At 36.2% G+C, this 72,089-nt stretch overlaps 2 protein-coding genes across 2 annotated transcripts; both read left to right on the forward strand.

Annotated features, from left to right (window-relative positions):
- The first annotated feature begins 10,780 nt into the window (after positions 1 to 10,780).
- Positions 10,781 to 19,764, forward strand: LOC141299027 (uncharacterized). Its single transcript, XM_073829304.1, has 5 exons — positions 10,781 to 10,892; positions 11,024 to 11,230; positions 11,322 to 11,467; positions 18,773 to 18,873; positions 19,391 to 19,764. Exons 1-5 carry the CDS (start codon positions 10,781 to 10,783, stop codon positions 19,494 to 19,496), a joined length of 672 nt encoding a protein of 223 aa, XP_073685405.1. The 3' UTR covers positions 19,497 to 19,764.
- A 10,651-nt stretch (positions 19,765 to 30,415) lies between these two features.
- On the forward strand, positions 30,416 to 54,500 carry tbc1d10ab (TBC1 domain family, member 10Ab). Its single transcript, XM_073829794.1, has 9 exons — positions 30,416 to 31,235; positions 40,694 to 40,790; positions 41,563 to 41,670; positions 43,411 to 43,517; positions 43,612 to 43,726; positions 45,034 to 45,099; positions 47,665 to 47,854; positions 48,791 to 48,945; positions 49,896 to 54,500. Exons 1-9 carry the CDS (start codon positions 31,042 to 31,044, stop codon positions 50,301 to 50,303), a joined length of 1,440 nt encoding a protein of 479 aa, XP_073685895.1. The 5' UTR covers positions 30,416 to 31,041; the 3' UTR covers positions 50,304 to 54,500.
- Positions 54,501 to 72,089: the final 17,589 nt, after the last annotated feature.

The raw sequence follows: 72,089 nt of genomic DNA on the forward strand, positions 1-72,089 counted from the left end.
TTAACAGATATATTGTTCGTATTTTGCTATAAAACTGACTGATTTTGAAAGCTGAGACTTTGGAATATCTCTCGGTGCTCCTATTCTGGATTATCTCTCAAAATTTTATACATTTAATCTCGTAACTGCTACAAATTAATTCTCAAAATTTTGACATTATTCTCAGAATATTTTGACTTTATTCGAAACATTTTGACATTATTCTTGAAACACTTTGACTTTATTCCTGTACAGTGAGTGAAAAAATTATTTGATCCCCTGCTGATTTTGTACGATTGCTCACTGACAAAGAAATGATCAGTCTATAATTTTAATGGTAGGTTTATTTGAACAGTGAGAGACAGAATAACAACAAAAGAAAAATCCATAAAAATGCATTTCAAAAAAGTTAAAAATTGATTTGCATTTTAATGAGTGAAATAAGTATTTGATTCTCTATCAGTCAGCAAGATTTCTGGCTGCCAGGTGTCTTTTATACAGGTAACAAGCTGAGATTAGGAGCATTCTCTTAAAGGGAATGCTCCTAATCTCAGTTTGTTACCTGTATAAAAGACCACTGTCCACAGAAGCAATCAATCAATCAGATTCCAAACTCTCCACCATGGCCAACACCAAAGAGCTGTCCAAGGATGTCAGGGACAAATTTGTAGACCTACACAAGGCTGAAGTGGGCTACAAGACCATTGCCAGGCAGCTTGGTGACAACAGTTGGTGCAATTATTCGCAAATGGACCAAACAAAATAACTCCCTCGGGTCTGAGGCTCCACTCAAGATCTCACCTCATGGAGTTTCAATGATCATGAGAATGGTGAGGAATTGGCTCAGAGCTACAGAGGAGGATCTTGTCAATGATCTCAAGGCAGCTGGGACCATAGTCATCTAGAAAACATTTGGTAACACACTACGCCATGAAAAACTGAAATCCTGCAGGGCCCGCAAGGTCCCCCAGCTCAAGAAAGCACATGTACAGACCTGTCTGAAGTTGGCCAATGAACATCTGAATGATTCAGAGGAGAACTGGGTAAAAAAATGTTGTGGTCAGATGAGACCAAAATCGAGCTCTTTGGCATCAACTCAACTCGCTGTGTTTGGAAGGAAGGAATGCTGCCTATATGACCCCAAGAAAACCATCCCCACCGTCAAACATGGAGGTGGAAACATTATGGTTTGGGGGTGTTTTTCTGCTAAGGGGACAGGACAACTGCAGCGCATCAAAGGATACGATGGACGAAGCCATGTATCATCACATCACTTGGGTGAGAACCTCCTTCCCTTTAAACAGGGCATTCAAAATGGGTCTTGAATGGGTATTCCAGCATGACAATGACCCAAAACACACGACCAAGGCAACAATGGAGTGCCTCAAGAAGAAGCACATTAAGGTCCTGGAGTGGCCTAGCCAGTCTCCAGACTTTAATCCCATTGAAAATCTGTAGAGGGAGCTAAAGGTTCGATTTGCTAAATGTCAGCCTTGAAATGACTTGGAGAGAATCTGCAAAGAGGAGTGGGACAAAATCTTTCCTAAGATGTGTGCAAACCTGGTGGCCAACTACAAGAAATGTCTGACCTCTGTGATTGCCAAAAAGTACTAAGTCATGCTTTCATATTTCACTCATTAAAATGCAAATCTTTTTAATAACTTTTTTGAAATACGTTTTTCTGGATTTTTTTTCACTGTTCAAATAAACCTACCATTAAAATTATCGACAGTGGGCAAATGTACAAAATCAGCAAGGGGATTCTCAAAATGATTCTCAAATTACTTTGACTTTATTCTTGTAATTTTGACTTTTTTTTTTGAAAAAAAAAAAAAAGTATGACTTGTAATCTTAGATTTATTTATTTTTTATGTGGTATTAAAATGTAAAAGGCATTTCACAAAGACCCTAAAGAATCATACCAACTTATTGAAAATAGGCATCTGATGTTTCCTTTAAAGGGAAAGTTGACCATAAAAGGAATCAGCCTAATGTCAGCCTAATGTCATTCTGAAGTGGATGAATCACACATATGTGGTTATACTGTCGTCTCATTCAGTTTGTGGTCAGGAAGTGCCAACCACAGGAAACATCACAACGCTGCAGTTAACTGATGGGGAACTACAAGAGTTCGATTGTAGCAACAATTCACTGAAATTGTTTCTATAACTTTAATAGTAAACTGATCAGTAGAAAATCTCTTTTGTGTCTGCCTGGGCTATTGTGTAACATTTCTGATAAGATAAACTGAAATTGAATAATCAAATGTAAAAACCACTGCATAGTCTTCATTGTATTCATTACAAATTGATTGATAGATTTCTTCTTTTATTGTTTGACAATAAAAGGGTTATAGTGGACAGACTGTCCCCAAAACTGCTGTCATCAGCAATTTAGAGAACAGAAGGTTTTAAATATACATTTGTATGATGAAAATGAGAAGTGACAGGGAGCACATATCTGCCGGACTAGGAGAATTAGTTTCTTTAAATTTAAGATTTGTATGTTGTGTAGTTTTATTAGGTTTTCCAGATCTGAAATGCTGGCAACATTTGGACTTAAATCTACTGCAGAAAACCAAAGCTCTTTACATAACATTATAAAACAACTTTAAATACAACTATAATTATGAAGTATATGGGCCATTCCACAGAAATGGTTCAAAGTCAGAGTTGGAAATGTTTTTATTTATGCATTTTGTATTTATGCAAATTGTATAAAATTGTATACACATTTCTTGTAATTGTGCAGTTAATCCTCATATTGTATTTTTTTTTTAGAAAGTTTTGGAATATTTATCCTCTCCCCAAACACAGTAATATAATCAAATTTTTTTTTTCTATTTTATTAAAAGGTTTTTTAGAGGTAAATCAACAACAATTACAAATTTAACAGTATTTCAAGTGTGAATTATGAAATTTGTTTCAGTAGCTAGCACAGTTCTGAACAGCTGTACACTTATAAAAACGAAATGTTAAGGAATAACTCCCAAAAAAGTACCCAAAAAAGTTCTTTAAAGTTACTTAGATTTTTTTATACTTTTGAACACATTTACCTCAAAATGATGAGACCTGTCCACCATGTTATTCTTAGAGAGAAGGACACATGAGTTTTTCCTGATTCTAAATGTAGGGGTGTAGTTAATATCAGTCTCAGCCAATGGACTAAAACATACACTGTTATGGTAGTGACATGAAAATGCAGGACACATTTTTTTTAAAGATTTTTTTAAAAACAACAATGGAATAAAATGCTAAAATTATTTCAATATTATTTTCATAAGTTGAAATTTAGGTGTTAGGGTTCAGGACAGCCAACTAATAGTATAAAATTGCATACACAGTCATATGAAGTTCTGTGGGCAAATGAGGAGTGTTGCAACTTACCAGCTAAAAAGTAAAAGGAACTGGACAACTTGTGTAATAATTTCTCTCTCTCAAAAAAGGGGAAAGACCAAAATAGAATGCCACAAACATTTGTCACATGATCAAGTAGGCTACTTATCATACACTGTAACCGATTTTTGTAATTTGAACAGTATTTTACTGTAATATCTACAGTAAGATACTGTAAAATGTATATACAGTATTTTACTGTAAACTGCAAAGGATTATGGGAAAATATATGATCACTACTGTAATTCTCCACTACTGTAAATCCGTTTACAGTAGTGAACTTGCCCGCGAAAAATTGACCAATGGCAAGGGAGATTTTTTTTTCTCCTGTTGAGAGGAAGTGGCGGTAAAAAGGACAAAAGAGAAATGTTGCATCAATAACTCGACAAAAAGGTTAGTATATTATTTCTGTTTTATGAAAAACTGAACAATTTTAATTTGTTTTCACTTGTTAACAGCAAACTAACAATATTCATCGTGTTTTTCATGTCGGTAGCCTTTTTTTTTCTGACTGACGGCCGGGGCGCCGCCATAACGGTGAAAACATGGACTGGTGAGTAAATTAAGGTGACCTATATTAGTCGAAATAAACTTTATTTAAACTGAGAAACACGTTTGTATATTCGGCTGCCCTTTAATGCAAGTTAGTTCGTCTGACGAGCCCTTACTCAAGCTTAACAGCAAACTGAGGTGAAATACTGAGGTAAAGTGCGTTAAGCAACACCACTGTTTCTGTGGAGATTTTAAACTGTATTTTCATGCCCTTGTTTTGTTTGTTATTTTCAAGTTTCTGGTCTGGATGTCGTCTGTAACGTCGGAGCGCGGAGGTGTATTTTGGATCTTCTTCTGTGAATGACTGCCATAGTATCGACGATAACATGAACTGGTAAGCTAATAATGTCAGTAAGCCGAAGTTGACAAACTTAACGTTAGTCACAGAGCAGCATAATATCTTTTAAACGCTGCCTCTTTATAGCTAGCAAGGTAATTCTCTTCAAATGATGTTTAAGTAAGAAATGTGTGTATGAATGTCGTATGTAACTTTATAGACGGTCCCTTCAGTGACAGACGTGACATAAACAGCGCGCTGAAACATGAAACACTGAGGTAAAACTGAACACCGCGGTTAACTGCATCTTTTGTGTTTTATTTTCAAGTTTGTGGTCTCGTGGTCATGTCGTCTGCATCGGAGGTGTATTAGAGTCTTTTCTAGTGATTGCCGTCGTCGCGGTGCAAACAACAGGTGAGCTTCCCCTTTCATCAATTTAACTAAGTTAATGTTAACGTTACTAAATTAGCCAAATTAGCCACAGGCTGCTGTTCTCCACTGACTTGCAGAACAGGTTAACTTTTTAAAGAGAGTAACGAGCTAGCAATATATTAATATAGCAAGTTTTGCTAATAAATATGATAAATGCTTATTTTATTAAAAATGTAAATTTTATTACTGTACAGTAGTTGTCTTTTCTGATCATAAACTATAGTAACACTAAAAGGGTGTTGTGACACTGTCTGTTACAGGAGATTTCTCCAAGCACTAACTGGATGCTGACCATCAGATGCAGAATCATCATACAGCCAGCTGTCCATTTTACAGACATGCAGAATAAGGTAACCCAAAACACATTTTGTTTTACATTGCATTTACATTCATGCATTTTTCAGATGCTTTTATCCTACGCAAGTTATATTGTATTTAAAGTACACATTTGTAAGGTATTTATTTCCTGGGAATGTTTTTTATTACCATCAAGATTGAGTTTGCATGCGCATTAAAATTATTTCTATTAAACCAGCATTTAAACAGCAAAATGCAGCTGCTTCAGGTATCTTTAACTTACTGTAACCTTTAAATTCATAATAGCAATCTTACTGTCAATTTAGATTATTGTTACTGTAAAGCAACAAATATAGATTTTTAATCATAGTAGGCCTATTATATGCATAGACTTTCTAGGAAACACACACCTGTTTAGAATGTTTATATGAACAGATTGGTTAGCATTTAGCATGGTCTGTGGCAGACTTTACTAAGTGTCAGGGCAACAAAATGCAATAAACAAGAATGTAATATTAAATCAAGAAGAAAATATTGTCTTTTTGCTCCATTTAGTAAAAACGGTTCTTAACAAAGCCATGTTGTGCATCTCTGCACACAGCAGTGTTTCATTACTGAATGAATTTACCTTTTTTAAACACCTAGAATCAGTGACTTACTGACCCATTCATAAAATTCTTTATAAAAAATTTCAAGAAAAAGTTTCTTCAGTTTTTTTTCTTACTACTGCGTTCGTATGTAGTATATAATTTTTTTTTAAATGCATACAGCACCAAGTTTGACAGTTGAGGCAAATTCTTTAAACACTGTTTTTCTTGTGCTTGCAGGTTCGTTCAGACAGTCAACCTTTGTGGCAGCAAATGCATTGACAGTCACAGATCAGATGGACTTCTGGAAAGAGGGTGCAAACAGCAAGCATCAGCCTGAATCCCATTCTGCCGTTTCTCATCAGAGAGCTTGTCAACTTTGACTCAAAACTACTAAAATTTAACACAACACAAACACATTTTTACTGTATGATTTTATTTTATTTACACTACCAGACAAAGCTTTTGAACAGTAAGATTTTAAATGTTTTTAAAGAAGGTCTCTTCTGCTCACTAAGCCTGCATTCATTTGATCCAAAGTACAGCAAAAACAATACACTTTTGAACCATTTTTATTATTTAAAATAACTGTTTTCTTTTTGAATATATTTTAAAATGTAATTTATTGCTGTGATCAAAGCTTAATTTTTAGCATCATTACTGCAGTCACATGATCCTTCAGAAATCATTCTAATAATTTGATTTTCTGCTCAAAAACTATTATTATTATGTTGCTGAAATTATTATAATGCTAAAAACAGTGGAGTACATTTTTTTTCAGGTTTCTTTGAATAGAAAGTTCAGATAAACAGCATTTATCTGAAATAGAAATAGTTTGTAACATGAATGTCTTTATTATCACTTTTGATCAATTTAAATCATCCTTGCTAAATATCTTTCTATTCATCAAAGAATCCTGACAAATCTAAAAATTAAATAAAATGTTTATCAGCATACTAGAATGATTTCTGAAGGATCATGTGATACTGAAGACGAGTAATGATGCTGAAAATTCAGCTTTGATCAAAGGAATAAATTAAATTTGGATCAAATTAATGCAGGCTTGGTAAGCAGAAGAGAATTCTTTAAAAAAATCTTAGTGTCCAAAAACTTATGACTGGTAGTGTACTTACTTATTTTTGCTTTTCAGTGTGTTTATGTTTGCCATGATACAAAGTCTCTGTACTTTTAAAAAGAAAATGTTCAACAATTAAAAAGAATATTATCAGAACTAATGCTTATGAGTTATTGTGATTTTTATGGGGTTGGGGTGGTAAAAATCTTGAATTACAGTGCTGTAGGTTAATTGGATTGTTTTTACAGGTAAAAAATGTTTAAAATAAATGAAAATAAACTCTATAGTACTGATACTGTAATTGAAAATACAGTAAAAATACTGTAATTGAAGATACAGTAAAAACACTGTAAATGAAATTACAGTAAAAAATACTGTAAATGAAATTACAGTAAATACCTTTTAGTACTGTAAATGCACTTACAGTAATAATACTGTAAACATATTTACAGTAACTTACTGGCATCCAGCTGCCAGTAAGTTACTGTAAAATTTACAGCAAACTTTTTACAGTGTATCTTATGCCCTGAAAAGTGTATACTGCTATGTCTCAATCTGTCCTTAAAAGCAGAACTGAAGAGCGGAGCAGTATAGCCTAAACTAGAATAATACTGCGTTATAATGTTTGACTGTGATGGATCAGAGATATCTGCAGTTATTTATGACGATGTAGATACTGTAGGACCTCCTCATATGAGGATGACAGAGAAACAGCAGCCACGCCAACACACGGGTAACGTAATTCATCTTATAACAGTCAGACAAAACTATTTTAGTATCTCTTAAAAATAAAACAGTTCTTAATGTCACAGTAGTGAAGTATACATTTAGAAAAATGTTGATCATACTGATTTCAAAATTAAAGATTCATTAGTTTAAATATACATTGGACCAAACACTATCATAACATCTTAGTTGATAATTCAGTCTAAAAAAAACAAAGATGTCACTACCGAAACTTCACCAAATGTTTTGGTCGTGGCTGTTACGGCAGTGACAATTAAATGGGGTAACACCCAAAAAAACAAAGATGTCCTTACCGAAACTTCAGCAAATGTTTCAGTCGTGGCTGTTACAGTAGTAACAATTTTATGGGATAACACCCAAAAAAACAAAAAAAAAAAACAAAGATGTCCCTAACGAAACTTCAGCAAATGTTTCGGTCGTGGCTGTTACAGTAGTGACAATTTAATGGGATAACACCCCAAAAAACAAAGATGTCCCTACTGAAACTTCACCAAATGTTTTGGTCGTGGCTGTTACGGTAGTGACAATTTTTCGGAATAACATCCAAAAAAACAAAGATGTCACTACCGAAACTTCACCAAATGTTCGGTCGTGGCTGTTACAGTAGTGACAATTTAATGGGATAACACCCCAAAAAACAAAGATGTCCCTACCGAAACTTCACCAAATGTTTCAGTCGTGGCTGTTACGGTAGTGACAATTTAATGGGATAACACCCCAAAAAACAAAGATGTCCCTACCGAAACTTCACCAAATGTTTCGGTCGTGGCTGTTACGGTAGTGACAATTTAATGGGATAACACCCCAAAAAACAAAGATGTCCCTACCGAAACTTCACCAAATGTTTCGGTCGTGGTTGTTACGGTAGTGACAATTTTATGGGATAACACCCCAAAAAAAACCAAAGATGTCACTACCAAAACTTCACCAAATGTTTCAGTCGTGGCTGTTACGGTAGTGGCAATTTAATGGGATAACACCCCAAAAAACAAAGATGTCCCTACCGAAACTTCACCAAATGTTTCGGTCGTGGTTGTTACGGTAGTGACAATTTTATGGGATAACACCCCAAAAAAACCCAAAGATGTCACTACCAAAACTTCACCAAATGTTTCAGTCGTGGCTGTTACGGTAGTGACAATTTAATGCGATAACACCCCAAAAAACAAAGATGTCCCTACCGAAACTTCACCAAATGTTTCAGTCGTGGCTGTTACGGTAATGACAATTTAATGGGATGACATCCCAAAAGACAAAGATGTCCCTACCGAAACTTCACCAAATGTTTTGGTCGTGGCTGGTACTGTAATGACAATTTTATGGGATAACACCCAAAAAAAAAGAGATGTCCCTACCGAAACTTCAACAAATGTTTCGTTTGTGGCTGTTACGGTAGTGACAATTTTTTTGGGATAACATCCAAAAAAACAAAGATGTCCTTACCGAAACTTCACCAAATGTTTCAGTCGTGGCTGTTACGGTAGTGACAATTTAATGCGATAAAACCCCAAAAAACAAAGATGTCCCTACCGAAACTTCACCAAATGTTTCAGTCGTGGCTGTTACGGTAATGACAATTTAATGGGATGACATCCCAAAAGACAAAGATGTCCCTACCGAAACTTCACCAAATGTTTTGGTCGTGGCTGGTACTGTAATGACAATTTTATGGGATAACACCCAAAAAAAAAGAGATGTCCCTACCGAAACTTCAACAAATGTTTCATTTGTGGCTGTTACGGTAGTGACAATTTTTTTGGGATAACATCCAAAAAAACAAAGATGTCCCTACCGAAACTTCACCAAATGTTTCGGTCGTGGTTGTTACGGTAGTGACAATTTTATGGGATAACACCCCAAAAAAACCCAAAGATGTCACTACCAAAACTTCACCAAATGTTTCAGTCGTGGCTGTTACGGTAGTGACAATTTAATGGGATAACACCCCAAAAAACAAAGATGTCCCTACAGAAACTTCACCAAATGTTTCGGTCGTGGCTGTTACGGTAGTGACAATTTAATGGGATAACACCAAGGGGCAACCTCCCGCTCTCTCTATTGAAACCAACACGGAAGTGACTTAAACTGCGATTCATCGACTGGCCGCTAGAGACTGGCTGCAGAAGGGAGTCAGTCCCATTGACTCCCCATGTTAAAATGCCCAATTTTACAGCAGAAAAAAGTATGTTTACAGCCTGGTTCAAAAAATGGTTTTGGTCTATATAGCTAGTTTTGCCCTACATGTCAACTGTGAGGGGGGTGAATTTTTTTATAACTCATCCGTTTAAGTTTTATTAAGCCTTAAAGTTCTGCATAATTAAGGGCGTGGTCACTTGAGTGACAGGGGGATGCCGCTGCTCTCACCACTGGCGCGCTAGGCGGGCGTGGTTTTAGCAACCAGCTCCACCCACGTCCCGCCTTTTTGCCCATTTTTGATTATCCGGGAGTGACGCGTGGTGACGCGATTCCAAGATGGCGACGGCCGACTCCCGCCCACTATAGGCTTCAAAATAGCGCTTCAGAATCCTACGGGTGACGTCACGGACATTACGTCCATATTTTTTTACAGTCTATGGATAACACCCAAAAAAACTAAGATGTCACTACCAAAACTTCACCAAATGTTTCGGTCGTGGCTGTTACAGTAGTGACAATTTTATGGGATAACACCCATCAGTCTCAGCTAATGGACTAAAACATGCGGGACACATTTTTTTTTTACATACATTTTCATAATTTACAAAGAAAATATATAATAAGTATACTATTTCAGCTAAATCAAAAAGATTTTTTTAAAAACAACAATGGAATAAATGCTAAAACTATTTCAATATCATTTTCATTAGTTGAAATTTATAGGTTAGGGTTTGGAACAGCCACCTTATAGGTTAAAATTGCGTATATGAAGTTCTGTAGGCAAATGATTTAGATGAGTGTTGCAACTTACCAGCTAAAAAGTAAAAGGAACTGGAGAACTTGTGTAATAAAAAAAAAAAGGTTAGACCCAAAAATAATGCCACAAACATTTGTCACATGATCAACCCTGGTGAAAAAAACAGCTAAAAACAGCCTAGGCTGGTTTTAGCTGGTCAACCAGCCTGGTTTTAGCTGGTCATAGCTGGAAGGCAGGCTGGTTTTAGAGGGGTTTTGGCCACTTTTCCAGCCTGGCCAGGCTGGTCAGGCTGGTCTTAGCTGGTCAGGCTGGGAAACCACCAGCTAAAACCAGCCTGACCAGCCTGTCCAGGCTGGGAGACCAGCTAAAACCAGCTACTTCCAGCTTAAACCAGCTAAGACCAGCCAACCAGCCTAGGCTGGTATTAGCTGGTTTTTTCAGCAGGGAAGTACTTTTTCATTTTGTATGCCCTCAATCCATTCTTAAAAGCAGAACTGAAGAGCAGAGCAGTGCAGCCTAAACAAACTACAACTATACTGTGTTATAATGTTTGACTGTAATGGCTCAGAGATAACTGAAGTTATTTATGAAAATGCAGATACTGTGGGACCTCCTGATCTGAGGATGACAGAGAAACAGCAGCCATATCAACACACAGGTAACGTAATTCATCTGATAACAGTCAGACAAAACTATTTTAATATCTTGTAAAAATAAAACAGTTCTTAATGTCACAATAGTGAAGTATAAGTGTGAATATACATTTAACCCTGTGTTTGTCATCCACAGGAAGTGTCTCAAGAAAGTACAGAAGGCACAGAGCAGTTGAAGTGTGTTTGCTTCTGCTGTGCTTTCTTCTGCTGATTGCTGTAATAGCGCTGTGTGTGCATTTTACCACCGAGAGAAAGCAGTTACGAACTCACATCAGTAACCTGACTGAGGAAAGCAAGTTAAGGAAAAGAGAGATCCAACTGGACGGCTGGCTTCGTAAACAAGGTCATTTTACTCAAGTTTTTTTTCTATAATTCTCTATAATTGCCCTCAGGTGTTACAAAAATACTTGTTTATTAACTGGTTGTATTAACAGATCAGCAAGTGGAACCTTTAAAATGGATTTACCGTAACTTCAGTTTTTATTATATTTCATCTGAGAATAAGAGCTGGAGTGACAGCAGACGAGACTGTCAACAGAGAGGAGCAGATCTGGCGGTCATGAACATAGACAGGGAACAAGTGAGTGACAAAGAGAAGATTTTATGTGTTTATTGATGCATATGAGTAAGTTGTTTGCAAATTTATTTGAACACATGAAGATGGTCCAGTGATTTTTTTAACTGTAATTGCTTGACTTTGATAGGGGAGCGCGGGGCACAACCTAACACTTTTTGAATTTCTCAGTTTGTTTAAATCCAAGTGGAGTTCTGAGTATAATTTTTTATCCACATTATTTCACACTTGTCTAGTACAAATATGTCGCTTTGTTTAATCATTACAGTATATGCATTTTTCGTTATTTACCTCAAAAGATAGGAACTGAAATGTTACAATATGCCCTGTGGTTGGGGTACATTGTAACATCTGAGGAGCATGTTGTAACATTAGATGTGTTCGACTTGAACCATGGCTACAGACGGCAGTCAATGAGATCAGCTTGTTGCAGTCGGGGGTGGAGTTGAAAACAGATACTTCAAGTTTGAAGGTGTGTTCGAATTAATGCAGCGCTGTGCAGCTCGATCAAATTCTGACGGTTGTGGCTAGAGGTATAGCTACGACCGGAAACTAACAATGAAATTTATTTTTCTACCTATTAGATTGTGTTTTATTAATGCCTACACCTACCCCAACCCTAAACTTAGCCCTTACTATAATACAAAAACAGTATTATTGTTGTACAGTGGGATAAAAAAGTGCTAGATTGATGTGCGCATGCCCAGTAGCCAGAGATGTATCCCTTTCTAGCCTAAACCAAGCGGCAACCTCCCGCTCTCTCTATTGAAACCAACACAGAAGTGGTTTAAACTGCAATTCATCGACTGGCCGCTAGAGACTGGCTGCAAAAGGGAGTGAATCCCATAGACTCCCCATGTTAAAATGCACAACTTTAAAGCAGAAAAAAATATGTTTATATACAACATACGACACTCATTGTTTACACAGTGCTCAGAGATTGTGGGTATAGCAGCTATTCAGTCGCGGCTGATGTAAACACGAACATTGACTAGTGATCATCCGTTGACGTGCAGTGTGTGGTAAGACATTTATTCATCATACAGTGTAGATAGCTTCACTAGCCTTATGGTTTTGGGCATGTAAATAATAAATACATTAGCACAATAATGATAATATCATGTATCTGCGATCTCCCAGGCTGACGATAGGACCAACAATACTGTAGCGTTTTATTTACTCACCCTTCATGCATCCTAGGTGTATATGACTTCTTCTTTCAGACGAATGCAATCGGAGTTACATTAAAAACAATCCTAGCTCTCCCAAGCTTTAGAACTGAAAGGTATAGATGAGTGTTCCCTTCCGAGGGAACTCTCACCGCGTCCCCTAGGGGTCGCTATTGGGGAACGCTGCAGCGTGACTCGCGTCTGAAGAATGCATAGAAAAACTCCATGAAATGGCCGGCGACAGCGTATGACGTCACTGCGGCGCGCACGTCGCTGCTGGTACGTCACTACCGGGCGACACAGTATAAAGAGTCGCCGAAGTAAACATACAGCCTCTTCGCTGTCTTCAGCATTCTCTTTGTCTAGGAGTGCATATTCTCTCACCGGAGGCCTGCTTGTGACGTGTGTGGTAATCTGATACCCGCACTTTCACACCGCCCGAGCTGTGAGGGGAGAACGCAAGCAAGATTACCTCTTGAGAGAGTAGAATGCGATCGGTGCATTCATTGCTTGTTTGTAACGAGAGGCACGCTCTCATACCCACTTGCTACGACTCTCTGCTACGTGGGTGCGGTAAATTACAGCTCGTTCAGCTCCCGAGGGACTAATGGGCTTATTGCGAAAATGCAGTACGCAAAGGAGGGAGGTGAGTTTCTCTGTTCCTCATTTTGCATGAGTGTGTTTGCCTCTCGCGGCATTAACAGACGCATTCGCGGCGTCGCCAGCGGCTCCTTGCTCGTTTTATTCCCGAGGGAATTTGGCGTCTGGGCGGAGTTTGTTTAGCTCCCGCGGGAGCCGAATATGTGCTGCGCGTCGCGATTGTGGAGTTAATTTACTGCCATAAAATATGTATGTGCATGTATATGTATATACATATGCATGTTATATATGCGTATATGTGTACATATAAAGGGGAGAGATTTTCCTAGACTAGTTCGACCATGATTATGCAGATCATGGCAGAACAGTCTTATTAACTGCAGCTGTCTGAGGCTAGCTGTATGTTAACTCTTCCTACTTTAGGGCTGGAGGCTTTCAGTCAGTTTTTACCTCTGGTAGTCCTTCCTACACATACAGATATCTGCGGATATCTGTGTGTGGGCTTACTGATTACTTTTTGTTTAGAAACATAGAAGTAGTTCTTTTAAGCTCTTGCCTAGATGGTGCTGTCTCCCCTGCTAGGGTTTAAATAGACAGCCCACTCTGCTGGTTTGGGCTGTTTTCAGGAGGACTAACCGGAGGTCTTTCACTGATCTGTTAGTTTTTTCCAGGCTTTGGCTTTTCTGGATTTATGTGATTTGGGCTAGGTAGATCACTGCCTTTGAGTCCTTCACTCCATAAAGGCCCAGGTCCGAGCCCTACAACATGAGCTCCCTGCACGCAGCGGTTCTTATAAGAACCTCCATTAACCGATGGTCTGGATTTTAACTCCTTAAACATGTTTTGTTTAAGTTGGAGTTAAATGCAGGTCACTCATGGGTGAGTACGATCCATATTTTTCTTTTAATAAAGAAAAGGAACGTAATACTGTCTCAGGCCTGTGTGTTGTGTTTTTTTTTTTCAGAGAAAAACATGATGAGTTCACGGCGGATGCTCCCCCTCTGATCCTACGGGTTATGGTTATGGCAGTGTTCGTCCTATCCACGCCACAGGTCGTGCGGTAAACCACCCTCTCAGCATATGTTAGACATAGGACTTAGGTCCTCTTCAAGGTAAGCTCCCTAAGTTTCCTTCTTAGGATTGCCCTTGGCATGTTTAACATTTGTCCTTTGCAGGCCTTTTTTCTGAGAATCCCTCTTCCAGACTCTCTCTGTGGACTTTAGATCCTGTGAAGTGATCTTATCAGCCGAAGGTTCTTTCCAGCACCTCCTGAGTTTTGTCTCCGAGGAGCAATTTCTCAGTTCTCCAGTAACTAAAGTAGTACTCCCCTTTCCGCGGAAAGGGTTTATTCAGAGTACCGCTTCTCACGGACAAGTCAGGTTTTCTCCCCGGTTCATCTGGGTTAGGAGCCTGTCCCTCTTGTCCAGGCTGATTCTCACTCTTCAGGCTCACACTCGAGCTGGGCTCTCCCCTTCCCAAGGGAAGTGTCCCTAACGAGCGCCCCCTCGGCGGGATGGGCGTTCCTCCCTGGCCTTCAGGGTTAGGAGTCTATCCTCATAAATTCCTGCTCCGGGGGATTTATGTCCCGTTGAGACAGGAACATAAGTCCACCTAGACTGGGGTCTGTCGATCCCCGTTAGCCCGAGGGCAGGGTCGATTCAACCGAGGTAGTACTCCCCTTTCTGCGGAAGGGGTTTATTTAGAGTACTGTTTCTCGCTGACAGAGCCAGGTTCTCCTCCCGGTTCATCTGGGTTAGGGGCCTGTCCTTCTTGTCCAGGCTGATTCTCACTCTTCAGGCCTCACGCACGAGCTGGGCTCTCCCCTTTCCGAGGAAAGGGTCCCCTATGAGCGCCCCTCGTCAGGACGGGCGTTCCTCCCTGGCCTTCAGGGTTAGGAGTCTGTCACCATGACTTTCCAGGAGCTCCTTTCTCAGGAACTTGAAGTAACTTTAGTAGCTCCCCTTTCCGCGGAAAGGGTCCTCTCAGAGCTCTTCAACGACAGCAGCTCACCTTAATTCAAGGTTCGTCAGTAGCACCACTGTCGTGTGGACAAATTCCCCTCTGTTTGGGTAGAATCTGTCATCAGGCTTCCTGAGTCAGGTATGATTGCTCCCCTTTTGAGAAAGGGTTCCTCTCGAGCGCTGCTCCTGGCAGGAGGAGTAAGCTCCCCTTCTGAGGAAGGGTAAAATCCGAGCGCTGCCTCCTAGCAGGCGGGTTTTCCTCTCTGTTAATCAGGGTTAGGAGCCTGTCTGCGCCTGACTTCCGGGTCGAGTGTCTCCTCCCCTTCAGGCTTTATGATTTGAGCACGGCTCCTAGTGGGATGAGTATGCTCCCCTTCCGAGGAAGGGTAATTCCTGAGCACCACCTTCTCCTAGTAGGCATCCATGTGGACTGGGTCTAGTATGCTCCCCTTTACACTAAAGGGTCCCTTCAGAGCATTGCCCTTTTTAAGGACGGATGTTCCTCCCTGCAAGTCGGGGTTAGGGGTCTGTCCGCTGTCTGCGTCCACTATCATGATGGTCAGTAGCTCCATGATTTCATCGGTCGACTAACAGTTTGCGGACTGTCTGTCCTGATTGGGGTGTAGCATTGCTCCCCTCTCTAATCAGGGAGGGTTCCTCCCCTATTTTAATTCTTGTCATCCTATGACAAATATGGAGCTTTAATATAAGTGTCCCACGCTAAACCCTGGGCACTTTCTGAAGTCCACAATAGTGGTAAGTGCGCACGGGATCTTTGTGCACTTCCTAAAATCCACATAAGTGGTAAGTTCCCACCAAGTTTTTGGTTTCTTTCTAAAATCCTATACGGTATGGGTTACGCGGTACTCGTTCCCATTTTTTGAGTTGGTTTAAAACCCCGGTCTCCCTGGGCCCAACTTCACTCGATATCACCTCAGATATCTCCTGACCATCTGTTATCCAGGGTGCGTTATCTGAGGATAACCCCTGCTAGAACGGTCTCTGTCTTGGGACAGGCCTGTTAGTCGCTATTTCTGAGTCAGTTCACTGAGGGAACTAGACTCGGTAGTACTGGCAGTTCCTGTTCTAATTAAGTCTAAGTATTAACTTAGCCGTTCCTCCAAAGGAATCTCCGATTCCAACCTGAGCTGTGCTCTGGGTCCTTTGACCCATTCAGGTAAGTGAGTAACAGTTCAGGCTTTGGCCGGGGAGGTTACGTTCTGACAGCTGTCACCTCGTCCTATAGGGATAATTCTTCACAGAATTTACACTTAGTGCTCGCTACTATGCACTCCCCTCAGCATGGAGACGTTGGTATACCGTTCCCCAATAGCGACCCCTAGGGGACGCGGTGAGAGTTCCCTCGGAAGGGAACGTCTCTAGGTTACGTATGTAACCCTAGTTCCCTGAGAAGGGAACGAGACACCGCGTCCCCTAGGCTTCTTCCCATGCTTCGGACGAGAAGCTTCAGACAGTGAAGCGGCTGTATGTTTACTTCGGCGACTCTTTATACTGTGTCGCCCGGTAGTGACGTACCAGCAGCGACGTGCGCGCCGTAGTGACGTCATACGCTGTCGCCGGCCATTTCATGGAGTTTTTCTATGCATTCTTCAGACGCGAGTCACGCTGCAGCGTTCCCCAATAGCGACCCCTAGGGGACGCGGTGTCTCGTTCCCTTCTCAGGGAACTAGGGTTACATACGTAACCTAGAGACGTTTCTCTCTATAAGTCCAAAACAAGTCAATCCATAATAAAAGAGTGCCTCACATGGCTCAGGGGTGGTCGGTGAAAGCCTCCTTTAGCAGTCCGATGTGTTTTTCTAGGAAAAATATTTAAAACATAGGAATCACTTTAATCTAGTTTGCTGCTTTAATAAGGGGCGTGGCAGTGGGCCTGCTAACCAATCACAATACATTTGGTTTTTTGGAAGGTGGAACACGGAACTATTTGAGCCGTTTGCGCCAGCCTTGGGAGAAAGCTATTGTAATAATGTAAATTATGTGAAAAATTATGCGTTTTTCGAACCACCAAGCATGAGAGCGTGTTCAAGTACACCCCCAAAACAAAATAAAGACTTTTCATGAATCCAAAAGTATGCAAGATACTGCTGGGTTGTAAGGTCTTTGAAGAAGATTTTTGAGTGCCTTGGTTTGATGAGTTTGAAGATAAAGACTTTGTAAAAGAGCATAATAGGACCCCTTTAAAGCTAAAAGATTACATTTTCTTGCACAAGCTCAGTGGCGGTTCTACACGGAGGCCAAGGGAGGCCCGTGCCCCTGTAGACATGTCCTTGGCCACCCCTGTGGCCCCCCCTACTGACCAAATAAAAAAATTAATTAATTATGGTTTTACACACGAGCGCCAAAAGCGGAACTAATGCGACGCATCGTTCTACTTACATGGGTAAATTAGAGCGGCGCACACAAACACTGCAGCAACAATTAGAACTACTCTTGGATAGAGGAGCTACGATATATTTCTCCTATTGCAAGATTCGAAGGTAAGCAAAACAATTTCATTTCGTGAGTGACTTGTTGTTCTTGCACATAACCGTGTTACTTTTGTTTTTCACACTGATAATTAAATCAAGTTTGTAAATGGCTTTGTAAAATCTTTGTTAACGTTAGTTAATAAAAATATACAGCTGTTCATTGTTAGTTCATGATCAAGTGCCGGTTCAGTTCTGCTGAAATTCTACACCTCTGAGAACTCTCTCATTAAAACAAAGAAAGTGTAGACATGATGTAAATAAGAGAGTAATTGTACTGTGTAAATGTGATTTTATTACCTTTTATTAACTTTGAGAGATTGCGATGAACTACAGTAATGTATGAGTGACAGCTTTCCAGTGATTGTAAGGGGAGCGCGCACTTTTAAGACTATAATTAATTCAGAATTTGAATTCATTTATTCACGGATTCACTCTCTGATAACGCAACATCGCCATTGCTATCGTGCAGCACATAGGCTACTACATCAGTTACACAAACTAAGAGAAGGTAAAGCAGGTGCTTACTCATCAAAATATGTCTAAACAGCCGCACTGCACATGTCGACACGCGCCCCTGAGTAAACATTATTTTTTTCTTTCATCATGCAGCAAACGTAAAAAAAATTAAACCGTTTAACTTATAGTAAAAATCGGTTAAAATTCTTACTGTCGGTTAACAGTGAACGGTCAATAAGAGCATCCCTAAAATGTTTGTATGATTTTAAAGTAAAATAAAGTTTATAATCTTTAAATACCACTTGTTGTCATTTTTTAATGTGCCCCTCTGGTTAAACACTGGCCCCTTCTTGGCCCCCCTAGTCAAATTTGTCTAGAACCGCCACTGCACAAGCTCATCTGGGACTGTTGACTGTTCACCGATTCACTGCTGTAAACTGACCACAGAGAATATGAAGAATATCAAAAACTTTAGGAGTCAGCACGATAGTCCTTAAGCACAATGACACACACAGCAAAATATTGTCTAATTTTCCTTATCAATAAAATCCCAGTAAATATCGAGATACTATTTTTTGTCACCCCTACTGTATAGACATATAAAAAATTACATTCCTTTATTTTGTCATTTTAGGAGTTTTTGCAGAAGGTTGCTGAGATCAATTATTTTTGGATTGGTCTGGTAAACACAGACGAAGGGTGGAAATGGATTGATGCCACCATAACGCCAAAAGGGTGAGAGATCACGGAATAGTTTTCAAAAATTAAAATTTGCTCAGGTCATCCAGGATGTAGACGGGTTTGTTTCTTCATCGGAACAGAGAAATCTAGCATTACATCACTTGCTCACCAATGGATGCTCTGCAGTGAATGGGTGCCGTCAGATTGAGAGTCCAAACAGCTGATAAAAACATCACAATAATCCACAAGTAATCCACTCCAGTCCATCAACTAACATCTTGTGTTTATGTGTTTGGACTCTCATTCTGACGGCACCCATTCATTGCAGAGGATCCACTGGTGAGCAAGTGATGCAATGCTACATTTCTCCAAATCTGTTCACATGAAGGAACAAACTCATCTACATCTTGGATGACCTGTAGGTAAGTAAACGTTCAGCAAATTGTCATTTTTGGGTGAACTTTTCTTTAACTGATTGATAGAATTGTTTTTCTAATCAGTATCATACGTATCATAAAGAGAGTCTAACTATTCAATATGTAAATGTGATGTTAAAAATCTCTTGTTTTAGGTCTGGGACTAACAACTGTGCTGTACTGGGTGCAACATCGACTTTTAGTTTTTCCTGTGATATTACACACAGATGGATCTGTGAGAGGACTTTGAACATTTATTAAATCACTCATTATTAAAACAAATATGTAAATACAGTAACCTAAACGCATAAAGGATTTTAAAAGAGCTATGCTTATGCTAAAAAATGTTTAGTCATTATAAAAATTGTTCTTAAAGGAGAAATTCACTTCCAGAACAAAAATGTACAGATAATTTACCACCTTGTCATACAAGATGTTCATGTCATTCTTTCGTCAGTTGTAAAGAAATTGTGTTTCTTGAGGAAAACATTTCATTAAAGGAACACTCCACTTTTTTTGGAAATAGGCTCATTCTCCAACTCCCCCCGAGTTAATAAGTTGATTTTTACCGTTTTGAAATCCATTCAGCCGTTCTCCTGTTCTGGCGATATCACTTTTAGCATAGCTTAGCATAAATCATTGAATCCTATTTGACCAGTAGCATCGCGTTCAAAAATGACCAACGAGTTTCTATATTTGTCCTATTTAAAACTAGACTCTTCTGTAGTTATATCGTGTACTAAGACCAGCGGAAATGTAAAGCTGCGGTTTTCTAGGCCGATAAGATTAGGAACTACACTTCCATTCCGGCGTAATAGTCAAGGAAGTTTGCTGTCGTAATACGGCCGAAGCAGGCGCAGTAATACCACACAGCGCCTGAAATTAGATCCCAGCTAGGTAACTTCCAATATGACCGGCACAAAGTTTGTGTAATTCCGGTTGTTGCAGCTGTAAGGGGCTGTGATAGTAAGTAAAAGACTTACTCTACTACCATGTTTCATAGAATTCCCACGAAAAAAAAGCAATTCCGACTAATGAATCAATGGCTGGCTGCTCTGAACACAGATCTCAAAACACCGTTAGAAACGATCAAGAAATGGCGTGTTTGCTCCGAGCATTTTGAACCAGATGACTATTTGGATAGTTTTACCGGTACTACAGCACGGCGTCTAAAGGACACGGCGATCCCAACAATCTTCAGAGTAACGTTACAGACAGGATAACGAGGAGCATCGCCCATGGCTGTAAGTGTAACATGACTAATTGCTATTGTTGGCTAACGTTACCTGTGAAATACAATCCCTGACGACTAAGTTTGGGCGAACAGTTTGCTTAGTATTTGCTATGACCAAATTCCATGTGTGATTGCAAAAGAAAGTTATTGCGAACAGTCGGTGGTGTTTTAAAGTGAGTTTTGAGTAAAAGTGTTCATGAATATAAGCCTGAAAATGCAAACTGACAGTTTGCATTCAAAATCTTTATATTATATATTGTAGTGGTTGCAGGAATAACTTACTCTTGCGACAGCTGGCCATTAGGTCCACTCGGCGTGTGACGTTTTTTCCAGTTTATTTTGTCAAACCGGAAAAAAAAATCTACTACTGCATGATGCAGCATTGCATCCAAGTCCTCGAATGTTGCGACACATGCCACTTCCTCATCAGGTAGATCGACCCTTGTCATCGATGGCAATACCTGGTCCCACTCGCGACAAAACAGGCACTCACTTTCAGTCGGCATGGGTTGGCAAGCCCCACACTTGCACAACCAGCTCGAATCTGCTCTCCTCATCCCTTCTGTCCCAGGCAGTTCAGACACACTTTCTTGTCTTTCTCGTTCCAAAACCTCAGCTTCAGTGAATTTTGGTTCAAATAGATACTGTTCAGGATTTGCACCAAAGTAAATATCTTCTAAATCGTCTCTCACAAATGTCTCCATGGCGAGGAACGCTGCCTGTGCATGCAGTTGGTCACGTTGGATATGTTGACGGAAGTAAGCATTTCCACATGTGCTGTGTGATATTACTGCGCCTGCTTCGGCCATGTTACGGCAGCAAACTTCCTTGACTATTACGCTGGAATGGGAGTGTAGTTCCTAATCTTATCGGCCTAGAAAACCACAGCTTTACATTTCCGCTGGTCTTAGTACACGATATAACTACAGAAGAGTCAAGTTTTAAATAGGACAAATATGGAAACTCGTTGGTCATTTTTGAACACGATGCTATTGGTCTAATAGGATTCAATGATCTATGCTAAGCTATGCTAAAAGTGATATCGCCAGAACAGGAGAACGGCTGAATGGATTTCAAAACGGTAAAACTCAACTTATTAACTCGGGGGGAGTTGGAGAATGAGCCTATTTCCAAAAAAAGTGGAGTGTTCCTTTAATTTTCTCCATATAGTGGACTTCTATGGTGTCTGCAACTTCCAAAATGCATTTTAAATGCAGCTTCAAATAGCTCTAAACTATCCCAGATGAGAATTAAGGGTCTTATCTAGCGAAACGATTACAATTTATCTACTTTTTTTTTTTTTGTCTCAAATGCTGATCTTGTCTAGCTCTGCATGATTTTTTCAACCTAACTGGAATATACAGAATACACACAGATCTAGACAAGATGAGCATTTGAGGTTAAAAAGTTTATAAAATGTAATTTTTTTTGAGAAAATAACAGACCATTTGCTAGATAATGCCCTTCTACATTGGCTGGGATCGTTTGAAGCCCTTTGAAGCTGCATTTTGGAAGTCGGGGGCACCATTGAAGTGCACTATATGGAGAGAAATCCTGAAATGTTTTCCTTCAGAAACATAATTTCTTTAGGACTGAAGAAAGGAAGACATGAACATCTTGGATTACAAGGGGGTGAATAAATTATCTCTAAATTTTTGTTCTGGAAGTGAACATCTCCTTTAAGTAACTTTTCATAGTTTACAGTTTTTACATTTTGGTGTCCTTACCAACATGGATACTATTTAAAAATGGAAAACAATAAAAAAATGTTTTTAAGTGTAAATACATTTACTACGAGTATCTGTGCCAAAGTGTCTAAGCCTTCTACAGTTTTTTAATTTTTCTTTTTAATGTTAGTTTTATTTTGTTTTATTTTATTTGAGCTTCATTTAAATAACTGAAAATAATTTATAATCATTTTAGTTAATGATAACAACACTAGACCAAGGCTATCAGATCTTTACATGTGATACATGTTTTAACCCTTTATAGGGCACTCATTGAAATACTTGGAAATTCTAAAATTCAACCCCAGAGTGTTATTGGAGGTTATTACAAGACCTTTAAACTTTTGTGACTTAAATTTTTTTTTTAATGTTTTTATGTTGAAAATTAGGTTAAATGAAGTGATCATATATAGTCACTTGCCGGTCTATGGTAACTCCCCCCCCCCCCCCCCCCCCCCAAAAAAAATGTGTATACATTTTAAATATAAGGCATAAATAAATACATAGAACATATATAATATTCATAGAATATTTATTTAGAAACAATTTACACACACAAATTTATATATATATATATATATATATATATATATATATATATATATATATATATATATGAACACAAAAACTTAACAGAATATTTATTTAGGAAATTAAAAATCTTGCTGTCTTCCTCGTCAGAACCCTAGATGGGGTCAGCTGGCACAACAAAACTGATTTCTATCCATAGAATTGTTGAGTAGACAGCTGCGAAAGAAAAGGTTTCTGAGTCAGTATCAAGCCCATGTTGATTTGTTTGTGAAAGAAAAGTGCAGATCTACTGAAAACATATAATATTCACATAAATAGTAAATTTATAATAAGAACTGAAAAAAATAGCATTAAGTACTGGTGGTACCACCTATTTTAGCAGAAATAATAAACACCAATCTATTGGTACTAAAACCAAAATTACAAATTTTTCACTGTTTATTTCTTGATCATTTCAATAAATGGTTTAAGTTTGACACTGGATTACTGCATCATGGTATACAAGCCTTTGCAATATTCAGTGGACAAAAAACAGGCATAAAAACAGCCAAACTATCACTTGCCTTACTTTTACCTGAACCGGGCGTATGTCTAAAAATGGACATTCTGTTGTGTTACCACAAACGGGCGTATGATCAAATATGATCACACCATTTTTTTTGCCACATCGTTCACTAATTTCTAGAAATCAAACGCAAACAACGTCTATATCACCATATAACACAACTATTCAGCTATATAATGTGTAAGTTTCATTGACTTACCATTGTGCATTTCGATGCTTTCTCCGTTTTTGTGGGACAAAGTAGGAGTGTAAATCAGCATTTTCTCATTCCGGAAGCACGCTGAAGTTTGAAACGCCCCAGACAACTTCCGATTGGTCAGATGCCATTGTGTCGCTATCCGTGACGTAGACTAACATCCGCTGATTGGCTGGGACAAATCCATGTGCTTACACGATCTCATACAAGGGAGGCAGACGCTATTGAAAATGTTCGATTAAGTGATCAAATATGGTGCCTCGCCCTATAAAGGGTTAAAGGGGTTATCAGATGCAAAACTCACTTTTACATGTTGTTTGAACAGAAATGTGTGTTGGCAGTGTATGCACACAACAACCCATAATGATAAAAATCCACCCAATGTTTTTTTAAAGGGGTCATCGGATGCAAAACTAACTTTTACATGTTATTCGAACATTAATGTGTGTTGGCAGTTTGTGTACACAACCACCCTACAATGATAAAAATCCACCCAGTGGTATTTGTTTAATCTTTAAAAGTAATATCCCCTTTTTAAAATCAGGTCATTCTCAGCTTCTTGTCGTTGTGATGAAACACAGTTGATTGACATGAGAGCTTTACCTTAGACCCGCCCTCACCGAACTGAAACAGCCGAATACGATTGCCATTGTGTGACTCAGGTGCAGAGGAAGACTCTCATTGAGCGATTGAGGTGTTCTGTTGTTGGATGTAATAATGAACATAGCAGTAGTCATTTACTCCCGACATCTGAGCTGCTGAAGGCAGAGGACAACGTTACTTTCGTTTTTAAAAGGAAAACGCCAATCCCGATCTACATATGCATCTATGTTCGTGTGAATCATTCCTGATGCAGCTTCACCCACAGCAGAAGTGAGTATGAGGGGTTTTCATGCATCTTTGCAAATGGCCTTTCTTAATAATGTGCTTGTTGGCAAGTTTTGTTGCTAAACGCAGGTAAATGCAGCTAAACACAGCTAAACGCGGCTAAAGTAAACATTACAGCTAGTAATCCCACAGCAGAGAGGGGCGGGGCAAGAAGAGCTCATTTACATTTAAAGGGCGCATGCGATAAAATGAGCTGATATTTTGAAGAGCTGATTTTGACAAGGTAAAAGGGTGTGTTTTTTTACACTACTATTGAGAATTTTTAACCAAAGTATATTACAGACTTTTCATTAAGACCCTAAAGAATCATATGAACTTGTGGAAAATGGGCAGCCGATGACCCCTTTAACATTGCATAGTCTCATAAAAAAAAAGTTTTCATAAGTTGTGGATTTCCCTGCTGTTCCTCCCTGAATAGAAGTAAATGAGGAAAACCTCAGCCATCTGTTGGCAGCACATTATCTCCAATCCTTTATTCGTGGAGAATAACAGCACGTGGCTGTGAGAGAAAAGACAGTGATCACTGCTCATCTCAGCCAGTCGGAAATCTCTCTCCCCAGTCACACATAAGTACACGTGTAAGAGAGTGTGAACAGTGTGGACAGAGCCTGGCCTCACCTCCTGCAAACTGTTAGGTTTGGGCCATGATCTGCAAAGCACTGCATCAGTTTATTCAGACGAAATACTTCCAGCAAATTACACACATACCAGTCCAGTACAGACATGCTGTGAAATCCTGAGGCTTGATGGGTAGTTCTGCACTATAAAGCACCTGTTGTGCAATGGAAAATCTTCTATGGATGTTAGAGGCTCTAATAAAGAACCTTTATTTTAAAAAGTGTTTCTATACTTTAAACTAAAAATGTAATTTTTATGCTTTATTCATTTATTCTTTATTTATTATTTCTAGCTCATCTTCACATTTTGCATCAAAATCATTTTGGCCTTTGTGTAGAATATAACAGTTAATTTCTCTGAAAACATAAAACACAGAATGGTACAAAAGGGCAAAAGGTACACCTTACTTACCCCATATCCTTCCTTTTTTCTGCCTCTTTTTGTCTTGTCTCCCCTTCTCTGCTTCTCTTCTGCCCGCCTCGCCTCACTAACACCCATAGGCGTCTCGTCAGGACTAGAATGGAGCTCCACCTCGTGGTCGGTGGTGTTAGTGTTGTACTGGGGTTGACCCTGTTAAAGGAACACTCCACTTTTTTGGAAATAGGCTCATTCTCCAACTCCCCCCGAGTTAATAAGTTGAGTTTTACCGTTTTGAAATCCATTCAGCCGTTCTCCTGTTCTGGCGATATCACTTTTAGCATAGCTTAGCATAGATCATTGAATCCTATTAGACCAATAGCATCGTGTTCAAAAATGACCAACGAGTTTCGATATTTGACTCTTCTGTAGTTGCTGCCTCAATCTTCGATTATATCATTATGGCTCATACTGAGGTAAGTGCAGGAGATTCTCACCAGTGTAACCAGGGGTAACCCATTACAAGTAACGCAAGTTACGTAATAATATTACTTTTTTCAAGAAACTAGTAGTAGGCTACTTTTTAATTGACAAGAAAATATCTGAGTTACTTTTTCAAACAAGTAACGCCAGTTACTTTCCCCTCATTTATTGATTAAAAGCTCTACTGTCCCCATGTTGAGAGAAATCTTGAGTAAGATGTTACTTTAGTTCTAGAATAAATGTGAACATGCATTAATTCATCTCACTCACTACAAAAACAGATGCAGTATTTCTCAAAATAAAAAAAAATGTGAAATTCAACGCAAACCTAAAATAATTAAATATGTTAAATAATACAAATATCCTTTATGTATTTAATCCCATTTTATTAAACAATGTCTTTGCTGCCGACCTTCGACGATCCAATCCATCCATATAAGCAAAAATTACTCAAGATAATCTAACATTTGTTTTCCTTTTTTTACTGCTAAAGAATTGACTTTTCTTCTGCGGTCTACTGTACAGACCTGAATTAATTTTTCTGTAAGCCTGAGGCTTTTCAACGTTTTCTTCTTCATTTGAATTATGTGGTAAGAAAAAAACTTTAACAAGCATTTACCACAGCAATGTAATCACATGTTTAGTTTTTTTTTCTCTTCAGTAAGAAAGTATAAAGTCTAAGACAAATATCTGGCCACATTAAGTCTAATCTAATGTGATGCATTACATCTGGACTTAACTTTAATTATTGGCTAGCTGGTTAAAAGTAATTGCAAGAATGGCTATTTCAAAAGATTAAGTTTAAGGCATACCACAGTGACCTGTGATTTTTTACTTTTTGGATTCGTACATATTCCTTTAGATTTTATTGTATAGATTTTAACTGAGTAACCATCATTTGCATTCATATTGCACGAAAATCCTCCAACGCACTATAGCTTCACTTGCCTCTGGCAATTAATAATATTTGTGCCATCCACAGGGGGGCAGGCAAAAACTTGATTTAAGTCGATGTTTTTGTTTGTTTGTTTTTTTTTATGAATGATGGCCTTCCAGCACTGAAATCTAAAAATATCTCTCTTTAATCAGTAGAGATCAAAATTAGAGAACAACCTATAATTTCCTACATTTTAGAGTCACTGCTAAGTCCTATTTAAAGTTATCCTAACAAAAGTTATTCATTCAAGTCCCCCCCAAAAGCTGGTCGTCTATGAAAGACAAATGCATGAGAAGATAGGATAATGCAGAGACACTCAATGGGGAATGGGTTCAACTCTGCAGCTGAAATTGCTTGACAGTTAGGATCTGTCTCGGCATGTTTAAGAGAAGCCAGACTGAAAGCACACTCTGCAGTGACCAAACCTCTCATCAGCAGAATGAATCAAAAGACTAATCTCATCTTTGCTGGAACATGCTGTGTGGAGAGAGGAGAACTGCTCCAAAGTTCACTTTAGTAATGAGAGCAAGTTTCATTTATTTGGGTCTGATGGGAAACATTTTTGTTCGGCATCAAACTGAGGAAAGACTGAAGCCAAAACGCATAAAGAAGTCAGTGAAAAATGAAGGAGGAAGTGTCATGTTTGGGGGACCTGCTGTTTTCTGCAGCAGGAGTTGGGCCTCTTATACAGATACATGGCAGGGTGAATGCAAATGTTAATCTGTAAAATGGGTAAAGCAGTTCCTTGAAGCTAAAAACATTGAAATATAGAAATGGCCAACCCAGAGTCCTGATCTAGAGCTGATTAAAAATCTCTGGAAAATCCAGCTATAGCTAAGAAACCCATTACAGTAACCAAACTATGGAAAGAGTGGAAGAAGAGTGGACCAAGACTATAATGAGTCGACTGCTTTGTACTTAGTACTACACATTTGTCTTTTTGATTGAAATTTCTCCTGTCCCTATATTGAGAGAAATCGGGAGTAAGATGTTACTTTAGTTCTATAATAAATGTGAACATGCAATATTTAATTTCTCTTACAAAAAAATTGATTCAGTATTCCTTAAAATGAAAAACAACAGTGAAATGCAACTCAGAATATGATGCAAACCTGCAATAATTAAATATGTTAAATCATATCAAAGTATCCTTTACAAATACAATTATCGCTTACATTTGCTTTTGTTGTTGTTGTTTTTTTAATTGTTGAAAAGAGTTGAACTTTCTTCTCATGTGTTCTACTGTATAAATGTGAATTTACATTTCCTTCAGGCTTTTGGTGTGTTCATTTGCCAAAAATATAACTTTTTATATTAAAAACAAACAAGCAAGCCCTGCCCAGATTTAAAAAGTAATCCAAAAGTAACGTAACACATTACTTTCCATAAAAAGTAACTAAGTAACATAATTAGTTACTTTTTTAGGGAGTAACGCAATATTGTAATGCATTACTTTTTAAAAGTAACTTTCCCCAACACTGAAAGAATAAGATGACAGTAAAGACATCAATAAGGACGACAGAATAAGATAGGGTTGGGATGCGTCGCAAATCGAGAAATGATTCTGCAACAATTCTGAGATTTTTCAAATGCATACGCTATTCTCTCTTGAATCAGTTCTGAGCTTAGTTTTTAACAGCAGATGCCACTTTATGCTTTAGAAACATCTGTACTCTGCTTGCTTCCTGTTCCTTACACACACTTGAATCTAAAATAATCATTCGAAAAGGTTTAAGCGAATTACAAAGGTGTTCACAGTGAGCTAAGGGAAGCCAAGGAGCAACTGCCCCTTCGCAAAACCCCGCCCTCCTTAGGTACTGTTGCTATGTCCGACAAACAATGCCCATCTCACACTACACATCATGTTCTCACGCAGTAAAAAATAGATTGCAGAACAAAGACGAAACTGACAACATGCCCACAGACAAGACAGTGCAGGTTACTTTTAAAATGTTGAAATTTTTCAAGAAATTCAAACAATAAATACTGTTTTGTATCGCTTTAATGTGTTGTAACACTGAATTGCATCATGGTTGCAGAAAACCAGGGAGAGTTTTATAACACAGAGAGAATTACACGGATATGGTCGAAAATACCTAGATTTAAAAAAGATTATAGATTATATTGATTAGATGTCATTTTAAAAATGTTCTCTAATTATTACAAGAGATTGTCACTCAGTGATAAGCACTGGTATTGAACGAAATTGACATTATATATAGGATAGTCTTACAGAACTGAAACAGGGATGACGTTTTTTATGGGCGAAGCCTATTTGGTGGCAGAAAACTCACTATTTTTGAGTTAAATCAATAGGAAATATAAACTTGCATTTGCAAAAAAAAAAAAAAAAAAAAAAGTCAGAATTGTGAGATTAAATGTAATGCAAAAATGTTAATACTAATAGGTTTAAATAATATTTCTTGCTGTAACTGTTGGCCTAATACAATGCGCCCCTATGAACAGCAAATGTGAATATTATGACCTGTTGTTTAAATCAAATTTAGCCTATGCTTTAAAGGTAGCGTAATCATAGCAGTTTTCATCTGTATGTCCATTAAAAATCTGCATTTAGCTTTAAATGGCATCTTTGATGACAGTATTTTATAAAAATGATCTGCATTCCGATTTCGACAAAAAAAAAAAAAAAAGGCCCAAAATATTTTTTTCCTCTTATTCCATGGATTTTACCCATTTACCTCCACTTGTAACCTGTTTTTCTGCAGCCACTATGCACACGCAGCTGCAAGTGACATAACTGTGATGTCTACTCTAAATTGGTCTATAGTACAAATTGGTTTGGCACAACCCTGTACAAGATCACATCGGCGCAATCTGAGATACTAGTGATGTCCTGCGGCCACATATGTGCTGAAATCATTCAAATCAAGGGCCTCTATACTTCCTACTAATTTCCGTCAGCTGTAACCCTCCAAAATTCCAGTTGTAATCTTCTTTTGTGCTTCAGTGGTTACTGCTCTCTAATTTGATCACTGTGTTTTCCACAAAAGGTTTTTGTTGAAATGCAGTGGTATACCTACAGCTAACATTCGTTCAAGTTTTGAGAGATGAAGATTAACAATACTTCAGAAAAAAAGAGTCAATCATTCATTCATTTTGATCTGCACTGTGTATTGCTGATACTTTAGACTGTTTGGGTTTTTAGAATTTTAGAATCACACAGTAGCCTACATCTGAATAAATAGTCATGCTGAATATGTAAACACTTTCCCTGATGACTTTCTTAAGGCTTTTTTACGACAATCATGAGAACAGCATGTGAGGGATTCACTGTATAATTGCTTTTCCATCACGAAAGGCAAAAATCAGTGCAAAGGACATGGTTAAACATTGAGCACTAACTGGAAAGCCATTGAGGATTATTCATCCCTTATTATTGTATTTAGCCTATTATATAATACTCTAATTAAATTAGGTAAATATAATACCCCCTATAATAATATAAAACTATAAATAACACCAAAAACGAAGTAAAACTGTGTATGTTAAAAACTTTTGTGAGTTTATTGTGGTTGCAATTTGAAGGTGATGTAAATAACACGCAGTGCACTGCGCATAATCAGCCACGCCTCCTTAAAGCTCCTCTGCGACTTTAGCACCAAAGCCAGTCAGTTAGTCACACACAAACGCTCGTAAACACAGATTATATGAATTAAGATTAAAACGATGGCGTCAGAAACATAATACAAATGATGACTTGTCAACACAGTGAGTCTGGGTTTTATTCATTCATAACGGAGAGTTGTCAAGCTGTGCTTTTTCATCGGGTTAGCGTGCTAGCTCTTACAATTGTGGTTTGTTTGACAGAATTTGGCAGAAGGCAAACAATCAGTCGAGTTTCGTTTAGTTTTGATCCGTAATAAATTACCAAGCAAGCGGTAGAGATTTCTTAAGATAGAGGGATGTTATTATGTGGCTAAGTTAATTCAATGCATTCATTCATAATATGCTTTCATATATGTGTCTTCTTTGAAACTCTAGTTTATAAATGTAGCTAACGTAACGTTAGTAAACATTCACAATGGCCTGTCAGGGTCATATAAACCTGAGTTTTACTTCACTTTAATGTCGCTAGCATCAGATATGGCGTATCGTTAGTGCCACTGGAGGTTGTTTGGCTCAAATCTCAGTGTGTTGATAGTTCGAGGCGGTTTGACAGCAGGAAATCCACTATCTGTGTGTCAAAACACTTTATTCTTGCTTGGGCAACAAGCAAGTGAATTTATCGCGTTTGGAGCTCATATTCAGCATGGCTAAGCTTCAGGCGGGCAACGGAGTGCAGTGGAAGGACAGCAAGAGTCAGCGGGGCACGGTGGAGAATTTGGCCGAGTACGAGAGCTCTTCTCTCGGCTCTGACTCCGAGCTCAACGGCGTCGCCAACACGGAGATCCAAACCGACAAATACGGATTCATAGGAGGAGCACAACAAAGCAAAGGAGAAAAGTAAGTGGAAGTTACATTTATGCAGGTCAGGGAAAAACATTAAACCATTGATAACTTTTTATACTATAGAAACAGGTGATCTAGAATATCTGTATTTGTAACTCTTTATAATAAGTTTCATTAACAGATCTTATTGCATTATATAACACTCATTATGAACAACAGTTACAAATGAACGGGAAACTTTTGCATACACATTCAAATGCCCTTGAGCTCCTGATTAAGCATTATGTAATGACTTACTCATCAAAGTTACTGTGACGCATACTAATGCTTTATTTGAGCACTTTCATGAGTGCCTTCATAAAGTGGACTCTGAGTTGTTTTTGAGGACAATCTGTATTCCAAGTCTTCGTCCTCGTCCATGTGAGCGCAGATGAGTTGACAGGTCTGTAACACCACTGAAGTCCCCAGAGGTTGTTCTTGCTGAGTTCTTCTCATCTGACTAGCTTTGAGAAGTGCTTGGTCAGCTCACGTTCCTCCATCCATGTCCGAACGGATGTTGTTATATAATAAAATAACCTGTGTGTGTTTAGTATCATTTGCTTGCCTTTTTCTGGATTTCTGAAAATGCAGTGAAATCTAATTTTAGTAAATCAGTATGATTAAGAGAATTGGATTCCCTTTCTTTTATTTTTTCTGTTTTACTTTTATTTATTTCTTTAATCAGAAAGTGAAATATGTTTCTCTACAAAGATTTCGACTGGAGTATACACAAATGCATTACCAGTTTTTATGGCTCACCAAGGCTGCATTTATTTGATAAAAACTAAAGTAGAAACAGCAATATTGTGAAATATTATTATAATTTAAAGTAATTATTTTCTGTGTTAACATATTTGTATAAAATTAAATCTTCTACTCACGAAACATTTCTTCTTCTTAATATCAATGTTAAAAGTAGTTGTTGTGCTGTCTATTTTTCTGGAAATGGTATTACTATAATTATTTGTTTTCAGGGTTTCGTGTTAAATAGAAAGTTTAAAAGAAAATCATTTATAAAAAGTTAAAGAAATATAAATGTCTTTCCTGTCACTTTTGATCAACCTATTGCATCCTTGCTGAATAAAAATAATAATTTCTTTTAAAAAATAGTGTTACTTTTGAATATATATTGGCGGCACTAAACGTAAACAGTGCCACTGAACTGAACAAACTCATATTTTTTCCGGGTCGGACTGGGAAATACATGTGGAGTACTACAGACTGTTAAAAGTTATAACAAATAAAGAAGAGTGCAAAAAATGTCTGAGGAACAAAAGGCGTTGTGGTTGGCCAAACTGAACCAGGATTTCCAGATAACATTTGTGTTTGTTCTTATCATTTCCAGTCAGATGGAAATGTTCCAGGTAAAATATTAGGCTAATGTCTTGATGCATATGAGCAGTATTAATATTTACCACTTATATTAAAGGGATAGTTCACCCAAAAATGAAAATTTGATGTGTATCTGCGTCAGGCAACGCTCCCAACGCATCTAGTTTGACGCATGTACGTTGAAGCTTGCAACGCTTGCTTTTTGGTAACACGTCAGGCAACGCTCCCAACGCATCTAGTTTGCACACTTCCCCTGAATAAACAATGCTTCTGCGTTGCTTGCGTTTGATGCGTTGACGCTTGAAACGCAGGTAACGCTTGAAAAGTTGACGGATCCAACGCACCGCAGAACCTCTGACGGACTCAACCATAGACTTTACATGTAATCTTTGCCGCAACTGACACTGACGTTTGGGGCAGTGTGAACGCACCATTAGGGTGTCTTCACACATGCACTCATGAACTTTGGTGCGATTGCTCTGTTAGTGCGGTTCATTTGAGTAAGTGTGAACGCTGCCATCCAAACCGAACAAGCAGACCGAGACCACTAAAAAGATGCGTCTTGGTCCGCTTACTAACTAACTCTGGTGCGGTTAGAATGAAATGTGAATGCAACATGGACCAAATACTTCAAAACGAACCAAAAACTGGAAGTAATGACAAGATGCAACGCTATGCGATATGATTTCAGAAAGGGAACAAGCAGGTTATCCTAAACAAAATGAGCAGAGGGCAAACTTGGAGCAACAAGGAGGTAAAGTGCCTTTTATGAACTCTTTGTGGTGAAAATAAAATCATATACAAGCAACGATGAGCGTGCTTAGTCCAGCAGACGGCATTAGGTGTGCTTTAAGTCAAACAGGCCTTTTCCTTTTGTTTGGAGTGTTTGGTGATTTCCGTCACAAAATGTACGTCATGCAACCCGACCAATCAGGTTGTGAATGTATCACTATGCCTTTAGGTTCGGTATGTTTAGGCTCGCTGTTAAAAATGCCAGTGTGAACGCCAAGCGAACCAGGACTAAATGTATCCTTTTTGGTCTGGACCAAATGAACCAAACAAATCGAACTACAAGTGTGAACACCCTTAGTTTCAGAACTGGATATATTGTACAAACTAATGTTCATCTCAAATTAATTTTTTCTCTAGATGATCCTATAAATTGCATGCATCCTCTTCTGCAGCTATTACAAACACTTGTCTGTTTTGTGTTGACTTAGTGTCTCTAATGGCTCGGGACAATGCGGTTCTGTTCAGCCAAACAGCCATACACTGATCAGATTAATCTGCTGTTGAATTAATCACAGAAAGGCGCATCTGTCCTCTACAGTTCACATGAAGAATGTCTCTTATTCCCTGTACAACAGAGTGTTTCTTTCCAGTATCTCATTTAGACTCCTGCAGGAGTTTCCCCTCATACTGTGAACTCCCTTTAGCACTCAGAATTGCTCATTGATTTGTTTTGGCAGAACCACCCTGCAAGTGTTTTTGGTTTTGCAATGAAACCACTTCAGTGACTCATTCAGTTCATTCGATAGATGATAGTGTGGCGGACAGGCATCTAAATAGTTTTAATTGCTGATAAAAGAAAAGGTTTAAATAATCTGTCAAGAGAATTAGCGAACCCACACAGAAACTCAAAAATGTATGCACTTCCGCTGATCCTCGCATTGAATTTTTTTCATTTTTCAAGTGTAATACCTACTTTTTTTTTTTTTTAAAGCTTATTAAAACCAGTTTCTCCGAAATCTGCTGATTCTCCATCTTGGCCTTTCTATAAAAAATAGATGGCATTAATTCTGACTTTGTCTTGGAAAGGAAAAATTCTGTGCATTTTTATTGGAAAATAGCTTTTTTTCTCACACATACCGCTCTCTTCTTCCCATCGAATAACGTATAAAAGAAGTCTTTGAGGACTGTAATTACTGTGGAGTGGACCATCAAGGACAAAAATATCATTCATACTTAATGACATTAAAGTCTGTCGGAGAAAGAGGGCTGTGCTCATGCTGCCGGGACAGTTTGTCTGCACAATTGACAATGACAATTGCACTTCTCTATGGAGAGTCATTGACTTATGACATTTTCACTGTTTGGCTTTTGTTTCCCTCCATTTGTTTACTACTGCCATGGAGATAAAACCAAGTGCCAAGCCTCTGGGGAGCATTTTAGTGTACTAGTTCATGTTTGGAAAGCACAGAACAGAGCTTCATCTGTGTTTGTATCTTCTGTTGTGCTCTGAGAGGAGCTTTTCCATTCAAACTGACTGGAACCTGTGGACATAAGTCATTTTAGTGGATGTTTTTGTGCTCTGAGCATGACTCATCCAATCAGGATATTACAGTCTGGTCTGAACTATCTATATAATATATTAACATTGACACTTTCAGTTCTTATTTTGCCAATCAGAGCCTACTTGTCATTTTAGCCTTATGTAAAAGCAAGCACCAGGAAGGGAATGAACATGGAAAGAGAGCAAAGAGATTTTTTTGGCAGTCATGTGCTTCCTGTTTAACTCCCCTGCTAACTGGCGTAAAGAACTTGTCTATAGGGTGAAAGGAAACACTTTTTGAGTACTTATATGATGCTTGTATGGTCAAAGGACCTCAACTGTTTCCATGAGACAATTCCTCTTGTTCTTCACAATCTCTATTCAGCTCCATTCAACTGTCTCTTGTGTTTTCAGCGAAACATAATTAGCTCAACCCGTGTGCAGGGGAAAGTAAACAGGCAGACGATGGGCCCTGCTTCTGTTCCATAGATCTAAACAACCGCAATCATCTGTAATCTGATCGCTGACGATAATCCAATCTGGACTGCGTAATCTGTGTACACACAGCATGTGTGTGAGTATATGTGCTTTCCATTTCAAGACAGAGCATTTGCGTGCATAAACCATAAGGGTTTACGCAGACTGTCCTGTCGTTGACCTTTTGCCAGGGGATTATTGGAACGCTTGGCAGGGATGGACATCTATAACATGCTTTTCATCCATCATTATCATGTCATGCATTTCCTCCATCATAAGTAAAAAAAAAATGTATTCAAAATCTGTGCCACGTTTATTGTAGGGCTGCAACAATTTATCCCTGCATCAAGATTTGTGGATTGACTCTTTGGAATTGATTCTGAACAGCAGATGGCACTCTAATCTAGTTTTAAACTGCACACTCAAATGCTCACAAAGAAGAGCACTGCAGAGCGCCATTTAATTAATGTAATTGCCCCTCGGCTCAGAATGCTTTAATGACGCAAATTAGCGAAAACGCAGTCCACTGTGAACACCCATGTAATTTGCTTCAACCTTTTCGAACTTTATGAAGTGTAAGGAATTAGAAGCAAGCAGAGTACAGCTGTTTCTAAAGCAGTGCCATTTGCTGTTCAATACTAAGCTCAGAATCGCTTCAAGAGAGAATCACAATGTATTCGGAAAATCTCAGAATCGATTCAGAATAATTTCTCAATTAGTGATGCATCGATTTATTTTTCCAACCCTAATTTTTAAAATGAACAAATTTTTAATTTCTTAGTTTCATATGGTTTTGAAAAACGTTTATCCGATTAAAAAAGGTTTAAACAAAATGTCAATTGGTGTAACCATCAAATAAAAAGTAATAGCGTATTTCCCTTACACATTAAATACAACACATTTTAAGCCTTATTTTCAAAAACTTTAAAAATATATTTCAAGATTAAAAGTAGGCTAGTTATGACAAATATCCTGAATTATTAATTCATAAATATCAAGGTTTTAGGGAGTTGCACCACATGACATTTTGTAACTGAACCTTGCCATAAAAAGACCATAAAAAGTAATAAGCACAATAAGGGTCTGCATGGGTCCTCTTATGATATAATTTTCTCTTATGTTTTTATGCAAATTGGTCACACCGCATGACTTTGTGGCGGGGAATACATTTTTTTTTTTTAAATAACAAACCCATGAACTAACAAAATACTTTTTACATTTATTTTTTAATGAAATACCATATAAAAAAAACATTTTCATGCTATGACTTAAAATTTGCATGCAATGCCTTTTTTCCTGCTTGTTTTGTGATCACAATTTTTGTTATAGCTTTAGAATTTTGCCAAATTCATAACGTAATTCAAACAATAAATACTGTTTTGGTGCTCATAAATGTAGCATGAGTGATCACTTAAGCGCCTCAGTTCAAGCGGTATGTGAACCCATTCCTCTAGTATGAAATAAACATGAATGGACATCAAAAGATATTATAAGATATAGTACAACCTACTTAAATGCCTCATGCAATCACTCATTTAGTGCTTTAAGTGCCACGTAACAATACTTTATGTATACATTACGATACAGTCTAACTGGCTAGAAAAAATAAATATAAAGAGGAGCATTTTACAAAACATATTCATAGTGTTGTTTAAGCTGTAGTCTATAATGATGAGAAAGAATGCAGAGATAAAATTCAACACATCCTATAAAATTTCAAGTTACTGTGGTCCATGATATTGGCAATACTTCGTGACTGTATAAAAGTTGGAATAGACATTTAGTTCCCACTTTAAAGTTCCTAGGACATCTACAAGATTGAAATGCTGATTCTGTAGAAGGAGGGGAGACCTTAAAAGTTCTGTGGGACCTTAAAAATAATTTAATAAGTGATAATTAAGTAAATAAGAAAGCTTATGTCCCATTTGTTAAGGAAAGGCACTGTTAAAATATTCTTCAGTGCTTAATATGTTGTAACTTACCTGACATGAGTCCGTCGACCTCCCACAGACCACTGCAGTTATAAAACACAGAAGCAGGACCAGAGCCATTAGAAGTTCTGTTGCTAATGATTTTATTGAGGTTAAGGTATATAAAAAAAAAGATCCAACCATTTTTTAATCGATTACTGTAAATCTCTATGTACTCTTTTCCCGTTTTTGTTTCTGACATAAATGCACTCAATCACATATTAAGGGTGTGTCTGTCAGCTGGATGTAATAAAAAGCCTTTCAGGGTTGAGGCACTGGGGTTACTTGATCAGACAGAACACTAACTCAGAAGGATTCCCAGAAACAGGCTTTCCCCAGTGATCTCCCCCGCTCTGATTGTCCAGATCGTTCTTATAAACAGCCATCCCACGTTTTTATCACTTTTTATGGTTGTGCAACCTAGTAATACTTTTGAAGGCATTGTTACTAAGTTGCTAAACATGATGGTAGTAGTTGAAAACAGGTTTTCTTCTGCAGTGGGAAGCATCTTGTGTTTTGTATTTTCTTCTGAAAAACCTACTGTGAACACATGATGACGCCTACAGTACTCCGATTCAATTGAGATAATTTGACACCTGTGCCTTTCAAACAGTGCCGTTGGCGTGGACATATCAGGTCAAGAGCTATTAAGCTTTTACATAAAAAGGAATGAGTTTGTAAACATGTAGGGTTTGTAAGTATACAGGGATGAGTTTGTAAATACATAGGGATGAGTTTTAAACATAAAGAGTTTGTAAATATAGAGATAAGTTAATAAATGTATAGATATAAGTTTTTAAACATAGGGATTAATTTGAAAACATAGGCATGAGTTCATACACACACAGGCATGAGGTGGGTAATATACAGGGATGTGTTTGTAAACATAAGGATTAGTGTGAACATAGGAATGAGTTCAAACAGGCATGAGTATGTTAATATATAGGGATTTGTTTGTAATCAATGGAATGAGTTGAAGTGGGTTGTTTCCCAACTTTTAGATAAACTCGTTTGTCCAATTATAAAGTCTGCCAAATGAAAGGTGTAGAAGTCTTAAATGTCTTGTTTTATTATACATTAGCAATGGGTCTGAAAGTGTATAGTTTAGTAAAGACTCAAATAATGTCAAACAACAAGTTGATCAATATAAAGTTACAAGAACACTAACTGCAGAGAGTCGATTTCTTTCAAGAAAGCTTCGTTTAAGGTTTTTAATATTTAAGATCATGTTGGCTGTATCTGTTGTCAAGACTCAGGACTGTTAAATGTTTCATTGCATTTGTATCATTTCTTGCATTGTCTTTTATTGGTGGTTGCAAACATAGGCATGAGTTTGTAAACATAAGCATGAGTACGTAGATATAAAGTCATGAGTTCGTAAACATAGTCATGAGTTTGCAAAACATATAGGCACAAATTCGTTAATATATAGAGATGAGTTCATAAACGTAAGGACAATTTCGTAAACGCATATGGATGAGATTGTAAACACAGGGATGAGTTTGTAAATTTATAGGCATAAGTTTTTCAATATATAGGGATACATTTGTAAACATGGGGGTGTGTTTGTAGACAGGGATGCAAATGTATGGGTATAAATTAAAGTTATGTTAAGTTTGTAATATATAGGGATGAGTTTGTAAATAGGGAAACGTTTGTTAACAGGAATGAGTTTTTAAACATAGGGATGGGTTTGTAAACAAAGGGATGTGTGTGTTAACATGTTAAGATAGCTTTGAAAATGAATAGAAGTGAGTTTGTAAATATATAGGTATAAGTTTTTAGATCTATAGGGATGAGTTTGTAAATATATAGGTATAAATTAAAGATATGTTAAGTTTTTATACATATATGTGACCCTGGACCACAAAACCAGTCATAAGGTTAAATTTTACAAAACTGAGATATATACATCATATGAAAGCTCAATAAATAAGCTTTCTATTGATGTATGGTTTGTTAGGATAGGGCAATATTCGGCCGAGATACATCTATTTGAAAATCTGAAATCTAAGGGTGCAAAAAATCAAAATACTGAGAAAATCACCTTTAAAGTTGTCCAAATTAAGTTCTTAGCAATGCATATTACTAATCAAAAATTACATTTTAATAGGTTTACAGTAGGAATTTTACAAAACATCTTCATGGAACATGATCTTTACTTAATTTCCTAATGATTTTTGACATAAAAGAAAAATCAATAATTTTGACCCATACAATGTATTTTTGGCTATTGCTACAAATATACCCCAGCGACTTAAGACTGGTTTTGTGGTCCAGGGTCACATATAGGGATGAATTTTTATGTATAAACTAAAGTTAAGCTTACTAAGTTTGTAAACATGGGGATGTGTTTGTAAATAAATAGATATGAGTTTGTAAATATTGGGAAATGTTTGTAAACATGTAGGAATGGATTTGTAAATATACGGGGATGAGTTTGTAAATATACAGGGATGAGTTTGTAAATGTATAGGGAAATGTTTGTAAATCTATAGGGAAATGTTTGTTAACATGTAGGAATGCATTTGTAAATATACATGAATGAGTTTGAGTTTGTAAATATACGTAGGAAAGCATTTGTAAATATACAGGGATGAGTATGAGTTTGTAAATATATATATAGGAAAGCATTTGTAAATATACAGGGATGAGTTTGTAAATCGTTGGGGATGAGTTTGTAAATGTATTGGGAAATGTTTGTAAACATGTAGGAATGCATTTGTAAATATACAGGGATGCGTTTATAGAAAGGAGTTTCTAAAAAATAGGAATGAATATATATATTAATTCCTATTTTTTAGAAACTCCTTTCTATTTATAATTATTCAGATTTATATATATATATATATATATATATATATATATATATAATTTACATGTCAAATTTGCACATAACATACATACAAAATTGTCTATTTTGTGTATTGTCTTTGCTGTTTTAAACATTGTGTATTTTTTTTTATATTTGTATATTATTTGTTTTATTATCTCTGTCTTGTCTTTTCACTGTGATTCTGTTGCACTGTGGAGCTTCTGTCACTAAAACAAATTCCTTGTATGTGTAAACATACCTGGCAATAAAGCTCATTCTGATTCTAATTCTAAATTAATGAAGTCTTCTGACCATTTCACTGAGGGGGTGAGTTGTTAGGCCGATTTAAACCACCATTGTCAATTCAGTAACAACCATGCTCTGTTTCTGAATGGTGTTCCAGAAAACACTGAGTATTTATTAAAAGTACAGATGAGCCATTACCGTTACCAGAACAGAACGTCATGAACGTCTGTTCTGTACAAGAACCGGTTCTCGGTTTCCAACCCTATATTAGCTAACGTGTGATTTTGTATGCGTGGGTGTGCTTGCATGCATATTATATCAGATAAATGATCTAATCTCTCTCTGTTCTCACTCAATGCAGTGAAGATGTTCCTCCAGACGTGCTCCGGCAGAGAGAAGCCAAATGGCTGGATATGCTCAACAGTTGGGACAAGTGGATGGCCAAAAAACACAAGAAGGTTGGTCTCTGACAAACAGACCTGTGTTTGTCCACAGTTTTTATTTTTGTTCTTGCATAGCTCAAATTCTTTAGAGAATGCTGCAGCGTTCATAAAACGCTCAACAGCATGATGTTATCTTAGGAATTTGACTGTACATCTCACATCGTGTGCTTCCATAGTCACTAACTGTTTAATAGATTCAGATAAAACTACAACCAAACCCATGAAAATATCCACCCACAGAACTACTTATTGTATTATTTATATTGACCTATGGCTGCTCATGTGCTTTAGATAACAGCCTATATTTGTCATAAATGTTGTCTCTACACTAATGTCCTGTTATCATTTGCTTTTATCATTCTCGTTTATGATTCTCTTGGTTTTGAATTCCTCTCCAATGACTAATCACCCAGACAAAATACAGAGCTAGTCATTTCTCAAGTTAACAGCAGCTGGACGCCACATCAGCAGCTCATGCATAATTACTGTAATTCTGCTCAACACAGTCTGTCACGATTATTTGTGATAACCATAATTATTCCAGTCACATTTTACCATCCGATTAAGCAAAAATAGAAATGAAATACACTTTTATGTCTTTCTTGGGTAGTAGTGAATTATGCAAACACTCTAAATTAACTCTGAATGCCTCTAGAGTGCAAAAAATATAAAATGGGTTTGTGAATGCAAGTGCTTAGTTTTATTTAATGCTTGCATTAAGACAAAGGTAATTGCTTATTCTAATATCCAAGTGTACAAGCTCACAGGTGATCTCATCTCTTTGAAGGTGAAGTTGCGCTGTCAGAAAGGCATCCCTCCATCACTCAGAGGTCGAGCGTGGCTTTATCTCTCTGGTGGGAAAGTGAAGAAAGAACAGAATCTGGGCAAATTTCAGGTTTGTCCACTTGAACTTTTGATAGCACCACGGCTCTGTACCAAAACAGTTTGATTATGCCAAATTTGAAGGCAGCCTGGCTTGTACAATTTTTTTTTAATTGATTAATTTTATTTAGCGAGGATGCATTCAAAAGGGTCCCATGATTTCTGCAATGCAGAAAACATGAACGGAAATAAAAATGGAATTTGCTGTGTAATGTACTAGAATCGGCCAAATTTTGGATGAATAATTCAAAAGTAGGTTTTCAGCCTCTGCCGGCTCAATATATGAGTAGGTGAACACATGAACATGATCTCTAGAACTGCTCTGAGAGTCATTTCATGAGCGTTTTACCATTTCTTTGGAGAAAAAAACTCAAAATTGAGAAAGAGTCTTAAAGATCTCCACAACAACCTGTCAAAATAAATGTTTAGTTGGTTAATGTAATATAGTTCATTTAATAATAGTAGGCCTTCTACTACTACTACTAATAAAATATTATTAAAACATTTTGTTAAGGAATATTTACCAAAATAATTATTTACCAAAAAATGTAAATTCACAACACAGTATTTCTGAGGAAAAAAAAAAAAACACAATTTTTTAATAAAATTATTTAGAGATGCTTTTGATTATTAAAATGTAATTAATAGAAAACACAGAATTTGGTCAAAATAAAACTAAATTTGAGTGGAAAAACATTTTATAAGACCTTAAAATTATTTTTTTGTTAAACATTTAAATACATTTCTGGTAAATTGTCATTATTTCAATTAAGTAGACATGCTTTTTGATTAGTTAAATTTAATTTCACCATTAAAACAGTGTCTAGAAAAATTTAAATGGAAAATGACAAAATGGAATTTGGAAAAAAAAAAAGTTTTTTATAGTGCCCTAATTGAATTCCTCTTTCAAAAAATGCTGCTTTTTTTTTTTTAGACTTTTTGTCATCAGTGAATCCTGAAAAATTGCATCATGGTTTCTGCCAATATATGAAGCAGCACAGCTGTTTTCAACAGTGATAATGATAAATTATTCAAATCAGCATATTAAAATGATTTCTAATGTATCATGTGACACTTAAGACTCTAGTAATGATGCTGAAAATTCAGCTTTATATCACAGAAATAAATGACATTTTAAAACCTATTACAAAAGAAAACTTATTTTAAATTGCAATAATATTTCACAATATTCTTGTTTTCAGTGTACTTTTGATCAAATAAATGCAGCCTTAGTGAGCATTAAAAAAAAACGTATAAAAAAAAAAATTCTTAATGACCCTTAATTTTTGCAGGGATTGAAATCCCATGATGCACTGTAAGGATGGTGGACAAATTTTGTTTTTTATTTTTTTAATTAATATAAATTTAATGTAATATTTAGCATTTTAATGTAACTAAAAACTGACACCCGTTATTTGTGTGATTTATGTATTTTTTGTGTGTTATTCTGTTTTGGGGTTGAAAGACTGTCATATTCAGTAATGTTGTTAATTTAACTGATTTGACAGTCAAATGAGAACAAAATTTGAAGTGAACTGAGCTGAATAATGTGACTAACTTCACAATATTGACACTGTTATTGAACTGACTAGAATCAATAATGAACTGAGTGTTGTTGCCTTCTGTAGAGCTGCTTTACAGCTGAAATTTAATTTCTTTTTATAAATCATTAAATCTTTTATTATAATGTTTTATTCATCTCAAGCTGCTTTGCAGTTATATAAATACCTGACTCTATATTTTTACGTGGCAGGAGTTGGACGGTCAGCCTGGAGATCCTAAATGGCTGGATGTGATCGACAAAGACCTCCACAGACAGTTTCCATTCCATGAGATGTTTGTAGCTCGAGGAGGCCACGGGTAAGTCTGCCCTCATTTCACCTGCAGGCCTCTTCATTTGAACCCCATTACTTGTGTTACATCATTCAGTCGTGTTTGTGTGTGCGTTGTGCAGACAGCAGGATCTGTTCCGGGTGCTGAAGGCGTACACGCTGTACAGACCAGAGGAGGGTTACTGTCAGGCTCAAGCTCCTATAGCCGCAGTGCTGCTCATGCACATGCCTGCTGAGGTCAGACTGAAGTGCATTATTGTGCTCCTATCCAGCAGATGGTCCTCATAGTAGTTTTGAATGCATCTCATAAATTATTTATTGATTTATACAGTTATGTATTAGAATAAAGCACTTTACTTGAAATGTTATATGTAATGCATTATAAATATGTATGATATTATAAATAGCCAAAAATACATTGTATGGGTCAAAATTATTGATTTTCCTTTTACGCCAAAAAACATTAGGATATTAAGATCATGTTCCATGAAGATATTTTGTAAATTTCCTACTGTAAATTTATCAAAACCTAATTTTTGAGTAGTAATATGCATTGCTAAGAATTTTGTTTGGTCAACTTTAAAGGCGATTTTCTCAGTTTTAGGCCCTAATTACAAAAAATGCTAGACTTTTTCTGTTTTTATCACTGATAATACTAAGAAATTGTTTGAATCAATCATTTAGAATGATTTCTAACATATCAAGTGACACTCAAGACTAGTATTCAGCTTTGCATCGCAGAAATAAGTTACATTTTAAAATGTATTACAGTAGTAAACAGTTGTTTTAAATTGTAATAATATTTTACAAAATTATTGTTTTCAATGTACGTTTCATTAAATAAATGCAGTCTTAGTGAGCATAAAAACTTTTCATAAACCTTATTTTTTTACCTTTCTTAATGACTCTTAACTTTAAGTAGGTAAGTTTTATAGTGTATTTTTGAATGGTTACAATTATAAATGAGATCATACAATGCATTACAAGGGATAATTAAAGGGATAGTTCACCAAAAAATGAAATTACCTCATGATTTACTCACCTTCAAGCCATCCTAGGTGTATATTACGTTTTTCTTGCATACGAATGCAGTCAGAGCTGTGTTAAAAAATGTCCTGGCTCTTCCAAGATTTATAATGGCAGTGAATGGGTGTTAAGATTCTGAAGTCCGATAAAGTGCATCCATCCATCATAAGAAGTGCTCCACATGACTCCAGGGGGTTAATAAAATCAATAGTGAATCAATGCATTTGTGTAAGAAAAATATCCATATTCAAAACTTTAAACAATAATCTCTAGCTCTAATCTCAACAGTCATTCACTGCCATTATAAAGCTCGGAAGAGCCAGGATGTTTTTTTTTTATATGATTCAAATTGTATTCTTCTGAAAGAAGATGTACGCCTAGGTCGGCTTGAAGGTGAGTAAATCATGGGGTAATTTTCATTTTTGGGTTTCAATGGTTTTAATTATGTGAGTACAAAAGCAAGTTAAACTCCAAACCCTGTTCTGGTCTTTTATTCTTTTATGGTCATGCTCTTGCAGGATGCATTCTGGGGTCTGGTCCAGATCTGTGAGAAGTATCTGCCCGGATACTACAGCGCAGGCCTGGTAAGAGCAGACAATACACAGTCCTCAACTATTCAGCACTCGTCTGCATCTTGTCAACCCTTAGATTCACACGAGAGCAATGAATCACCTCGACACAACACTTGATCAATCGCAGACGAGATGCTGATGCTCTCATGTTATGCTTGTGGGATGTCTAAGGTGTTTATAATCACATTCACACACTCACCCTGTTCTGCCGAGGAAAACATGCTGATGTAGAAAGCTGTTCAGGGATCACAGTTCAAGGGTTGCTCCTCTTGCACGCTTCACAGCCTGTCTAACCCAGCAGAACTGATTAACCAGGCTTGTGTAGTTAAAAGTCTCAACAGCTTTGTTTGTGATTTTTTTGGCTTCTTTTTTTACACAGTAGTTATGGATGCATTATAATATATCAGTATTAGCTAAAAGCTAATAGTTCACCCAAAAATGAAAATGCTGTCATTCATTACTCACCCTCATGTCATTCCAAACCTGTAACACCTTTGTACATTTGTGTTCTGAAGATGAACAAACATGAGGGTAAGTAATTAATGACAGAATACAAATTTTTGGGTGAACTATCCCTTTAAAGGAGGAGTTCACTTCCAGAACAAAGAGGAAGAAGGGTCTTGTCTAGCGAAAAATTTTACAATTTGTATACTTTCCAGCCTCAAATGCTTGTCGTGTCTAGCTCTGCATGTACTCTGGTGTATTCTGGTTCATGACAGTTAGGATGTGTCAGAAAACTCCCATTTCATTTTCTTCTCTAACTTCAAAATCGTCCTACATCGCTGTTTTAGCGCTGTTTCGCTATTTTGAAGTTGGAGGAGAAAATGAGATGGGAGTTTTTTGACATACCCTGTCTTGACCCAAAATGCAGTGTTTGAGGTAAAAAGTATATAAATTGTAATAAATAGTTTTTAAAAATGAACTGATAGTGTTTCTAGATAAGACTATTTTAATGTTGGAGAAGAAAATGAAATTGAGTTTTTTGACAGACCCTAACTGTCTTGAACTGGAACACAGTTCACGCAGAGCTAGACAAGATAAGCATTTGAGGTTAAAAAGTATATTAACTGTAATTTTTTTTAGAAAATAAACAATTGTTTCACTATATAAGACCCTTCTTCCTCGGCTGGGATGGTTTAGAACCCTTTGAAGCTGCATTTAAACTGCATTTTGGAAGTTCAAACTCATGGGCACCAAAGAAGTTCACTATATGGAGAGAAATCCTGAAATGTTTTCCTCAAAAAACTATTTCTATATGACTGAAGAAAGAAAGACATAAAAATTATCTGTAAAGTTTTGTTCTGAAAGTGAACTTCACTTTTAAAGTGATAGTTCACCTAAAAAAAACTTTTTTATCTGCTTACCCCAGGGCATCCAAGATGTAGGTGACTTTGTTTCTTCAGTAGAACACAAACAAAGATTTTTAACTCAAACCGTTGCAGTCTGTCAGCCATATAATGGCAGAGTCAAAAAAAACATATACAGATAAAAACAAATTAAACCCTGCGGCTTGTGACGATGCAGTGAGCTCTTAAGGCACGAAACAATCAGTCTGTGCAAGAAACTGAACAGTATTTATATAATTTTTTTTATTTTTTACCTCTGATCCACCGCAACGCCCAACTGTCCTGAGCATGTTCACAACAGCCGGCTTGTGACGAAGAGCAAACAATCATAACTTCAGTCCATCAGGCTCAAAAGTTGGGAGTCGGTGAAAAGTCAACATCTCTGGATGAGTTTGCACAAGCAAACATAATCTTTTACTTTTTAATCGGTTGCAACAATCAGGATAAGCACAAGTAATTGTAATTGCGTTGCTCGCCGGCTGTTGTGAACACGCTCAGGGCAGTTGGACGTTGCGGTGGATCAGAGGTAAAAAATGATATAAATACTGTTCGGTTTCTTGCACAGACCGATTGTTTATAGTATTAAGACCTTAATGTGTCGCCATGAGCAGCTGGGTTTAATTTGGTTTTGTCTGTGTATCTTTTATTGACTCTCAAAGCCGTGGGTCCCATTGACTGCCATTATATGACTAAAAACCTTTGTTTGTGTTCTACTGAAGAAACAAAGTCACCTATATCTTGGATACCCTGAGGGTAAGCCGATAAACATGAAATTTTCATCTCTTTAGAGAACATACATTTTGAGAAATATTTTTGCTGGGCTGTTCCATTACCAGGAATCTAATGCAATCCCAGTTTTATGTAAGGTCTTTTGTTCTGACCTTCAGGAGCGAATAGGCAAATGCCCCAGAGGGGGCGTCAGATAAGGAGTGAATTAGATCAAACCAAAAACAGGATCTTGCTCTCTCTCTCTATCGCTCGATCTCACTCTTTTCAGCCTGGGGGGCTTTCCTCTTACCATTTCAGTTTTAAGCGTGTGAATCGTTGCCGTCAGAAAATTTGTTTAATACATCAATGCAAACGCAAGAGTGTCTGAACTTATTTCATTCACCACAGACAATTTACATATTGTGAATCTCTTTAAAGGATGTTATAGGGAAATGTATCCACTGCTGTACATCACAGATTCCATTGTCACCTTTCTGTTTCCTTCTCATTACTCTCTTCACAGGAGGCTATCCAGTTAGACGGCGAGATTCTGTTCGCTCTGCTCAAGCGTGCGTCTCCGGTGGCCCACCGGCATCTGAAGAAATACAAGATTGACCCTATTCTCTACATGACTGAGTGGTTTATGTGTGCCTTTTCCAGGACGCTACCCTGGTCGTCTGTCCTGCGTGTGTGGGACATGTTCTTCTGTGAGGGTGAGACTCGCTTTAAAGGCCTGTTAGATAGCGTGTGCACTTTGTCCTTTCTTGATACCGCACCCCTTCACAGATGACAAAACTGTTTACAGCTCACTAAATTCACACCTTGTTACTTGTGACATTTGCTTGCAGACTGCAACAACTTTATGCCAAAGCGGAAGTGTAAATGTTTAACATGCTTTTTTTGGACATTAAGATGTTGTAGTAAAGATCAGTTTTCTCCAGATATATTTATCTCTTTTTTTTTTTTTTTTTTTTTTTTTTTTGGCTTTGCTTTCCTTTTGTATTGTCACACATGTTGCTAATAGCCATATGCTGAATAATTTATGGTAAATTAAGGAAATAAAAAAAACTAAGTATGAACTTAAGGAAAAATACTAGTACTTTTTTTTTTTGCTTTGTTTTAATGTCACATAGAAATTAAAAATGAGTCATATTTTTTTTATTTCGGCTTTTTTTTTTACCCCCTTTTTAAAATTAAAATTAAGATGCATATGATATGTTTTGCAGTATTGCCAGTTATTATAAAACTTACTTGTGTGTGTGTGTGTATATATATATATATGTATATATATGTATGTGATAAAGACATTTATATTGTCTCCAAAGATTTCTATTTCAGATAAATGCTGTTCTCCTGAACTCTATTTATTAAAGGAAATCTATTCATTAAAGGAACCTGAAAAAAAATCTGAATATTAATAAATGACATTATAAATTATATTAAAATAGAAAGCAGTCATTTTAAATAGTACAGATATTTCACAATTTTCCTGTTTTTGCTGTACTTTGCATCAAATAAATGCGGGCTTGGTGAGCAGAAGAGACTTAAAAAAACATTAAAAAAATCATACTGTTCAAAAACTTTTGACTGGTAGGGTAGTGCAAACGTTTCTAACTTAAATGCACTGTTACTTTGTCTGTGCTTTGCAGGAGTGAAGATCATTTTCCGTGTGGGTCTGGTGCTGCTGAAGTGCATGCTGGGATCTCAGGAAAAACTGAAGGCATGTCAGGGCCAGTATGAGACCATGGAGCTTCTCAGATCTATTAAGCCACAGTACATGCAAGAGGCTTTCCTAGTAGAAGAGGTATCATGCACGCATACATACAAACTTCAGTTTCAATGTTAAACATTTTAACAAGCATTAAAAATGCAAAATATCCATATTAATTTCCTGAGACATGCTACACGCTGAATAACAATGTAGCACTACTACCACAAGAATTGTTTGTTTCACATACTTATTAAAGAAGTTGTTCACTTCTAGAACAAAAATTTACAGATAATGTACTCACCCCTTTGTCATCCAAGATGTTCATGTCTTTCTTTCTTCAGTCGTAAAGAAATTGCTTTTTGAGGGAAAACATTTCAGGATTTCTCTCCATATAATGAACTTCTATGGTGCCCGCGAGTTTGAACTTCCAAAATGCAGTTTAAACAGAGCTTTAAAGGGCTCTAAACGATCCCAGATGAGGAAGAAGGGTCTTACCTAGCGAAATGATTGGCTATTTTCTAAAAAAAAAAAACTACAATTTATATACTTTATAACCTCAAATGCTCACCTTGTCTAGCTCTGCGTGAACTCTGTGTATTCCAGTTCAATACAGTTAGTTTTTTAGAAAATGACTGATCATTTCACTATATAAGACCGTTCTTCCTCGGCTGGGATCATTTAGAGCCCTTTGAAACTGCATTTTGGGAAGTTCAAACTCGGGGGCACCACTATATGGAAAGAAATCCTGAAATGTTTTCCTCAAAAAAAAAAAAAAAAAAATCTTATCGACTGAAGAAAGAAAGTCATGAACATCCTGGATGAAAACGGGGGTGAGTAAATTATCTGTAAATGTTTGTCCTGGAAGTGAACTTCTCCTTTAATGGAAATTGTATGTAGTCAGCAGCAGCCATAGCCTGTGTCTCCCTCTGCTGGTTACTTTTGGCACATGCACTCCTTAATCTCAAATTAATTCAACATACATACTTTGTACAGGTTTATTATTGTTACTCACCTTTAAAAAACATACATCCCCTCCATTTCAGGTCATTGAGTTGGCCGTGTCTGAGCGAGACATAGAGAAGGAGCATCTCTCTCAGCTCCGCCGCTGGAAGGAGACCCACGGAGAACTGCACTGTAAATCCCCTCCCAGAATGCACGGCGCCAAAGCCATCATGGCCGCTGAGCCGCCCAGTCGTCAGGACCTCAAACAAAACCCAACAATCATCGTCGAAGTACCGCAAACCACAGAGAGCAAGAAAACAACGAAAAAGACCAAACCGGAAAAGAAAAAAGACACTTCGCCACCTCTCAATCCGTACCCGTTATCCAACAACCCGCCATTACCGAGCGACAACCTCTCGCCCAGCGAATCGCAGCACCTGCAGAAAGACACGCCTCTGCAGGGCTCCAATCAGAGTCTCAGTAGCGCCGAACACGACACATACCTGTAAAGCGCTGGATGAGGAGCGCCAGTGCTGACCTCTGAATGTTTACCACGCAGAAAGATCTGCCCTCTCTCAGGATTTGGCATCAAAGGGGAGATCACATGTCACGGCTGGACCAAAACATACTTATAGGAGTCACAATCACATGAAACTACATCATGAGGAGTTCAACTGTGTTTACATGATTATATGCATGTGTATGTGCATGTTTGGAAATGAAATGAAGGACCAATAGATAAAACCAACTCTCAGATCTCCGATTGAAGCGTTTATGAGCTGCTCTGGAAGCAGATGTTCTCATGCTGTTTAAACTAGTTCTGATTTCTGTTAGCGGGTCCAGAAGGCAGACAAATGCCGAGCCGAGCAGTTGGGTTAAATGTTTAACTCAGCCTTCTTAGGAGATTAATTTAAAGCAACTATTGCTTAAAATGACTATATTTCTTGCTTAAAACGAACCCAAAATAGGTAGGAAAATTAACATTTTATAGTAGTACACTACCAGTCAAAAGTTTTTGAATAGTAAGATATTTAATGTTTTTTTTAAAAAGTCTCTTTTGCTCACCAAGCCTGCATTTATTTAATCTAAAATACAACAAAAGCAGTACATTTTTTTTTTACTATTTAAAAATAACTTTGAATATATTTTAAAATGCAATTTTTTCCTGTGATCAAAGAATTTTTTTAGTCTTTAGTGTCACATAATCCTTCAGAAAACATTCTAATATGCTGATTTGCTATTTAAGAATTATTTATTATTATCAATATTTAAAACAGGTGGAGTACATTTTTTTCTGGATTCTTTGATGAATAGAAAGAGCCAAAGATCAGCATTTATCTGAAGCTTTTGTAACATTATACATTGACTATACTGAGTCAGTATTATTTTTATTTTATTTATTTATGTTTTTAGGGAAATTATAGAACTTAATAATAGAAATTAACACTTTTATTTAGCAAGAATGCTTTAAATTGACCAAAAGTGATGATGAAGACATTTATAATGTTACAAATGCTTTTTATTTCAGATAAATGCTGTTCTTCTGAACTTTTTATTCATCAAAGAAACCTGAAAAAATTCTACTTAGTTGTTTTAAAAATAATAATGTTTTTTTGAGCAGCAGATTAGAATATTAGAAGGATTTCTGAAGGATCGTGTGACTGGAGTAATGATGGTTAAAAAGCTGCTTTGAAATTACAGGAATAAATTATATTTTAAAATATTTAAATAGAAAACAGGTATTTTGAATAGTAAAAAATATTCCAAAGTTTACTATTTATAATGTACTTTGGACAAGATAAATGCAGGTTTGGTGACCAGAAGAGATTTTTAAAAACATAAATTTTACTGGTTAACTTTTGACTCATAGTGTATGCTCAATAAATTTGAATAAATATTAAACGATAAACATTTTTTAAATTGCTCAATAATAAATGTCCATGTTTTGATTATTGCTGATGCCTGTAGGATTTGGGGTTCATTTCAAGCCAGCATTTTTAAACAGTAGTTGAGTTAAATAAAACTACCCAGAAGTTTGGGTTAAGCATTTAACCCAACTGTTGGGGTTGTCCATATTTCACCCAGCGCTGGGTTGTCATTAACCCAGTATTTTTTAAAAATGTGGGATGCAAGTACATTTCCTACATCTTCCTCAGGAGACTACATTTGTCTGTTTTTGTACTTGGAAAATAATTACGGAAAAAAGTATTTAGGCCTAAATTGAAGATTTATGCTTTTGAAATGCATAATTCCATCTATTTGGATTGCACGGTTTTTAAAACTAACCAACTAATCAACTTAATTTTGTGCAAATTTGTTAGTCTTGCATAAATGAAACTTTTTAGATTACTGTAATGGTATGTATGTATTATCAATCAAATTTCTTTCAATCTCATACATTTTAATTGATTTTTAACAAATAATTCTTGTTCCACAGCTCGGCAAATTTGATCCATTTTCATACTTTTTAACTGAAACAATTTGATTGTTTTCACAAAAGAGATTTATGCTGATTTCAAGCAATTTGAATAAATGCACTTTGAATATGATCATTTAAAAAAATCAAATAGATGCATATAGTTATATTAAAATATGATTTTTAAGTGCATATATGTGATTTGTACATCACATTAAGTTAGTTTATGTTAAAACCATGTAAACCAAATGGATGGAAGTTTTAAGTGCATTTCAAATACATACACTACCAGTCAAAAGTTTTTGAACCATTGGAGATATATATATATATATATATATATATATATATATTTTAAGAACTCTCCTCTGCTCACCAGGTCTGCATTTATTTGATCCAAAATACAGCAAAAACAGTACAATTCTAAAATATTTTTACTATTTAAAATAACGGTTTTCTATTTCAATATATTTCAAAATATAATATATTCCTGTGATCAAAGCTGAATTTTCAGCATGATTATTCCAGTCTTCAGTGTCACATGATCCTTCAGAAATCATTCTAAAATGTTAATTTGCTCCTTAAAAACATTTATGTTGAAACAGATGAATATATATTTTTTAATGAATAAAACATTCAGAAGAACAGCATTTAAAAAAAAATAAATAAAAAAAAAAATATATATATATATATACCAACTCCAAGCTTTTGAATGGTATAGCGTATAATGTTACAAAAGCTTTTTTATTTCAGATAAAGGCTGATATTTAAATTGCAAAAATATGAAAAAATATATATTACTGCTTTTGCTGTACTTTGGACCAAATAAATGCTGGCTTGTTGAGCAGAAGAGACTTCTTTGAAAACATTACAAATCTTACTGTTCAAAAACTTTTAACTGGTATTTTTTTTTTTTTTTTTTTGTGAAACCAAAAAAAAAAGCAGCAATTTTAAAGAATCACTGCACAAAGACTTCTCGATCTCCAAAAAGCTATTTAAGTATTTGTATCATATCATGTGCTCATATAGACTGATTTTAAGATGTTTCCTTAAGTTTTATAAATATTTAGAACAATGAGAGGTAAGTAAATAATAAAGGACTGAACAGTTCCTTTGGCTACTTGTTATTACCAAGATGATTTGACATCTGACTGGCAGCAAATATTTTTGAGATGAATGCAGTTCTGGTCTTGACCACTAAGGGGCTTTATTGAGCTATTTGTAAATCTGAAATTCAATTGCATTTCACCTTCTTGAGCACTAGAGGGCGCCAAGATGAATCCAAGATCTGCATTATATCATGAGATCAAACATTTCTGTTCTGTCAGATCTTCATTTCAAGCTCTAACATCATTAAGAACATTAAATCTGTTTATCTTGGTGCCAAAATAAACGTATACAGTATCTAATCTAACTCTTTGGCTAAACTGATTTTAATTTCCTGCAAAAGTCAGTCAGAATCAATCCACTTCAATGAACTTTTGGGAGAAAAAAAGCCAACTAAAAGAGGTCTTTGCTCCTCTGTTGTAACAGGTTCTCTGTCCATTTCTCATCATTTCTGTTGTCCTTGCGTGTACATGAGCTGTGTATATTTTGACTGTCAAATTCTTGACCAAGAGATTGTTTTGCACATTTCCGTCTTGATTTACTAAAACTGAAGGGATGCTGTATAGGGCACAATTCTCTGAACCTTTTGTAGGGTGCAGAAAAAATATATTTTTAAATATCTATGGATTTATTTTCTCTGATGTAAATAGCATAGCCAAAACAATTGCTACTACACTACGAGACTTTTTATGTCTCTTCTTGCTATTTCTTCTTGTAAGTATGACAGATATGTATATTCATGAGCATTTATGGCCAGATTTGATATGCACATATTTTTTTCTTTGGGAGGATTTCAACTTGTATCACATTATTTCATTGAACTGACACAGTTTGCTGAATATTTTATTATGAGGATCCACAAATGGACACTTAGCATGCATGCTTGATCTCTATTTGATTGCTGAATTTTATGCTCTGATGGTGTTATATTTATCAAGCTTCGTAGAATTAGGTTCAGTTCTCTTGTGGGATTAAATGCTTTGAGATTGAGAAGGAATATTTGTATAGATTTAGCAATGAAGCCATATTCCATTTTCAATGTGAGAAGTAAAAATTCTTATGGTTTCATTGATGGAGTGGTTCAAAAAGTTGCAATGCAATTAGAGAGAATTCAAGATTTGAATTCATTTGAATGCAGGCTGTGTGCCAAAACGAGACACTTTGATAAAAGTTACTTTAGATTTTATTTCCCTGCAGTTTTTCTTATTCACACTCAATTTGTTACATTCTCCTGTATGCAACTCAAAATATCAGCAAAAACCACTGATTTAAAAAAAAACGTTTTTAATGAAAAAATAAATTTGATACTCGACGATTCTGCTGTTTCTGAATGATTCTTTGCGGCTGGCATTACAGAGTCAGGCAGGGTGCGGAGGGAAGGCTGAGATGGAATAAGGGATGAGGAGAGGTGAAAGAGTCTACTGTGGCCGTGTGGACGGGACACCTGTTGTTCTCGCTTCTTCAGCTCTGAGCGCTCTGAGATTTGCATGTCAAAGGTGCTGGCGTGCTCCTCTCTCCTCATCTCCTCGTCGCTCCCCAGCATTTCCCAGAACCCCTCCTGACAGCGGATGTACCACAGTCATACAAATGCATTAGTCAAACCTTAAATGAAGCCAATAATTAGGCTCTAAAACATATTTTTCTAATTTTCTAAAAATGATGTATGACTCTATAGCTTGAATGCTCAAGGCTTCTGTTATCCATTTCCAGTTATTTCAGCTGTACAAATCTGGTATTCATTTCCATATTCATTTATTATTGTTATATAAACAGAGATTGGTAGCCAAACACTGAATTAAATTCAGACTAGAGAAGGTCTAGTAAAAATTAATTTTATTACATGAACTAAACAGTGTGCAAAAAGTGCACGATGTAAGTTAATTAAAAACTAGACCAACAGTTTTAAAAAAATAATACTGTTTTTGTGTCACAGAATGGTTTTAATAGTTTTTTTAGGTGAGTATGTGCACTCTAAAACGTTTTTACCAGTTTCAACTTAAAAACTTAAGTTTAGCAGCTGCCTTAAAGTTAAATCAACGTAAGTCATTTCAACTCACAAGTTAAATCAACTCATTTCATTTTATTTGAGTTAAAATGAATTGTAGTTTTAAGCTGATTTAACTTAATTTAAGGCTGAACTTTTTAAGCTGAATCTGGTGAAAAGTTTTTACAGTGTACTTGTGTAGACTTCACATATGCAGTTTGCTAATAAAGATAACATCTATTTGATCATTCGCTTCAATGTTTTCGGAGATGTAAGCTCCAGGGCCTCAGTGGTCGTTGAGTGCTCATGAACCCACGAGAGAAGCCTTACCTTGGCCAGATCTTCTGGAATTTGCAGCTGGCTCTGATGACTCTATAGTGGTTAAACATGAATTATAATTAGTTTTGGATAAATCTAACAGGCAGTCCTTGGTCATATCAATTTATTATTTGTTCCAGAGTGAATAGTTTTGGCTGAGGGCAAAATCTCATCAGGTTATATTTGTATTAAATGCTGTATATCAGAGCGCTGCCTTTGTACTTTTGACTGAATTGCCTAGTAACCTAGTAAGAACCACAAAACCAGTCATAAGGGTAATTTTTTTCGAAATGGAGATTTATACACCATCTGAAAGCTAAATAAACAAGCTATCTTGCTATGGCTTCTTGTAAATATGGCAGATATGTTTATTCATGAGCATTTATGGCCAGATTTGCTATGTATGCACTCATTGACCGAGCTGTGTACATTTTTTTCTTTGGGTGGATTTGAACTCGTATTACATTATTTCATCGAATGGACACTGTTTGTTGAATATTTCACTATGAGGAACGACAAAGGGCAAAATCTCATCACGTTATATATGAATTAAATGTTGTTTATCAGAGCGCTGCCTATGTATTTTTGACTGAATTGTCTAGTAACTTTTATGATGGTTTTTGTTGATAAAATATTTGACCGTGGACCACAAAAACAATCATAAGGGTCAATTGGTCAATTTGCAGATTTATACACCAGCTGAAAGTAAATAAGCTTTCCATCGATGTATGGTTTGTTAGGATGGGACAATATTTGGCCGAGATACAACTATTTGAAAATCTGGGTGCAGATAAATCAAAATATTGAGAAAATTGCCTTTAAATTCGTCCAAATGAAGTTCTTAGCAATGCATATTACTAATCAAAAATTTAGTTGTGATATATTTACAGAAGGAAATTCTCAAAATATATTAATGGAACATAACCTTTATTTGATCATTTTGACCCATACAATGTATTTTTGGCTATTGCTACAAATATACAAGTGCTACTTAAGACTGTTTTTGTGGTCCAGGGTCACATATTATTATTCTATAAATAATATTTTACATAAATAATAGTAGTATTTAGTATTGGAAAACAGTGTGTACTGTATGTGTGTTCGTGATGGTGATTTTAGTTACATTGCTCTGCCATTAGATGGTGACAAGAGGCTGTTTTCATGGTGACAAGAGTCAGCAGCAAATCATTTTATACTGAAAGAGACTGAAATGCTGTTGAACAACTTTCAACAACAGTTTGACACAGCTTACAAATACACAGAGAAGCAAAATCACTATTAACAGATGAAAGGATAGCAGGACGAAGATATCGCTCTCCTCGGCAGACATTCAAACTAATGTTTTATTGTGAATATGAGATTGATCTGAAGAATGAATGCTGTATCAGATGCAGGTATCAGCATCACACTTGCTCAGTTCATCTTTCTCTTATAATAATTTACATAATACAGTGAGCTTTTAATACAGTACAAATAAGCGTTCAATGAACTATCTCAACGTTCTTTTGTTACTAGTTCTAAAGTGACGTTTTGGAATTAGTAAAGAAGGCTTGTGCTCAGCTGTTCAACACTCAACTTCAGATTTTAACCATATTGGAAGAAAGTAGTTCTGCACAAACAAGGGTTTTTAAAGGCACTCAGTTGTTGTTTCTAATGTATTTACACACTCGTGCTGTCACACTGTTATATAAATGCAATATTATAAGTAGTTGTGCTATATGGCTGTATATCGGCACGCTGTGATTACCTATGGCACTTGGTCACTTATCTCAAGTCTCCTGCTGATATTGCTCATTTAATGCATACCTGCCAGCCAATTAGAATTGGGTGTTTAGATAGACCATGATATAAACAAGTATAATCCAAATGAATTATATGTTGTACCCTTCGCTATTATTTGGAATCTTTAAGTTTTTTTGGAATCACTCAAGATGGCAGAATGAACCATGGGTTTCACAAACGACAGACATGAAATACACAGCACACTGAGACATTCCTGTGGAAATCAATCTGGGGACTTGAGCATGGCGGGGAAAACTCATATACCATCCCGTAGGAAACGCTGCGATTATTTATGAGCGCTTAAGACAAAAATCCCCTCTCCTGCATGAGGTGTAGCGGATGTCAGAACGTACGGAACAACTGTGTGGCTTTCCCATTTCTTCCTCCTTTTGTACTCTTTACTTTTCCATTTTTTTGTTGTTTTCTTTTGTCCTCTCCTCTCTGCTTGGTCACTGGCACTCATTTCCTGTCATGCTGTCATATTACAAAAACCATCTTGTCACTAAAAAACTGAAAATTCTGTCATTTGTTTCTGGCATTGAAGGCTTAAAATCTGAGACGGGTGACCCAGACATCACCCGCTCAAACCTGCAAGACCCAGACATGAGGCGGCCATACAGCCATGGAGAAAAAACATGATATCTGTGATTTACATGGATGTCAGAAAATTGAAAAAATGATAATGACCAGATGGACACCCTAAGTTGTTTAGTTTTTAAGCCGTTGTTGTGTGTATTTGCAGATGATCTCACAGACATATGCATAGGCGCCTAAAGGATTAATGAGCTATGAACACTCCTCAAACTGCTTTAGTCAGGGCTATTGAAAGCTATTTGTATCATTTATAAACCGTTCACATTGAGATATTTTATCAGAATGAGTAGCATTTTATAAGCCACAAGACAGCTCCCATGCACATTACTGTGATGCATGAAGAATAATAGCTCTGCTTGTTCATGTTGACAAACTCCATATGTGTATTTGAACTGATATGTCAGAGCAGTGACCATGTCAGACCCTAAAAAGGGGTTCACTTCTGAACTCAAGCTGAAGACCTTGTTGAGCTTGTTCAGGTGTGTTTGATCAGAGTTAAATTGAACTCCTCAGGATCATGGACCTCGAAGGACAGAATTGAGAAATGCACTTAAAGTTTGGAACAGCAATGTGAAAATTTTCATTTTAAAGGGATAGTTCACCCAACAATGAAAATTCTTTCATTTATTACTCACTCTCATGTCGTTCCAAACCCATAAGACCTTTGTTCATCTTCAGAACACCAATTACAATATTTTTGATGAAATCTGAGAGCTTTCTGACCCTGCATGGACAGCAACACAACTACCATGTTCAAAGCCCAGAAAAGTAGGGCCTTCGTTAAAATAGTCTATGTGACACCAGTTTTTCAGTTTTAATATTATGAAGCTATTAGTCAATGTTTACGGTTTACGATGGCGTTTCAGTTTTATTAAAAAATAAAAAAGTCTCAAATTATCAGATTAAAGTTGTAAAATTTAAAAAAAGTTGAAATTACGTGAATAAAGTCAAAATATTTTGAGAATAAAATTGAAATTATGAGAATAAAGTAAAAATTTTGAGAATAAAGTTGAAATTACGAGAATAAAGTCAAATTAAAAGAATTAAGATGAAATGTTTCAAGAATAAAGTCGAAATTTTGAGAAGAAAGTAAAAATTTTGAGAATAAAGCTGAAATTACAAGAATAAAGATGAAATGTTTCAAGAATAAAGTCGAAATGTTTCAAAAATAAAGTCAAAATTTTAAGAATAAAGTTAAATTAAAAGAATAAAGTAGAAATGTTTCAAAAATAGAGTCAAAATTTTAAGAATAAAGTTGAAATTACGAGAATAAAGTTAAATTAAAAGAATAAAGTCAAAATTTTAAGAATAAAGTTGAAATTACGAGAATAAAGTTAAATTAAAAGAATAAAGTCAAAATTTTGAGAATAAAGTTGAAATTTTGAGAATAAAGTCAAATTAAAAGAATTAAGATGAAATGTTTCAAGAATAAAGTCGACATTTTGAGAAGAAAGTTGAAATTAAAAGAAGAAAGTAAAAATTTTGAGAATAAAGCTGAAATTACGAGACTAAAGTTAAATTAAAAGAATAAAGTCAATATTGTTTCAAAAATAAAGTCAAAATTTTAAGAATAAAGTTGAAATTTCGAGAATAAAGTCAAATTAAAAGAATTAAGATGAAATGTTTCAAGAATAAAGTCGACATTTTGAGAAGAAAGTTGAAATTATGAGAAGAAAGTAAAAATTTTGAGAATAAAGCTGAAATTACAAGAATAAAGATGAAATGTTTCAAGAATAAAGTCAAAATTTTAAGAATAAAGTTGAAATTTTGAGAATAAAGTCAAATTAAAAGAATTAAGATGAAATGTTTCAAGAATAAAGTCGACATTTTGAGAAGAAAGTTGAAATTATGAGAAGAAAGTAAAAATTTTGAGAATAAAGCTGAAATTACAAGAATAAAGATGAAATGTTTCAAGAATAAAGTCAAAATTTTAAGAATAAAGTTGAAATTACGAGAATAAAGTCAAATTAAAAGAATTAAGATGAAATGTTTCAAGAATAAAGTCAAAATTTTGAGAACAAAGTTGAAATGTTTAGAGAATAAAGTAGAAATTTTGAGAATAAAGTCCCGAAATAAATCTTTACTCTAAATATTTTGACTTTATTCTCGTAATATTTGACTTTAATACTTTCATAATTTGGGCTTTATTGCTGAAATATTTAAAATTCATTCTGGTAATTTTGACTTTACTCTCGAAATATTTCACCTTTATTCTCGTAATATTTTGACTTTATTCTCAAAACATTTCGACTTTATTCTCATAATCTTGACTGTATTGCTGAAATATTTTACCTTCATTCTCGTAATTTCACTTTTACTCTTGAAATATTTGTACTTTACTCTCAAAATATTTTGACTTTACTTTTGAAATCTTTCTACTTAATTCTTGTATTTCGACTTTATTCTCAAATTTTGACTTTATTCTCAAAACATTTCAACTTTATTCTCTTAATTTTGACTATGTTCTTGAAATATTTTAAATTCATTCTCGTAATTTCGACTACACACTCAAAATATTTTGACTTTACTCTCAACTTATTTCGACTTTATTCTCGTAATATTTTGAATTTATTCTCATAAATTAACTATATTCTTGAAATATTTAAACGTCATTCTCATAATTTCGACTTTACTCTCAAAATATTTCAGCTTCATTCTTTCGACTTTATTCTTTTAATCTCATAATCAACGATTTTTTTAACATGGCACTAAAACATCATTGTAAATTTTATAATCCGTTTAACATGGAAAAGCAAAGTCGATTCATGTTTGTTTAAACGCAGCATTCCCGTTCCTCTTCTCCTCGTCTATACTGTAGCTGAGCTCGTGTGTTTGGTGTGTGGCGCAGTGTTTGTTAGTTCAGATGATAGCCGTTGGCATGGACACATCCAGTAGTCCGTGTGGGTCAGGAAGTTGGTTCTGTCAGGTCAGGGTCAGAGGTCAAACAGATGCGTTTACTGTGGACAGAGGGCAGGAAGAGGAATTCGGCTGTTTACTCCTGCTACAGGATGACTCAGGGATCAACAACCGCTCAATCCACCTCATTGCTCTCTGTTTATTATTTACATCTCTACAGGCACGTCTTCGGGTGTGTGACTGCAGACTTTATCATTTTGTTTGTCAAAATAATGCATTAGCTTAGTCTCCGCAGAAGGCTGTGCCAAATTCTGTGTCAGTGTCAATGGAGAAACAGTCTATTTTTGGCCTAGTTTGACCTGAGTGGCCTTGCTGTCATGGTTTGGTTAATTGAATCAGTTGTGGCCAGAATAATAGCCTAGTTGCAAACAAATATGAAATTCAAACATTTTCAGTGACAATTAGTCTTAGCACTGCATGTAGTAGCAACTTGAGCTGTGCAGACTTGCAAAATGTGCTTTACATGAGTCACTAAATGCATTTTTATTGCATTTTCAACTTTGTAATTCATTGTAGTGAGTAAATGTGTTAAATTAATAGCCCTGCTTTTTATACTCTCTTACACAACCTAAAAAACTCCTAAATGAGAAGGCATGTGGTGGACTCTTCCCAGCCGTTTGAGCGTGTTAAAGGAGTGTGTTTAGTGTTTATTTGAGGAATGTTTTTTTGCTGTAATCTCTATTTGATCTGGACGCTCTTCCTGCCATTGTTGCTTCATGTCCCTACCGTCTCCTATCTTCCCGTCCCTGAAACCCTCTCTCCTCAGTGAGGAAGCCATGGATGCAGATACAGGATACACACACACACACACACACACACTCATTAGTGGGGCTGATTGGGGTGATTGTGGCAGAACATGGTGTTTAACAGGGCATGAGTGGGTAAAAGCTTAGAAACAGGCAGGCATGCACACAATGAAGATGATATGAGAAAAGCTGACGCGGGAACTGTGATAAGAGTTTCCTCCAAGCAGCCTGTCTGGACAGACTGGACATCTGCATCTTCTCACAATCCCTACACTTTAAAAAATGCTGACTTTATTCCAAATAACATACAACATAAATGCTTAAAAATCCAAAGTATGCTATGCTCACACTACGCCTACGTCCTACATCATCCGCTGGAATGACAATCTCTAAAAATGAAAATGCTTACAAAAGTTAACGGCTAGAGATTGCGGTTTCAGTAAGTATTAAATATGGATATTTGTCTTACACAAATGCATTGATTCACTTCAGAAGGCCTTTATTAAAGAAGTTCACTTCCAGATCAAAAATTTACAGATAATTTACTTATCATCCATGTCTTTCTTTCTTCAGTCGTAAAGAAATTGTGTTTTTTGAGGAAGACATTTCAGGATTTTTCTCCATATAGTGGACTTCTATGGAGCGCACAAGTTTAAACTTCAAAAACGATCCCAGCTGAGCTAAACGATTGGTTATTTTCTAAAAAAAAAAATGTACAATCTATATACAGTTGTGACCAAAAGTTTTGAGAATAACTTCAAGGAAAGAGGTTAAATTCTTGTTAAGAAGGCTTCAGGGCGTCCAAGAAAGTCCAGCAAGTGCCAGGATTGTCTCCTAAAGAGGATTCAGCTGCAGAGTGCCAGATCGGAGTGCCACCAATGCAGAGCTTGCTCAGGAATGGCAGCAGGCAGGTGTGAGCGCATCTGAACACACAGTGAGGCCAAGACTTTTGGAAGATGGCCTGGTGTCAAGAAGGGCAGCAAAGAAGCCACTTCTCTCCAAAAAAAACATCAGGGACAGATTGATCTTCTGCAAAAAGTATGGCGAATGGACTGCTGAGGACTGGGGCAAAGACATATTCTCAGATGAAGCCTCTTTCCGATTGTTTGGGGCATCTGGAAAAAGGCTTGTCCGGCTACCATCAGTCCTGTGTCATGCCAACAGTAAAGCATCCTGAGACCATTCATGTGTGGGGTTGCTTCTCATCCAAGGGAGTGGGCTCACTCACAATTTTGCCCAAAAACACAGCCATGAATAAAGAATGGTACCAAAACACCCTCCAACAGCAACTTCTTCCAACAATCCAACAACAGTTTGGTGAAGAACAATGCATTTTCCAGCACGATGGAGCACCGTGCCATAAGGCAAAAGTGATAACTAAGTGGCTCGGGGACCAAAACGTTGAAATTTTGCGTCCATGGCCTGGAAACTCCCCAGATCTTAATCCCATTGAGAACTTGTGGTCAATCCTCAAGAGGCGGGTGGACAAACAAAAACCCACTAATTCTGACAAACTCCAAGAAGTGATTATGAAAGAATGGATTGCTATCAGTCAGGATTTGGCCCAGAAGTTGATTGAGAGCATGCCCAGTCCAATTGCAGAGGTCCTGAAAAAGAAGGGCCAACACTACAAATACTGACTCTTTGCATAAATGTCATGTAATTGTCGATAAAAGCCTTTGAAACGTATGAAGTGCTTGTAATTATATTTCAGTACATCACAGAAACAACTGAAAAAAAGATCTAAAAGCAGTTTAGCAGCAAACTTTGTGAAAACTAATATTTGTGTCATTCTCAAAACTTTTGGCCACGACTGTACTTTTTAACCTCAAATGCTCATCTTGTCTAGCTCTGTGTGAACTCTGTGTATTCCGGTTCAATAAAGTTAGGATATGTTGGAAAACTCAAATCTTATTTTCTCCTCCAACTCCAAAAATTACATCACTGTTTTACCTTTTTTTTTTTGTAAACAGTGTTTAATCGTCTTTGCATGTTCACTTTGTAAATACTGGGTTGGTACTTCTGCAGCGATGTAGTGCGATTTTGAAGTTGGAGGAGAAAATGAGATGGTAGCTTTTTTTTAACATACCCTAACTGTATTGAACTGGAGTACACAGAGTTCAAGCAGAGCTAGACAAGATGAGCATTTGAGGTTAAAAAGTATTAAAATGTAATTTTTTTAAAGGAAAAAACGTTAGATAAGACCCTTCTTCCTCGGCTGGGCTTGTTTAGAGCCATTTGTAGCTGCATTTAAAGTGCATTTTGGAAGTTCAAACTCAGGGGCACCATAGAAGTCCACTATATGAAGTGAAATCATGAAATGTTTTCCTTAAGAAACATAATTTCTTTACGTCAGAAGAAAGATAGACATGAACATCTTGGATGACAAGGGAGTAAGTAAATTATCTGTAAAGTTTTGCTCTGGAAGGGAACTTCTCCTTTAACCCTCCAGAGCCATGTGCAGTACTTGTTTATGATGGATAGATGCACTACTGTAGTTTGGGCTTCAAATTCTCAACAGCCATTGACTTTCATTAAAAAAACATGGAAGAGCTTGTACTTGTTTAAAACTTATATGAAATAGGGCTGTCACGATTCCTCGATTCAATTCTCTACTGCATTTTGCCCTAATTTTTCCCTAAAAAACACATTTTTATTAACTTATTGCTATTATATAAGTATTTTAAGTAATTTAAAGGTTATTGTCTGCTTAGTTTCATTTTCATTACCACAAAAAAAATGTATTATAATTGTCAGATTACTCAATTAATTGTCAGACCAATCGACTGATTACTCGATTATCAAAATAAATGTTAGTGACAGCCCTAGTCTAAAAGAAATAAGTCATATACACCTAGGATGGCTTGAAGGAGAGTAAATCATGGGGTAATTTTCATTTTTGGGTGAACTGCCCCTTTAATTAGATCAATTCATTCATGCACATGTTTCAGTTTTCAATTGAAATATCGATCTTCCGGTGAAAACTAAAGAAATCTACAACTGGTGGATTAAACCAAGTAACTCTAATGTACATTACAATTTAAAAGAAAAGATCGATTTCTACTTTTGTGTTATCGCAGTTTGAAATTCTTCATATTCACATCACAAAAAAATGTGACTTTATTCTCATAATTTTCTCTTTATTGTTGAAATATTTCAACGCCATTCTCATAATTTGGACTTTACTCTCAAAATATTTCAACTATATTCTCGTATTATTTTGACTTTATTCTCATAATATTTTGGAATTTATTCTCTAAATATTTTGACTTTATTCTCAAAAAAATCCGACTTTATTCTCTAAATATTTTGACTTTATTCTCATATTTTTAAATTATTCTCTAAATATTTTGAGTTTATTCTCAAAACATTTCAACTTTATTCTCCAAATACTTTAATTTTATTCTCATAATGTTTGACTTAATTTTCTAAACATTTCAACTTTATTCTCCTAATTTTGACTGTATTGTTTTAATATTTTAACTTCATTTTTGTAATTTTTACTTTACTCTCAAAATATTTCAACTTTATTCTCATAATTTTGACTTTATTGTTAAAATATTTCAACTTCATTTTCGTAATTTCGACTTTACTCTCGTAATATTTTTACTTTATTCTCACAATTTTGACTTTATTGTTGAAATATTTCAACTTCATTCTCATAATTTTGACTTTCTCATTTCTCATAATATTTTGGAATTTATTCTCTAAATATTTTGACTTTATTCTCAAAAAAATTCGACTTTATTCTCCAAACACTTCAACTTTATTCTCATAATTTTTTACTTAATTTTCGAAACATTTCAATTTTATTCTCATAATTTTGACTTTATTGTTGAAATATTTCAACTTCATTTTCATAATTTCGACTTTACTCTCAAAATAGTTTTATGATATTCTCGTATTATTTTGACTTTATTCTCGTAATATTTTGACTTTATTCTCATATTTTGGAATTTATTCTCTAAATATTTTGAGTTTATTCTCAAAACATTTCGACTTTATTCTCCGAACACTTCAACTTTATTCTCATAATTTTCGAAACATTTCAACTTTATTCTCATAATTTTTATTTTATTGTTGAAATATTTCAACTTCATTCTCATAATTTCGACTTTACTCTCAAAATATTTCAACTTTATTCTCGTAATATTTTTACTTAATTCTCACAATTTTGACTTTGTTGAAAATTTCAACTTTATTCTCAAAATATTATGACTTCAATCGCGTAATTGTAGATTTTGTTTAATGTGGCACTAAAACGCTGTCGTAAATATTATAATCCATTTAACAGAGGACAAACTATTATCAAACTATTACTGTTATCGCAGTTTGAAATACTTCATATTCACATCACGAAAAAGATTCTTCATGTTTGTACATTTTTCTTCCATAAATGAACAAAACAGTGAGTAATGACTTCATTTTAATTTTTGAGTGACTATTCATTTAAATGTTACTTAGGAAATTGTTGTAAATGAAAAAAGCCTTTGAAAAGCAAAGACCTTCCACACTCCATGTGCCTCTAGAGTTTGAAAGTGAACAATGGATCCTAATGAGGCAATGATGTCATACATCTGTGTGTCAGAGATCGCATATGTGTGTGTGTGAGTGAGTGAGTGTCCTGACAGTGAGTAGGATGGATGAGTAGACACTGATGTTGTGCACAATGGGCAGCCACTTAAGAGCACATTTTGGTGTAGATTGATTACAAAACCATATGGCAAGCAAGAGTCTGATTTTTGTGGACAATGGTTTATTGTGTTCCAGCTGCTGTGAACTCCACCGTCATTATGTGAACCGAATGAACGCTATATGACATATGTGTGTAGGGACACGTGCAGTACGATTAGCATTTTCTTTAGCAAAAATCAATTAGGCTGATTTGAACATCTATATGTGGTCTTTGATCAAAGCCATAAAGGGCTACAGGCCCAATGGCTACTAGTTCATGTCACACTGCTGAATTATGCGAGACTTGAACTAGTAAAAATTTTCTGAAATGGTCTTATTGTTGGCAATATATTATGTAAGATCACAGAGTTTTTCTACTATGTTAAGGTTCTTCACAGTGATGCCATAGAAGAGCCATCTTTGGTTCAGTCAAAGGTTCTTTAAAGACCATTTCTCATCTTTTTATAATCTGAAGAACCTTCTTTCGCCACAAAGAACCTTTTGTGAAACAGAAAATGTTCAAATGTTAAAGGTTCTTTACGTAACCATTTAGACAAAAAAGGTTCTTCTATGGCATCGTAAGGCACCTTTATTTTTTAAGAGTGTAGATGATAGTTTAATCCAGGATCAATATTCCCAGCGTTGCTGCTGACCTAATCCATTTAGAAATTTGCACAGATTTCTTATCGGTGTAAACAGAAATATCTTCAAAGATAAGGTGATTAAAGGAATACATAGGTTCAATACAAGTTAAGCTCAATCGGCAGGATTTGTGGCATACCACAAAAGTTCATTTTGATTTTCTTTTGAAGAAAAGCACAAATCTTACAATGGAAGTAAATGGCACAATTTGTAAATGTTATAATACATATTTTTTCAATAGTCCAGAAACAAGATGTGAACAATATGTTTCTATGATTTTATTCAGAAAGTATTCAGACCTCCTCCACTTTTTTCAATTTTGTTTTCCCTTACCAAAAAGAAGTATACTTCAAGTTTATTTTAAGCAAAGTTCAAGTATATTTCGAATTATACTTTATGTAGTAAGTATACAAATATCAGTGTACTAGTACACTCTTAAAAATAAAGGTGCTTCACGATGCCATAGAAGAACCTTTTTTGTCTAAATGAACTTTTAACATCTGATGAACACTTATGTTTCACAAAAGGTTCTTTGTGGCGAAAGAAGGTTCTTCAGATTATAAAAAAGGTAAGACAGAGATGGTTCTTTAAAGAACCTTTGAAAAAATGGTTCTTCTATGGCATCGCTGTGAAGAACCTTTTAAAGCACCATTATTTTTAAGAGTGTAGTATACTATTAAGTGTACTATTTCGATACTCCTTGGGACTAAATTGGCCCACTTTCTAGTATATAAAAGTATACTTTTAATTATAACAGTAGTAAACTTTGAGTACACAATTACTTTACATCTATGTTTTCAGTTTGTACTGCAAATACACTTATACACTAATTAAATACTTTTTTATGCATTTTTAGTACACTTTGAAGTATAGTCTCAGTAAACTACTAGTTTAGTAGTTTTATACTGCAAGTATACTTGTAAGTTTTCTTTAAGCGAACTTTATCATACTTTAAGTATACTACTATGTCCCTATTTAGGTATTAATTTGTATATATTTTGTTATATGAATTCTGAACATGCAAAACATCAAAAGAAAGAACATGGTATCTGCTTGTAAACAAAAACATTTTATTCTAGCCTAATGCATTCTTTTTTATAAACACTTGAATGTGGGTAAGTTTCATAAATAAAACAAATAAATAAATAAGCAACATTTTGAACAAAAGCCTAAAATAAAAGACTATTCATGACACTCAAAATGTAGATGGAGCCCAAAGCTTGACAATCATTATCATGGGTCGACATTTTATTCTATAATGTTACATAGTTTTACATTTCTGTGGTTTTGATGCTGTTTTATTGTTTAGATTGTGTTAGATTGCATGTGGAAGCATCTGTTGTTTCGATTTCTTCTTCACTTGTGTTTTGGAAATTCTGTACAGCACAAGTATAGCTCAAAAATACTAAGACTTAGAAGTATAAATTAAGTATACTTAAATGTCATTTTAAGTATATTTCTGAGAAGTATATAAAGCACATTTCTGAGAGGTATACTGAAAGTATCCTATTTTTAGTTAAAAAGAATAGCACACTTGATTAAACTTATTTTTCGTAAGGGATGTTGCAGCCTGATACTACTATTGTTTAAATTATTATTTTTTTCTTATTAGTCTACACTCCGTACCTCGTAATGACGAAGTGAAAACAGAATTTTAGAAATGTCTGTAAATGTACTAAAAAGAAAAAACTGAAATATAACATTTGCATAAGTATTCAGACCCTTTACTCAGTACTTTAGCAATTACAGCCTCAAGTCTTTTTGTGTATGACGCAACATGCTTTGCACACCTGGATTAGGGGATTTTCTGTCATTTTTCTTTGCAAATCCTCTCAAGCTCGGTCAGGTTGGGTGGGGACCGTCGGTCGACAGCCATTTTCAGGTCTCTCCAGAGATGTTTAATAGGGTTTAAGTCAGGCTTCGGCTGGGCCACTAAAGGACATTCACAGAGTTGTCCTGTAGCAACTCTTGTGTTGCCTTGGCTGTGTGCTTAGGGTCATTGTCATGTCGAAAGGTGAACCGTTGGCCCAGTCTGAAGTTCTGGATGCTCTGGACTAGGTTTTCATTAAGGCTACCAGCACACTTTACTTTTGGGATGGTGCTGTGCAGGTGATGAGCATTGACTGGTTTCCTTCAAACATTATGCTTAGAATTGAGGTTCATCAGAGCAGAGAATCTTGTTTCTCACAGTCTGAGGGTCCTTTAGGTGCTTTTTTTTGCAAATTCCAATTGTGTTTTCATGTGTCTTCACTGAGGAGAGGATTGAGTTTGTCCACACCGCCATAAAGCTAAGATCGGTGGAGTGTTCCAGTGATGTTTGTCCTTTTGTAGGTTTCGCCCATCTGCATATATGATAATGGAGTTAAACTAGAGTGATCATTAAGTTCTTGGACACCAGTCTAGACAAGGCCCTTCTCCATCAGTTGCTCAGGTTGGCTGGACGACCAGCTCTAAGAAGAGTACTGGTTGTGCCAAAAATTGTCCATTTGAGAATTATGGAAGCCACTGTGCTCTTGAGAACCTTAAGTGCAGCAGAATTTTTTTGTAGCCTTCTCCAGATCTGTGCCTTGATACAATCCTGTCTCTGAGCTCTGCAGGCAGTTCCTTTGACCTCGGGGCTTAGTTTTTGCTCTGATATGCATTGTCGGCAGTGAGGCTTTTTATAGAGAGCTGTGTGCCTTTCCAAATCATGTCCAATCAATTTAATTTACCACAGGTGGACTCCAATCAAGGTGTAGGCTGTATCTGAAATCGCCCCTATACCCTCAAATAGAGCACTACACTCTTAAAAATAAAGGTGCTTTTAGGCCCCGTTTACACGAAGGGAAAACGCAGATATTTCCCTGCGGTTTGGCCTCTCATTTACACGAAAACCCCGTTTTTATCACAGGAAACGATTATTTCTAAAAACTCCGGCCAAAGTGGATAAATTAGAAAACGCCGTTTTCACGTTGTAGTGTGGACAGTAAAAACGGAGGCTTTGGAAAACGATGACGCATATTTATAGTCATGTGACGCATATTGTACCAATAGATATCTATGTTTACAGCAGTAATTGTGCCTGTGCTATTCACACACTGCTGCTAAAGAGATTTACCTTGTACACTCCTCAAATTACAGTCCTAAAATGATGACGGAAAATTTACTCACAGTTGCTGTCCTGCAAAACATGATGACAACTGCTTTTCAGATAAAATATGAATGAGCGCGATATAGACGCGTCAGTGGAGGATGAGATATTTCCGTGAATTATCCCGCCAGAAGAATTGCGTGAAAACTTATTACATCCGTATAATTTTGGAGGCTTTACGCATGCGCAGTAAGGCGAATTTGATGTTTTTCTACGTTTCAGTGTGGATGAGAAAAGTTTGGAAAACGCTTGGAAACGCTAGTGTGGACGGAGAGCGTTTTAAAATGAAAACTCCATTTTCAAATGTATCCGGATTAATGTAAACGTAGCCTTAAAGGTTCTTCACAGCGATGCCATAGAAGAACAATTCAGTCAACGGTTCTTTAAAAAAACCATCTCTTTCTTACCTTTTTATAATCTGAAGAACCTTCTTTCACCACAAAAAACCTTTTTGAAGGAACTTTTTAGACAAAAAAGGTTCTTCTATGGCATCGTGAAGCACTTTTTTTTTCAAGAGTGTATTGGAGGGGACAGCCATTTTAACTGATGTTCGAAACCATCTCGTTCTCATTCATCCCACAATGCAACGCAAAAACAAGTGTACAACCGATGTACACTCAATGGCTAGAGATAACCCATAATGCACTGTGAGGGTTGCGTGCCGATTGAATTCCTGTGTCTCGCCAGAAGATGGCGCCCTCAGCTGAATCATCCATCCATCCATTTAATCTTACTACTGGAAATTTCCGTTTTAAATGATTATTAAACAGCAAGCAAACTATGCAAAAGCGGCAGTCCTTCCGGTGCACTTAGTGTCCGAATTCACTCACTCGTTTTCATTCACTCCTTTAAGTGAACTGTACGAGTGGACTAATGTAGGGAATAGTGAATAGGGTATAGGGGGCTATTTCGGATACAGCTGTAGAAACATCTCAAGAGAATCAAGAGAAATGAGAGGCACCTGAGCTAAATTTGAAATGTTGTTGCAAAGGGTCTGAATACTTAGGTAAATGTGATTTTTTTTTTTTTTTTAGCATTTTCTTTTTAATAATTTTACAAACATTTCTAAAATTCTGTTTTTACCTTGTCATTATGAGTAAACATTAAACAGTATCAGGCTACAACATAAAATTTAAAAAAGTGAAGGGGGTCTGAATACTTTCTGAATGCAGTGTAATTTCTAAAATGATGGATGGATAAAACTTTACAAGCTTAAATAATGCACAAATGTTTCAAAAAAATGATGTTATGATGTTATGATGTTAAGTGATGTTATGAAATCATGTGATGTTATGAAATCATGTCCTTTTAAATTCTCATTTCAGCTTTTTAATCCTCAAAAAATGTACCTTATTTACCTGCATTGTGCTTACAATAACCTTGAGTTGAAGAAGTGAGTTAAAGAAAGAAGAGCTGCATTTACTCAAAAGAAAATGTACTCATCCTCAGGCCATCCAAGATTTAGATTTTTTTTTATCTGAACGGAATTGAAGAAATGTAGCATTACTTCACTTGCTCACCAATGGATCCTCTGCAGTGAATGGGTGCCGTCGGAATAAGAGTCCAAGCACCTGATAAAAACATCACAATAATCTACAAGTAATCCATCGTAAATCCATCAATTAACAACTTGTGAAGTGAAAAGTTGCATGTTTGTAAGAAACAAATCCATCATTAAGGTGTTTTAACTTTAAACCATAACTTCTGGCCAAGATATAAGTCCATAATCTATAATATGCTTCCTCCAGTGAAAAAGTCCACCCCTTGTTGTCCTCTCACATCAAAATTTTTGTTTTTAACTGTTTTTTTGCAGGTAAACAGTGCTTTAACGGTGCATATTTCTTACCAGATTGAGACAAGACGACTTCTTCATTGGAGAAAGCACTGGATAGAGGACTCATATTTTTGCAAGAAACAACGATTTAAAGTCCAAAACATTTTTATAGATTCGTTTCTCACAAATGCACAGCTTTTCACACCACAAGATGT

Source organism: Garra rufa, chromosome 23 (genome assembly GCF_049309525.1).
Source record: "Garra rufa chromosome 23, GarRuf1.0, whole genome shotgun sequence".
Taxonomy (NCBI): domain Eukaryota; kingdom Metazoa; phylum Chordata; class Actinopteri; order Cypriniformes; family Cyprinidae; genus Garra; species Garra rufa.

Excerpts from the sequence above, each read along its gene's own strand:
- LOC141299027 (XM_073829304.1), top strand. The coding sequence starts at position 10,781 with ATGTTTGACTGTAATGGCTCAGAGATAACTGAAGTTATTTATGAAAAT. Across the intron at positions 11,231-11,321 it reads CGGCTGGCTTCGTAAACAAG|ATCAGCAAGTGGAACCTTTA; the intron begins GTCATTTTACTC and ends TTGTATTAACAG. Across the intron at positions 18,874-19,390 it reads GCCACCATAACGCCAAAAGG|GTCTGGGACTAACAACTGTG; the intron begins GTGAGAGATCAC and ends CTCTTGTTTTAG.
- tbc1d10ab (XM_073829794.1), top strand. The coding sequence starts at position 31,042 with ATGGCTAAGCTTCAGGCGGGCAACGGAGTGCAGTGGAAGGACAGCAAG. Across the intron at positions 40,791-41,562 it reads TGGCCAAAAAACACAAGAAG|GTGAAGTTGCGCTGTCAGAA; the intron begins GTTGGTCTCTGA and ends ATCTCTTTGAAG. Across the intron at positions 47,855-48,790 it reads GGACATGTTCTTCTGTGAGG|GAGTGAAGATCATTTTCCGT; the intron begins GTGAGACTCGCT and ends TGTGCTTTGCAG.